This window comes from Patagioenas fasciata, chromosome 3 (assembly GCF_037038585.1).
Source record: "Patagioenas fasciata isolate bPatFas1 chromosome 3, bPatFas1.hap1, whole genome shotgun sequence".
NCBI classification, from domain to species: Eukaryota; Metazoa; Chordata; class Aves; order Columbiformes; family Columbidae; genus Patagioenas; species Patagioenas fasciata.
In genome coordinates this window covers 91,259,590-91,326,047 of record NC_092522.1, presented here as the reverse complement: position 1 = coordinate 91,326,047, position 66,458 = coordinate 91,259,590, and the positions used below count along the sequence as shown (strand labels likewise).

At 41.6% G+C, this 66,458-nt stretch overlaps 1 protein-coding gene across 1 annotated transcript; it reads left to right on the top strand.

Moving 5' to 3' along the window:
- Positions 1-14,284: 14,284 nt before the first annotated feature.
- On the top strand, positions 14,285-60,207 carry SH3BGRL2 (SH3 domain binding glutamate rich protein like 2; the record flags this gene model as incomplete). The annotated part of the gene is made up of 4 exons (XM_065834069.2): positions 14,285-14,674; positions 37,679-37,864; positions 53,891-53,971; positions 55,131-60,207. Coding segments are annotated over 4 exons (672 nt in total), but the record flags the coding sequence as incomplete, so codon positions are not given.
- Positions 60,208-66,458: the final 6,251 nt, after the last annotated feature.

Sequence of the window (66,458 nt, the reverse complement as noted above, 5' to 3'; positions counted from 1 at the left end):
TGTATCAGAAGGGGGGTGGTTAGTAGGTCGAGAGAGGTTCTCCTCCCCCTCTACTCTGCCCTGGTGAGACCACTTCTGGAATATTGTGTCCAGTTCTGGGCCCCGCAGTTCAAGAAGGACAGGGAACTGCTGGAGAGAGTCCAGCTTAGAGCTACAAAGATGATTAAGGGAGTGAAGCATCTCCCTTATGAGGAAAGGCTGAGGGAGCTGGGGCTCTTTAGCTTGGAGAAGAGGAGACTGAGGGGCGACCTCATTAATGTTTAGAAATATATAGAGGGTGAGTGTCACGAGGATGGAGCCAGGCTCTCCTCGGTGACAACCCATGATAAGGCATGGGGCAATGGGTACAAACTGGAACACAGGCAGTTGCATTTAAATTTGAGAAGAAACTTCTTCACGATGAGAGTGACAGAGCACTGGAACAGGCTGCCCAGGGGGGCTGTGGAGTCTCCTCCTCTGGAGACATTCAAAACCCGCCTGGACACATTTCTGTGTAGCCTCATTTAGGTGTTCCTGCTCTGGCAGGGGGATTGGACCAGATGATCTTTTGAGGTCCCTTCCAATCCCTAACTTTCTGTGATTCTGTGACCTTCAAGATCATTGAGTCCTGCTGTTAACCTAGCACTGCCAAGGCCACCTCTAAACCATCTCCCTAAGAAGCTCAGCTTTTAAACACCTCCATGATTCTGCCTGATTCTGCCCCAAAGTCTTCAAATAGGCAGCAGAGTCAATGTAGGACAGAGGACTGGGGGCAGATTTTCTGTGGAATAAAGCGATGGCCAGCCAGAGAAGTGGGAAGAGAGGCAGCAACTGCAGTTTAAAAAAATAAATTCGTCCTTGTTCCTTTGATCTAATTGCCTGTTTCCACTGGCCTGCTTGCTGGGCTGCTTCCTTCTCATTGTGCTTAATGAAAAATCCTTTTTTGTCTGGTCCTATTTATCTTCCCTTAAAATTCATATGTGTGTGGCAACCAGCCAGTGTGCATGGAGGAGGTTTGCACAGCAGTGCAAGGGTGTAGTGTAGTTAGCAGAAGGTGCATCCACAAGTCCTCTGAACTGTTTTGAACGTCTCAGCCTTCCATCTTACTGTGCTGATGGGGAACTGCACCGCCTTGGTCTGTCACCAAGGTCTCTTGTGGGCACAAGGAGAGCTGGTCCAACATCTGAGCTATAGGCTGGGACTCTGTGTCTGCAACAGTGAACCAAACTGGTGGCATGGCTGCCAGTCACTGTGGTCTGCCCACTTCCATGGCTTTACCTCCCTTAGCCTCCATGGGATATACAAGATGGAGACTCGATAAGGTGAGTGAAAACCACCAGACTCAGAAGTTTGTAATCAACAGTAATAGGTCCAGCTGGCTGCTGTTGAGCAGAGGCCTCCCTCAGGGATGGATACAAGAACCAGTATTGTTTAATGTCTTCATAATTGAACTGGACAAGGGGATGGAGTTTGTCAGGACTTCTAGTATATACTCCCACTCATGGGGTCTGGCTGGTGGGCTTGGGACTAGCTCCATGCCTGTGGAGCCAAGAGTGACCTCTGGGCATTGGGACGGGGGGCTCTCAAATGTGCTGTGGAGGGGTTACAGCCAGGGCCAGCTCTTGCCATCGGGAGCTGCTTTCAGCTGTGTGTCCTGCACCAAGGACACTGACCTGTTGACAGGACCTCTCAGCTCATCCACAGGCAGCCCTAGAGCCATGGACCAACCTGGTTGACTGCAGGGTCTGGACTGAGCAGATCACCTCCCCAGCCCAGCTCTGCTCACCTTGCAGGTGCTGTGGGGCTGGCCCCAGCCAGTGAGACCCTGCGGGCCCCACTGTCACCCTCAGGGATGCAGTAACCCCCTGCGACAGTTCACACTGGGCAAGGATGGGCCAGGAAGCAGCTCTCCAGAAAAAGCCTTGGGATCCTGGTGGACAATAGGTTGAACATGAGACAGCGATGTGCCCTGGGATTCCCAATACAAGAAGAACACTGAAAACCTGGCGTGTGTCCTGTAGAGGAACACCAAGCTAGTGAGGAGCTGGAGCATAGGATATCCAAGGGGAAGCAGAGACCACTGGGTTTGCTCAGCCTGGAGAAGAGGCACTTAGGTGAGAACTTACTGCTGTCTACACTCAGTTACCTGCTGGAAGGATGTGGAGAAGATTGATCCAGATTCTTCCCCGAGATGCCCAGTGGAAGGACGAGAGGCAGATGGAAACATGTTACAACATGGAGAATTCTGAGCAGATGTTAGGAAAAAATTGTTCACCATGAGGGTAGTCAAACATTGGACCAGGCTGCCTAGAGAGGTCATGAAGTCTCTGTCCTTGGAAATATTAAAAACTTGACTGGGCACAGTCCCAAGCAGCCCAGTCTAGTTGGTCCACCTTTGAGCAGATTTGCTCACTGATGACCTCCAGAAGTCCCTTCCAAACTATATGAGTCTGTTAGTCTGTGATTCTGAAATTTTGTGGCTGCATCAAAACCGACAGCACTCCTTGGCTGGTGCTGTCTCCGAAACGATCCGGCTGGGGAGAGTGCTAGCTGACCAGGGGGAAAGCCGGGGCACTGGCCATGGTCACAATTTAACAGTGAAAGAGACTAAGTTATGATAGAATCATAGAATAGTTTGGGTTGGAAGAGACCTTAAAAGGTCATCTAGTCCAACCCCTCTGCAATGTGCAGGCACATCTTCAACTGGATCAGGTTGCCCAGAGCCCTGTCCAGTCTGGCCTTGAATGTCTCCAGGGATGGGGCATCTACCACCTCTCTGGGCAACCTGGGCCAGTGTTTCACCACCCTCATTGTAAAAAAATTCTTCCTCATGTGTCTGGAATGGTTTAAGTAAATAAACACAGTTTCCAAACATGGAAACATAAATATGGAAAATGAAACACTACTTTATTTTCATGCAAATGCTGTTAGCTTGTTCACTTGATTCATGGCAATAGTTAGAAATGTGAAATCCAAAAGCTTGTGCACACCATTACAACTGTATGCAAATCTTTCAATTAGTAGTGATATTTGCACTTTGGTGGGTTGAAAACCCTTTTTGAAACCGGAAACTGAATTCCAGAACCAAACTAGAGTTCTTAATGTTATAATAATAAATTATTAGATATAATACATATATCTAATTATTAATTCCTTACTCCTGGTTAAGATCCATTCATATCAAGATTTATAAAACATTATGACTTTTAGGATGACTCAATTTTCCCCATACAGAAGATGGTATTTATACATATTTTAAGCAGGTTTTCTGGAAAACTGGGAAGCTGGGAATCTTTCCTGCACTTTCCGAGTTCACGGTGTTATTTCTAGAGGGAAAATATAATCCAAAGCAACTGAAGATGCCCTGCCATCAGCCTTTCTCTGTTTAATCTATTAGCCACTCAGCTGTATAATGTATTATCTGACACACAGTGATAAGCAGCTTAGCTGTCCGAGATAATTTTAAATATGTTCAGTTTAGCCTAATTCCACAGTGCTTCATGACGAGACACCCTGATGTCCATCTGGAGCCCTTTGGAAATCACTGCAGCCATGTGTAGGGATGGGGTCTCTCCCGGCTTTGGAGGAGAATATACTTGCCAATTGTCTGGTCTTTCCTTCATTTCTAAAACACTCTCTTCAGCTCCTGTTCATGCACTTAAGAAATGAAATATTCACTTCAGTCCATGCCCTAGAAAACAAAAATATCCCTACAGTAGATCATCCAGAAGTTTTTAGGTTAGAATGGAACTGCCTTGATCTCTTGTTTCATGAGTTCTGCTGGAAAAGACACATATTAAAAGAAGAACCCCTACCTACCCTGCATTTTCCATGCTTTAAAAATACACATTTTTAGTATTTTGTTAATAGTTTATTGGAAGATTGAGAATCACTCTAATTACTTGTAAAGTTAATGTCACCTTGGGAAAAAACCCTGAATAATCTGATTTCTCTTGAGTCTGCTGAAAGCCCTGACACTAATACGCAGGTGAGGTAGCAGTTATTGCTTCTTTTTGACACCTGTCTGAGGCCTAAGGGATAAAGACTCTGTAATGACAGATCATCTCAGCCCCCTCTCCACTGTGGCTCCAACTGTCCCTGGCATGGATGCGTGGACTCCTTTTGCTGTTCGGGGAGCTCCATCTGCAGCTCAGTGATCACAAGCTGAATTTTAACCAATAGATATAAATACATTTGATGGGGATGATGGATGTGATAGTCAGCCCTAGACAGTCACTGGCAAGAAAACAGTGTGGGTTTTTTTTGTTTGTTTGTTTGTTTTTTGTTTGTTTGGGTTTTTTTGGGAAATGGGAACAAGCCGAGGTGGAAGGAAGCAGTTAAGGTAACTATAGAGCTCAAAAATAGTATTCACTGGTATTAACATTGGCTAAATATAATAAATACAGCACTGACTAAAACACAGGTCTACCTGTATTGGTAGGTGAGAATTGGTGAATATTGCTTGTGGTAGGAAAAGGAGAACAAGCACAAGTTTCTGCTTTTTTTGCTTGATTTTTCTATTCATTCTTTGCATAACACAATCACAGCCCTCAGATCATCAGCTTAAAAAAAAAAATCTGCTCAGGCTTCTTCTTACATATTCCAAAATGCCTGTTTCAAGGGGACTGCTTGTACTCCTTTTGGTAGGAAATTATATTCAACATTTGAGCTAAAGGTCATATAACCTCAAACAAGATGGGTGCCAGTGCAGAGAAAACTGAATAGAGTGGTACAATTTCCACAGGATTTAAAATTAACCTCATTGAATGATTGGCTTACATTTCTAATCCGATATATTGGGCTAAATATAGCCTTTGAAGACAATTTATTTCCATACAAATAGTCACTGCAGGCTAAAAATGAGTAAAAATGTAAATTAAAAAAGAAAAATGTTAAATTAAATTATAGACAAACGGTCCATCCTGTTAGAATATTGACCTGAAACAGCACATATAGAAGACACCTACAAGGGAGAGAAGGCAAAAGGGAAAAAATAAATGGAGAAATTAGTATGTTTGAAAATGTATTTATAGAGGGAGAGTTTCTGGTACTGTCAGCAATTTCTGTCAAAGATTTACCTTCAGAGGCTTCTCTGTTGACTTTCAAACATTTCATGTTTTATTACTGCACTTTAATCATTAACTATGAATGGCGTCCCTGGATGATCTGCAGGAGCTATGAATCATTAATTATAACTAAATCAAACCCTTTCTTTTTTTCTTTTTTCTTTTGTCATTAAAATAAATAAATACGAAATAGATTCCAAAATAATCAGGACAACAACCAATATTTTAGGAAATGCTACAAATAAATACGATGGAAAACCCTGAGGTCAGAGAAGTAACCAGAGAGTGGGGAGCTGAGATTAAGACTGTATGCAGGGTTTTTTGTTTTTTTCCTTTATTCTCCTAAATTCATGAAGAATGAAAATATCATAACATGCATTATGTAGGCAGGTGGAATTCCAATTATATTAACTCCATACTAATATTTTGTAGATAAGAAAGCTGCTTCTGTGTGAGAACCAGCTCTGTGGCACTAAACCCGTTTGGGAACATTCTTTCATTTCCCATATTAGTGCAAGACATGAATTTCCATGTGACAGACAAAAAAAGATTTGCTTCACTGACAAAGGTTCCTATCTCTGTTGGAATTCAGTGAGCTCCAAACATAGGAGAAATGTTATAACCCAGTTCACTTGGTTTTATTTATTTGTTAGTGTAACTTGTACCAAGAAGTATAAATAGCTTTTAGTTCCTGGGGAAGTTCACAGCACTGTTTTTAATCAGTCTTACAAGAAATTTGCTCTGAATCCCTAGGGAGTTTATTCTTAATACATTAATTCTGGCCTATGAGAGAATAATCTAATGATCTTCATTATATCCAAGCCCCACAAAAATCAGTCTCATTGGTTCAACATCTAGATGCAGCTTTCAGATAAACAGATGAAACAACCCAGGCTTTAAAGTAACAGCAACATGGAGACAGTGTGAAGATAGCACAGGTAAAGCTGAATCTGAGCAAGGTGGTTATGTCTGTAGGTATGAAAACCATGACTAACAATTATCTACTGCTTGTCATGCTTAATGGCTGCATTCCAGGGAGTGACAAAATTGAAAGATCCTGAAAGAAATATTGAGAGACTGTCTCTCAGAAATTGCTTTAAAGAAGATATACCTGCAACACAGTAGGTCAGTGGCAAAACTCAAAACCAAGCCAGGTTTCTTGGTGTGTAGGCCAGTGTCTCACCGCTGGGTCATGCTATGGAAGGTTTGTAAGGCAGTCAGATCTTAAAAAGAAGTCTGCTGGTTGAATTCATGTTGATTCACAGTTGCTATCTCACAACTTGAATCTGCAACCTGTTTTGCTGTATATTGTTCATTCACACAGATAGTCCCATTTATTTCACTGAATGCTACTTGTGTGAGTGAAATCTTCTCAACAGGAATAAGGACTGCAGGTACAGACTTCAGTGATTGCATGGGGAGGCAGGCAAGTGAATTGACATGAAGAAGCTAAAGCAACTCCCGTGAGCATATGAAACAACATTTTTCCATTCTGTGGAGTCTTCCATGAGGTCTTTGCTGGACCCTTGCTTCTCTGTGACCCACTGATGATGTGAGGGATCTCAGGAGGAACCCTTCACACTGGTCTCCTGTGCAGCCTACTCTGTAGTCCAAAAACTCTGAGAAAGGGATGGGTACATGACCTGGTATCTAGATTCCTTTAAGAATCCAATTATGATACCAAAGTATCTATTATGGTGAGTTTAATATTTCTCAGACTTTCCTAGACTGAGGTCATCAACATTAAAAAGTTAATATTGTGGGGTTTATGTTTGTTTGATTGGTTTGTTTTGTTTTGTTTTTGTTTTGTTCAAGTGTAGAAAGTAGACTGGGTATCACAGGTGTTTACCCATTTAGGGTCTGATACAGCTCTGGTACCAATTTGTCCATTGGTGGTCAAAAGACAACTTTTTTTATACAAGTGAGAAAATGATGCATTTCCAGGAGTTATCTAAAAGCTGCCTATGCTGACCAATTCATGGCTAAAATAGCTTATGATTGAGACAGGTATGATGTCTACAATAGGCTAGTTTGCTTGCATTGCTCTTGCAGACCTTAAGATTTGAGGTGCATTTCTACTTGTGCAACAACCTCCTTAATATTTTTATCTTTTAAAATTTAGCCAACTCTTTAGCATTTTTATGTAGCTCAGGATCATATTCTGCACTCAGATTCATGCTCAAAAGCATCCGAGAGCAAAAGGTTGCTGTGAGGTTTGGCTACAGAGTTTCTTGGCCATACCTTCTTCAGCTATTTTATATCTGTTATTCTGAGAGTAATTCTAGTTGACTCCATCTGCATCTAGAAAAACTCAATAGCAGCTTTGATGTGCTTACCCTTGCCATGCCACTAGTACAACAGCAGATTTGACCCTGCTGGCTGCGTGATACGTCTGTTGCTTAGTGAAACAGGAAATATGTATCTTGAGAAGATGCTCTTGATGAATTGAGCAAATAATATTTCTTGCAGCAAGATTAATTTTACTAACCTCTCATAACCTCTCATTTGTCTTGCCATGTTTGTTTTACAGATTTCCAATGAAGACCAGTTGTGTGCCTTTCACCATCCTTTTTCAATTAATTAAAAAAAAAAAAAAAGTGTTGAATTAGGTTTTTGTTCTTACCATCCAAGTCATGCTCTGCACAGTCTGGAAGCTGTTCTAAGCTGTGCCTTCACTGACAGAAGTGATGCATACTTATTGTGTCAACCAGCAGTTCTCCCACTGGAAGAAGATGGACACAAAGTGCATCATTTTTTTTCTGCAGAGAAGAGCTGGTGAGGTCAAATATGGCTAGGATAACAGTACTGAGTTTTGCAGCTGACTTGTGGAAAGTGCTACACATGCTGCTTAGCATTTTCACCACTTTACATTTTCAAACTGAGCGACAGTTATACGTTAATTAGTCCTCTACGTAGAATATTACTTCCCAACTGCTACCTCCTCAGTACCATTATGGCAGTAGAAAATAAATCTCAGATAGCTCTGAGACAGAGTAATGGCTGCACTGAAGAGCTGATCTGGGAAAACATGGTGCAAAAAACAGGCCATGGAAATGCAAAATGTAACAACCTTTATGCTACAAATCTGAAAGGAATAAATAAATGTTAGCAAATTTTGCAGGGTTACTTTACCAAATAATACAAAAAGTGTATCTGCTTTGACAGGCAAGTTCGTGCTTAGCAAAAAAAAGCGCCTTGGTTGAGACTAATAAGGCAATGATTTGTCTACCCATCACTTGAGAAGTCATATGATTTTTCTTTTCTTTAACTGCTATTTAGTCTGGCTTACCTTGTCTCCTACATGCTCCTTTGTTCAGCACATTAGTTGCCAGGTGAGGCAGCTGGTTTGAGCCCAGTGTGCTCCTGCTCTGAATCCACATCTCTTTCACTTCTGTCCAGGCAGGAGAAGGTTCTCTCTGTTCAAACTAAACCATGAAATTGCAATCAGTTCCCACATAGGACAATACAACCTGCCTACAGCATGTTCCCAGTCACTGCTGCCACATTTGCTTTTCTGCCTTCTCTCCCCACCAGGTCCAGCTCCAAATTGCTGGTTCCTGGTTCCTAAAGGTCACCTCAAACCTGTGCCCAAGTACAGTCTTGTGTCCACACCATGCAGATGTGGCCTCCATTTCTGGGCTTGAACCCCTGCTTGAAATGCAATGGACACATAATCTTGATGCTCAAATTTATGTCAGCTTTCCAAGTCTGAGATTTTTTTCCTCTGTCCTGTGATACTTCTAAAATCCTCCTAAGTACTATAAAAATAATAACTATTCTTAGTTTATTTGGTGCATGCACTTCAGGAAAGACGCCAGTATTCATGTACTCAGCTGCTTCTTTTTCTCCACAAGATTACTCGCCCTTTGTCCTTGTATACATAAATATTGCTGACCCACTTCTCCAGCATCCTGCAAGAAATGAATCTTGTAAAGTGCCTTGTCAGAGTGGAACTGGACAGGCTGGGAAATGGCCAAAATGAATGTGGTGGTAGATTTCTTTTCCAAGGGCTTGGCAGAAGGTCCCCCAGAAAAGGGCTGGCAGGAATGTAATGCTCTATGATTGCTCCCTGAGTACACTTTGCATCTTGAGCATTCACTAATTTAAGTTTTGTTGGAACTGCAGATGGGGAAATGAGAGTTGTGGGGGCTTTAATCCCTTATCCTTGTGCAGTAACATAGATTACTAAAGGTTATCCAAATTAGCAGAGATAAAGATGAATACTTTCCCTAAATTGGAAAAAAAAAAAAAAGCTGCTCAGAAGTTTGGTTTCACCAAGTAATGCAAGCCTACAAGCTTGACATTGTTGAGCCTGATTTGCTTGCAATATGTTGGGCTGAAGGAGCCGAGGGGGTAGAAGGCACTGACTGAAACCTGCCTGGCTCCTGCTCCTCAGTCAGAGCCACCAGCTTCTGCAACAGTGGGATCCTCAAAGTCACGGGTGCAAACTGAACTCTGACACATCTAACACAATGTAGCTGTAAGTGTAAGGAATGATGAATGATTTTATATGGAACATGAAGGATGTTTTTACTGCCAGGTTCAGTTAGTGGAAGTCAGATGACTGAGCCACATCAGATGATGAATTTCACAGGAAAATGTTTTTCTTTTCAAAGGTCCTTAATATTAGGAATCCATGGAGGGAATCAAAGCAGCCACAGATACTAACAACTAGTCATGCTAAAGGGCAGCAGCTGAAAATAATGGACTTTTACATAGCTTTGGAGTTATCTAGGTGTATTTAGATTTAAATGGCATGAAGGAAGGTTTACTCAGCTCTTTTGTTTGGTTGGTTTTGTTTGTTTGTTTTGGTTGGTTGGTTTGTTTTCTGTCAGCTCTGTAAAGAGATGGTACAAAGAACAGCCATACCTTTCTGCTTCCCTCAACATGCCATAAATTTGTGAATGCAAGAATCAAAACCTTTCTCAACACTGTTCCAGCTCTGTCTCTTCCCAAGAGCCAGTTTTAATAACTGGGCTTTTTAGTAGCTTCAGTCAAAAGAGAAAAAGCTTTATCTTGGGATGTTATCTCTAAAATCTGACTGTGGTGAAATGCTCTGAATGTAAACCTCTGGTCACAGCCAAGGTTCTGGAAAAATAAAATAGTCCTGCATGAAATGGAGTTTGTTATTGGAAGACTTATGTTGTGATTTACAAAACCTCTGAAGCCATTTTTGCAAGGGATAGGGGGATCTTGCCTAGGAGCTGCCTGACCTGTTGTGCATGCAGAGGAGTCACACCAGTGTGCACGACCCACAGCTGCAGGCATTAATGCACAGCGTGTGCTCTGGAGGTTCCTTCTGTGATTAAACCGAGACATCAAAATATGGTGTCTTCCAGGACGTATGTGGAGAACCAGGCTGCAAACAGCATTATCTCGTATGCTTTCAGGCTGTGTCTGGCCAAGATATTTATAGGCTATCAGCCTCCACATTGAGTGTCATTACTCAACAAGTGGAAGAATCCTGTACTTACATCACATTGTTTCGGCCATTTTATATGTTTTAGAGCATTTAAGTTATCTACTTTCTCTTGGGGTCTGTGGTGTGAGATCATCTGATGATACTCTGTAACTCTATTGAAACTGGAGCATTCTGTTTTCTCCATTATATATCTTTTTCTTTTGCTGCTCTCTAGCATGGCGGTCACATTTCTACAGAGGGAGATTGCTCAGGACAGTCAGAGCTTTTAACGACACTCTAAACCAGTAATTTTCAACATGTTTTGATATTTAGAATTTTTTTAAAGTGCTAAAGACCCCTTTAGAAATTTCAAGTATGCAAATAATTGCAAAGAATTTACTACTTCTTAGCAACATTTCAGAGAACCCAGAGAAATAACTGATAGGTACCAACAACCCACAGACCAGAAAACTCCTAAAGTACCTCAGCCCAGAGTGCTCCTTTCAGGTCAGAGATGAACCCATCTTAATCACTTTTTCAGTCCTGAGTAGAACATTCGGTTTCTCCAGGATTTTTCTCTTATGCCTGTTGCGTGTTGCTATACAAATAATCTTTTATCGTAATTAAAATCTTCTTTGTCCAAGGTTGCACTTTTATACTTCTGTTTTCACATATTTGCAAGCTTTGGTTTGTGTGTTCTTTGTTACCTTAGCAGCAGTAAAGTTCTGTTTAATCTTCCATGAAGATCTGGTATAACAATGAATCATTCTTACCATGAAAACTTTAGAAACTACATCCTACCCCCCATAAATCCACATTTTAGACTCCAGTCTCAGAATGCAGTGTTTGTGTACCTCCTGTAAACATGGAAAAGTCCTCATAAATCATTTTAACGATGTTTTTAATTTGTTACATTTCTTCTACTTAACTACATGTTTGCACCATTTGGTCTTTGAGCCTCTAGAAGTGTACGAAAGAAATGGAATTAAAGGTATGGCTTCAGGACATTTACCAGCAGCAGCTGCAGGATGGAGGGTGATGGCCAGTTCTAACCTGTACCCCACCTGAAAGTGCAAAATGTCACGGGACAATGTCCGTCAGGTTTTACCCTCCACAGAGTAATAATTATCTGCTTAAGAGCCATGTAAAGGATGGGGCCACTCTACGAGCTTTGAAATGTTCAGCTTCTCAGTGTAATATTTGTTTTTCCTAAGTTTCTGGATTACTTCCATGACAGCTCTAGCTTCTTTGTGTGTATGGAAACCCTAGTAAAAGAGTGAAATGAAAAAGCTCTCTGGACTCTCAATGCCCATGCTACATCAACGTTGATACTGAGAAGTTACAGGTGCAAGAATTTTCACCCAAAATGTTACAAATTGACTTATAAAAATGGATAATTACATGGAAATTCGTTGAAATACAGCTTGAGCTTGGTCAAAATCTGTGTCAAAGGGTGTTTGAAAGGACACTTTAATTAAGTTGCTGTGTTCATTGTCAAGTACTTGAATGTGGGGAGGAAGCCCCCTGCTCTGTCTTTGATGGTGTCTCTAAAGATGTGTGGAATAAAGATGCTGAGGTGTTGACTAGAAGCTCTGTTAAGTGTGATGGATGGAAGATCTCCATGAGCTCTGGTACTTTAGCTCAGTTTGGGTCTATCAACTCTGGCCATGAGTTTGGCTGCTCTGACTCTGTTTTTGAAGTTCAAGCTATAGGAGTCTACTCACTCAACGGATACAGGAACAAAAGGGAGAATAATAGCAATGAAAATAAGAATGTGTGTTGGCTTGGCTGGTTGAGGATAAGGTTGGGGCATTTGAAATGGAATAGTGGGTTTGAATTCTTAGTTTTTACCTGGTTTTACTTTTCCTACCACCTCTTTTTTTTCCCATAGCTTTTGAAAATTTATGCTGCTCAGTAACACTTTCAAGTGAACTGAAATGAAAGCTGTTTGTCTTCCAGATGGGAAAGGAGACTAGATTTGTGGCTTTTGGAGCTGACAAAGTAGAGGACTTTTATCAGGAGAGGGAACAACCTTAAAAATACCTTAGTTACAGTCCCATTACAATTTTTTAATTTTATTATTTACATTTCATGCTTTTTCCAGTTAGTTGCCACTGCCACATGATTTCTCTAGGTTATTGGTTATGTGGCAAAGCTGTCTCTGAGAGGCAGGAACATCCTCTTCTGTTTAGTGAGAGTTAAAGATGTTCAGCACCATTCAGAATCAGACTTTGGTATCTTTTTTCTGTTGTTCTGTATTAAAGAAATATACTAGAAGGCAGGAGTTATAAATATTTTAATTTAATACTATATTTTAATGCTTCAAGAGAATTAAATACAACCAGCTGCAGTGAATTGCTCTGATTCTGTTTGTTTCACATAATAACAGTATGGCAAAACTAGAATACTAAACCCAGTATTTTCTAGTAGAGAGTAAATAGGGAAGTGGGAAGTAAACATCTCCATCTTTTAAAGAGAAACACAGAGAAATATGTTACCAGAAATAATCCTGCAGTGTGAAGGAAATTCACTGAGTAAGGTAATGGGGATTTTCAGGCAAATTCATATAATTACTTGCCTGTCACAAAATTTTAACAAGTTACTTAGAGTTACCTTACAAACCAACATAAAAAAAAGTTTGCCTTGTTTGCTCCTTTTGCTGGTTGTTCAGTAGCAATTAACCAGTAAACACTCGTTGGTCACTGGTTTGTGGTTCCCACAGTAAAAGTTGTGCTCAAATGAAGAGAGGAGCACTGAAGTGAGAAAATCTAAACCTTTGTACCTAAGTTTATTCCAATGAAGTTCGCTCTTTTCAACGAGCACTCTCATGAAAGCAAAGTCATGCAAAGTTATAAATCTTTGCAGGATTGCTACCTGAATTCCCATTACAGGATTGGATTTTATATTGCTGATGTTGAACTCTGCTCCAAAGGACAGTGAAGTCAGTGGAAAGCCTACCAGTGACTTCCACAAGATATAAATCGAGCTCAAAAAGAGCACTGAGCGTCCTGGTTGTTTTTTATGGCTCTCACTAGGTACCTTCCAGGAGACGTGCAGAATTTCAAAATAACTGATCAATATTAAAATGTAAAGAAGCTTCAGGGACGTATTTGGCAGTGAGTTGAGGTCTGTGCTTAGCCTGGACTTTGGAAGTTCACTGAGGGTGGTCTCCATGCAATGATGTGAAGGAGTCTGACACCACACACTTCATTGTCAGCGTGAAATGGTGGGGAGGAAGAGTTTAGTCAGAGGGAATGAGGGACAACCTGGCTGCAGGTAGGGAAGGAAGAGGATGAGTGTGATGACACATACAAAGCTGCCAACTACATGTTTTTGAGTCTTTAAATAAAGACAGACTGCATCTTCACAGACCCAAAAGCTGATGAGGGCTGTAGGGATTCCCCTCAGTCACTTGCAGATGAGCTGACTGATAAAGGGTTATTTGCAGTTATCTGCTTATCCTGTTGATTAATAACATCTGTTCCACAGCTGACAATATTGAGAACTGCACATTTATACCAGGGAGAGAAAACAGACAGTGCTGTTTAACTCCTTTGAGATGTAGGAGGTAGCAGAGCCCTCTTGCTCAGCCACCCACCTCCCTTGTGTTGTCCCTTTTGCCCACTCTGCCAGGAATGTGCCATTTTCCTCCCCTTCACCAGGGTAAATGGTGGCCAGTGGGGCTGGACCCCTGCCCAGGGGAGGAGAGATGGTGGCTCTGGACGAGGCAGGAGGGCGAGGAGCAGCTAGGTGGGCCGGGCTGTGAGGGAGGAACAGCCCTGATGGTGGAGGGGGTGAATTTAAGCTCGTCGTTCATCATGCTCCGGGGCCACCTTGACCCACTGGGCAGCCCCGGGCGTTGGGGACACGGCAGCTTGCAGCCCGTACGCTGCCGGCTCGGCTGCGCTGGCCCGCCCGAGGAGAACTACAGCGCCCGTCGGCCCCTGCGCGCTGCCCCCACCTTTCCCGCCTCTTGCCGTTATCGCTGCCTCCTGTCAGCGAGGCGCCGGACCCGGCTCGCCCGAGAGGGGCTGCCGCCGCGGGGAGCGGGGCGCTGCGGGGTGGAGCGGGGCGGTTCCAGCTCCGGTCCTGTCCTGCGCGGGGGAGCGGTGTCCCCTCAGCCACACCGCCCTGTCCCGTCCGGTCCCGTCGCCGCGGCGGCGGCGCGGCTCATGAGGTGAAGATGGTGATCCGCGTCTTCGTCGCCTCCTCCTCGGGCTCGGTGGCGGTGAGTGGGGGCGAGCGGCGGGGAGAAAGGAGAGGAGCAGGGCGGCCGCGGCCAGGGCTCAGCCTGCGGGGCCGGGGACAGCGCAGGGCGAGGCTGCCCGCGGGTTGTCAGCCGCCGCTGGTCGTCCCCGCGGTGCCCAGCCTGCCCGCAGCTCCCGGACCGAGCCCGGCACGGCGGCGCGGAGCGGAGAGTCGGCGGGCTGCAGCGAAACCGAGTGTGAATTTGCCGAGGTTGCGTGTGCGATGCGGGGGAAACAAGACAACTCACCGCCCCGCCTCGCCCCGCGAAAGGCTGCCAAAGCTCAACTTGTTCTTAAATCGCATCTAGCAAACCGAACCCCGCTGAAACCTCTTCGTAGAGGACAAATATTGGGTGTGTTTGAAGGGTGTTAAAGGTGATTAAATTGGGCTACACTTGCCCGCCCGGGAGGGGAATTGGGCTCCCCGGGGCAGGGGACGCTGCCCTGACCGACGCTGAGCCTGGTGCGGTGTCCTGGGGCACGGCAGTACTGCGGGTCTGGAAAATACATACAGCGAGAGCCTGGAGACAAACTTCAGGCCAACTAGCACCTCTCTGCGTCAAGAAGTACTTTGGAAAAGGTACAACTCCTTTTAAACTCAGTTTTGAAAGGCATCACTGCGTCCTCTGCTTAGTTGAAGCTTTTATAGCTTTCTCTTGTTGAATTAATTATGCATGTGACCTATGAATTTCCATATTTTCATATAAAGTGACAGCTCTGATTTCTGTTAAGGCAATCTGAGCGTAAGCGTTCCACTGAATTTGTTCTTTAATGAGAAACATCAGAAGGATTTAGATATAACTGCTATTCTTTATGCTTCAGCAGCAAAGGCATTTTTGCATTGCGGAAGGATGTAGCACTGTATTTTCCTATCCGAAGGTTCATGGTGTGTTCACTTCCTTCAGCCTTTTACTGTGCAGTACTAGTTTTCAGTTCGGTGGCATGGTGACAGGTATGTGCTCTGATATGTTTTGGCATGAGGTGTTCAAAATGATTAGTGGCTGCATTACAGCTAATAAAAACTAATTATCCATTTCAGTAGCCAACTGAGTAAACATAGAGTGTCTTCAGAACTCTATAATCATCTAGCATCCATAATAGAAACCTCTCCATCCCGACATGGGCGGTTCTGGGCAGTTCATTCATGCTGTGGTAGCCCAGAATTGCTAGGTTTAGTTTCTGTTTCATGCTTCATAGCTTTAACAATAGTGCATAGGCTTTTTTTTTTTTTTTTTTTAAAGCGGGGAGAAGAAGGGCCACATAATTAGCTCACTCAAATATCCCTTTCTGACCAGTCTGCAAATATGTTATTGATGGGAGTTTTTATTCTGTCTGCTCCTTCCCCTGTCTCTGCCTGCAAGGTACATATCCTGTTAGCAGCAGCAGTATAACCTTCTTCACTATCTATTAACCCAGCAAACCAAATCTGAGGTTGACAAGCAGTTTAGTTTCCACATCAGTTCATTTGCTGACTTTTTTTACTGTTTGACAACAAGAAGATGACATATAACAGGGATAACAGTTTGCCTACTGGTGATAGTCAACTTTGTCTTCTACACAGCAGTACCTCTGAGTACAGCCTGGCCAGAGACGAACAGATAATTCAGTGATTGGAGGTACTGTTATGCAGAACCAGTGCTGTGACATCTCTTTTCTATCAGTTTTTCTTTATCTGCGTTACTGCAGCATTTAGGAACCTTTATTATTTGGTAGGTTCCTGCTGTGCTCAGTGTTGCATCACTGAGGCTTTTTTTTCTGTTGACTTTGCAGGGGGTGTCCATAGATTATGGCTAAGTGATTGAGGAAATGACAAAGAGAAAATTACTATCAGCTGGCTATGTGGGAATCTGCTTCTGGAGAAAAGGGTGGCAACCATATTGCATGTCTCTAAACAGGGAAGTTTTAAACTGATTTTCAGCCTCCTTGAACTAAACATTAGTGAAAGGAAACAAAAAGTGTTTGCATCATGTAATTCATTGTCGTCTCCTCCAACCTTCAGCATAGGTACCTTAATTACTTCTCAGGATCCTGTGGAATTCATGAGACAGGATGATTTCCCTGTCTAGAGAAATGAGTACCCCCTATAGATCCTACTGTATCTCCTGCTAAAACCTGTCAGAATCCATGGTTTAATTTCCATCTGTAGGTCAGTTTGAGTCAAATTGTAGGCTAGCTGCGTGTGACAGTGGATGTGGCTGAGATTAGTATCTGTCTGACCTGCAGTAATTGACCAAAAACTTCTGTATGTAATATTTACTGTTAAACTAAATGCAATGTCATGGTGACATGATTGACTTTCCTAATCTCACTGGAGACACTTTGTTACATTTCTCTATTTTAAAATGAAAAGTTAATCTAGTCTCTAGAGTAAGCTTTTGGTTTGGTTTGTTACCTCATGAGCAGAGTGCTGTTTAAGCAGGGACACTTCTCAGTCTTCTTTCCCCTTTGTGCCTGGAATAAACTTGGTTTGAGTTTGCAGAGGGAGGGGTAAAGACAGTGATTTGCTTAAATAAAAATATGTTAACTGATGAAAGAGATGAAATACCATAAGCTAAACTCTTTGTGTATGACTCCTTTTGAAATCTTCAGAATACCCAGGTTAAATGATAGGCATTTGGCTGAATCATTCCTGAGAAATATGCTGGTTGTGTAGTCAGCAAAACCTTCAATTGCATAAATATAACTTTCCCTGGAAGCCTTTGAAATTTTTATTGATCCTGATGCTTGGTATAATTTATTTTGTGCTAAAGAAGATAAAAATACATTAATATTCCTACTTAATTCTAAGAGTTCAACACAGAAAATGTTTTGGCGGTCATTATGGAGAATGAGAAAATGAAATAATTGGAGTGGATAAGAAGCCAAAAACAGCGTGAACCTACCCTCCATTTGGTTTTGGATTTCTCCCTGAAGCATCTTCCTCACATCTGAAGGCTCTTAGACCCTTGGGAGGTTAATAGTAATAACTTTTTTTTTTTTTTAAATAAAATTCTTGAATATAAATGCCCCATGAACTTAAAAGAGCTCACAGATCGCCAGACCTAGTTGTTGCTTGTTGTCATCTTCAGTTTTTATGGATGCTGGACTGTGGGATGCTGTAGACAAGTTCCTGAGACTTTGTGGGAAGGGAGGAGAGAGACATTGTGTGCATGTGCGCATTTCTAAATAACCTCCTGTTTTGAGCATGCATTAGGTAGATCCAATTGCATCACAATGGGAAGCCTCTGAATAGGCAGGCAGGCGTGTTTCTACAAGCCTTACAAGTCTCCTGTTTTTTCTGACCTGAATTTCTACTTGTTGGGAAGCTGTGTCTCAAATTCCAAGCACTTCTTTGTAGGACTGGGGAGGCAGGCTTTGCTACTCCTCCCTGATAAGGGCACTCAGTGTTCTTTTGTGCTTAGGAGAAAGGCTACTTTAAAATTAGTGTTTACTTTCCCCCCTCAGCAGTGCTTCTCTGTTTACTGGAAACAGTTTATGCTCTGTTTTTTTCACCAAATCATTCCAAGGTGACTGCAATTTAATATGTTTCACATGTTTTCCACTCTGTCAATAAAAAATTACACTTGTGCTACTCTACTATGTATTGACTCAGTTAAATGTTTGTCAGTGTTTTAAAGCAGGCCTGCCTTTGACAGGAATCTGGTAGTATGAGCTAAGTTAACTCTGTGCCTGTAATTCATACAGTTGTCTAGAAATGCTGAGCGAGAGGAGACTTCAGTCCTCTTGCAGTTAGAGGACTGAAGAACAGGTAAGAGAAAAGTCATTGAAGAGCTTTCAAATAATGGAGAAACTTCAAACAACTCTCACTTGTGCTTTCTCCTCTGTGGTAATAATTTATTGCCTTGGAGCTTCATCTGTTAAGCTGAACAGATAATATAGGGGAGTTACTGAAATAGTGGAACAGTGGGTAGAATCTACTCTGACTAGTGAGAGATGCAAAACACTTTCCAAGTGGAATTTTTGTATGTTCACAAGATGTGAAAAATACATAAATGAAATTAATTCCATTTAGTGTACAAGGGCAAGTGCCGTTCAGCCACATTCTCCATGAGAACGTTTAAGCATGACAGGAGGGTTTGGGGACAACAGTGCCAACTGGAAATGAATAGACTTCTTTAAATGACCAAAACTTGGACTTTGAGTCTTGATACTGAAGGGAATTATGGATTTTTTTTTTTTTTTTTTTAACCAGGAAGCTTGATAAGAAAAGTGCAGTTGTTATAGCTGAATTGTTTCTGTAGCAAATATTGGCTTTATGAGACCAAAGCCCTGCTTTTGCTGAAGCACTTTATGGAGGTCAAGTGAGTTAGAATTTTTGTTTCTTGGAATGACTTTAGATCACAGTTCACAGTATAAAATAACAGAATGTTAGAATAATTACCGTCATGTTTGTTTGGTTCAGGTGTTGTTTGATAATGTAACAAAGACTAATACAATGCTAACATTCTTAAGGTTGAGCTTGTCTCCTAGCGATTATGATGAATTCAAACTCCACCCTTGTTTGTACAAAGTCTTTTTAACTCAACATTTCTCATAGCACTTCTCAGGAAGAATGTGCTACTTGTTGAGAGATGTGGAATAAATTCACTTAGAATATGTCACTTCTAGAATAGCCACCATCTAACAGATGTGGATTTTTTTTTTTGCCTCTCTGCATCCCAAAAGCACAGAAGTTAAAACTGAAAGTGATTTGTTGAGCGATATGAGTGTTTTCTTTTGAAAACCATGTTAGTTATGATGGTAATCTGGAGGGATTTACAACTTGTTGCATGTGATTTACAGAAATCCAACTACCTATGATATAAAATATTAAGCTTTGCAAATGATAAACATTATCATTATTTTTTAATATGAGAAGTTTGTAAAATCAGATCATAAGAACAGGTAAATTGGCTTTTCAGAAATGAAACAATGTTTACAATTAGTAGTGATCCTACAATATTTACATGGGAAATGGCAGTATTTTACATGCATAGCCACAGTATTGTCGAACATCTGTCAGTGTGCTGAGGACACACCTGTGAGATCCTCAAAGTCTGATTTATGAATCTCACCTGAACATCGCACTGTGTCACTTGGTCAAGATGGGCTGGTGTTTTTGGTTGTGTACCTGCAGGGTAGTGCTGTAGCAACAGCAGTGATACTGGAAGAAAGACGTTGGATCCTCGCTCAGTCACAGGACACATCATGTGTATCCATGCCTTGGACCTTAGGAATTATATCGTGCCAATAGAAGAGATCTGGGAACTTTATGGATCTGTTCCCTTTGACTGACAGAATTAGTTCCCTTATCCTTCCTCACATTTCTTACTGTCGGATCAGGTGGCTCATATCCATCTTTGCTGGCTTCTGTCGGATCCGTTTTGCAGGGTCCATGTGGCAGAGAGAATCCGAGGGCCTTGCTCACGACCATGAATTCTGTGAGGCAGGGAGGTCAGCGCCGAAGGCTTTACGTGTTCTTCACTCTGAAGAACCTTCTGTGGATCTAGTTCTCAAGGTTGTATTCCAAAGAAGTCTAAGTTCTAGCTACATCCTTCTGCCTCATGATGGAGAGAATCAAGAGCCCCTGAACAGCAGTTCAGATAGCTTAAGGAACATGTTCAACAGGGAGATGGCTGAGAACCCTGGTCGCAGGGATACAGCTGGAATTTGGGCTGTCTGTGTATGGTATTCAATACCTGACTGTTGCACCATTCTTGTGTGCTCTAGCGCTTTTCAAATATTGACATTTCTTCTTGGCAGATAGATTGTTTCAGAAGTAATGCTACCTTGAACACGCTTTAGACTACATAGTGTCATGAGCAGTAGGACTGCTACTGACCTTTGATCACAATTGTAGCTGTAAGAAAACTTCAAAGGAGGTATTGTTCTGACTGGGTTTCTGAGACTGTTTGGAGTGTGTTTTTGACTCTCCATACGCTGATCTGCTTTTTCCAGGCATATGGTTCAATGTGTCTAACAACTACATAGTGATGTTTTCATTAAAGATTGAGCCCTCTATTTTGAATATATTCACATTGATTAGAAAGAACAAAATGAGTAATAAAAGGCAACTTGTTAATTTTAAGAAGGTGTTTCCCCTTTGTTTTTCTATAGAGCACAGCAGTGTCAAAGTACAAGTCCCTGAATGGATATACTTCACTGATGGTGACCTATTCTCCTTAATCTTCCACCCATATCATCAAAGCCTAGAAATTCTTTTTCCTAACCCTGGTCATAGTGTCAGTGATCACAGCAAGTTACATATAGCTGAATTTGATTAAATTAATGAAAAAAATAATTGAAGTAATAACTAACTTGCATGCAATTTATTAGTACAAGTTGCGTTTTAGATTACTTCTATTTTCCATGTTGGTTTGTGAAATAAAAATTAATTTGGGCACACTACTCACCTGTCTGTTTTCTAGAGGGTACAACCCAGGAGGAAAGGCATGGAATTAAGCATATGCTCTGCTTTGGTTGGCCCCATTTTTTTGTCTGGCACTAGTACACCAACATATAAACTGCCACATTTACAGTTGTCGTCATCGCTTCATTCTCTGCCAACATTGCTCCTGCAGGGAGAAACTCCAGCAGTGGGGCAAGGCCGGCAGCTCTCATGCCGTGACACATTGGGTCACTGCAGCTGCTCGCTTCAGTGTCATTGACCTGGACACCTTGGTACCAGCTACTTTAATCTGGTGAATTCAAACTGAAAGCAGCATGTTTTCCATACGCAGCCAGTACAACTGCACTGGCTGGTTTCTTGTCACTACAAAGGTTGATCATACAAGGGTTGATGAACTGAATTCCCTTACATTTGGACATCACGGAACTGCTGTCCCAAAGTTTGTTTGACTATTCTTCTATACATCTAGGTCAGATATTCACTTACTTTCTAGATATTTTTTTTTTTTTCCCCCAAGAAGTCTTATTTGGGCAAAATATATTAAGCACTAGAGTGTCAGTATTTTTTTGTGTTTGTTTTTAAGTGAAATATCTTTGTGAAAAGAGATATGAAAAGAAGTTGTTGAATAAAGTCACTGCTGGACTAATGTGAATCCTGTGATCTCCAGTCATTTACTGGTATGTGGCATGTGGTGTAGTAAATTCATATAAGATGTGATCCAAAGCGTGTTGAAATTGGTGAAAACATCTTAATTGAGTGACTTGGCTTCCATCCAAGCCAGGTGACTTCCATGCTTGCCATTAAACCTGAATGGTGTCTCGTGTGAAAAGTTCAGGACATTTATAATGCGTGTTGTTCTAAATGTTTTTATTAATGCATGTAACTGGTACAATGCTGTTGGCTCCAGCTTTGAATTGCTGGAGTACTGCATGCAAACATAACATACCCTCATTAGCAGTAAGGAAAAATGAACCTCAGGATATAATCTTCTACCTAAAATGACAGAGCCCAATTGTTGGTAGAAGGGTCGTATTGGACTCCTAAGCCTCTGTCCTTTGTCAATCCATAGCAAGAAGGTACCAGTTTCAGAACTTAGAGGGCACATTCTAAGCAAGAGAGCTGAATTTCCTGAATCTGCACCATTCTGGTGGACAGTGAGGCTAGAAACAAATAACTAGCTTGTGCAAAGTTATCCCAGAATCACAGAATGGTTGAATTGGAAGGGACCTCTGGAGATCATCTAGTCCAACCAACCTGCTAAGGCAGATTCACCCAGAGGTTATGTCTCTTTTATTCCTGAATACTTTCCCATTTTTAAAATTTAAGGAACTAAGATAAAATTCAAGAAATGGTGAAGACATACCAGTAAATGTGAAAGTGTGCTAATCAAAGTTACCTGATAGTACTGAAGCCCGGCACAGCTTGCCAATGTGTATTGACAGTAAATTACCTCTCTTGGTACTTGTAAGAGCTTAAAAAAAAACCCCTATATTTTAACTAATGTATTGAATGTTCTGGTTCTAATAGTCTTGTCAAAGGTGAAGTATACTGCTGAATAGGTCAATTTCACTTGCCATATGAATTATCTGCTTTTAATTAAAATCCAAGCAAAAATCCAGTCTATAATGCAATATGTTTCAGGTGACCCATGTTAGATACTCTCTGGTAGTCTTCTGTACAATCCATCTTCCAATTTAATTATTTCAAACAGTTTATGCTTCTGTTTATCCAAAGAAGGAAATACTGAAGAGATTAGGATTTGCAGAAAAACAGCCAGTTTTAAAGGAAGTTCTTTATAGTATAAAATCAGGATCACTTTTGTCTTTAGCAATCTCAGTGCAATTTGGAGATAAAGAATTGTCAGTAAGCTGGTAACCCAGAGTGTATCATTTTACTAGCGAGTACATGAAGGGCAACAGTTCCCTCACTGGCATCCTCAATGCTGGCTTCCTAAAGGAGTCTGTCCAGAAGGAAATAATGCAATCTTAGTTTTGCCGGCAGTGTGAAAGCTTGATAAGAAGAGAAATGAACACAGAAATGCTGTAGTCTCTGAAATCTACTGTATCCAAAACCATTATGAGGTTCCAGTATGTCAGTGTTTTTTACCAGCTTAATCTTTTGATAAGTTTTACAGAAGATAGTTAATATTTGGGAAGTCCCTTAAGTAGGTGCATTTCCATCTCGGTAACGGGAATAGCAGAGGTGGTGGTAGTATTTGTTACTGGTGACTGTCAATGAAAACAGCCTGCAATCTGCAATAGCTCGGAAGAGATTCTGAATTCCTCACTAGCCAGGAGATTGTTTCCTTAACCTTTTCCCTTGGGGCTGTTTTTTTGTGTAGCCAGCACCCGTTGGGTGGGCAGATGGATGCAGTTCAGAAACCTAAGTCACTGTTGACTCTCAATGCTAAAAACAAACATCAGATTTATTTTAGTGGGACCCATGTAGGTGAGCAAAGTGTGACCTGATCTTTCAAGGAATGACTCAAAGTTGTTGGTGAAGTTCAGATTGACTGAGAAGAAGGGCTGACTGAGATACAAACATTCTGGAGGCAACTGATTTGGCATAGTTGGTCTCATTACAAAAGAGCATGAATACAAAACCTGCTGTCTTGTCTTTCTTGGGCTTTAGACCTCCATCTGTGAAGTATCTTGGGGTGAAATATTTTGATTAGTCTGTTCAAGGGTGTGGCAGTCCTTCCATTCAGGTGTGCTACCTAACTGTAAGAGTTATTCATCATCACTCTGAAGGGGCTGAATCTAAAGCATGTGGATATCCTCTTGCGGTGATAAGAGCTATAGTGATGAGGAACGTTCTTAAAACAAGTTATTTCTGTCTTGTTAGTGCAGGAAGAGGAAAACAATGGTGAACAAGTTTATTTAGTCTAAAGTTAATATTGTAATTCACTACAGAGTAATTGAATTTGGCACGGAGGAAGGGGATTAACTGTCTTGCAAGCTGATTGATGAAGAGAAGCTCTTAGGAGATGTAGGTTGTTCAGTGACTCATCAATAACAGCATGCCCTTCTGTTGCTGCCCAGCTCCCTTGAGTAGAATAGAGCTTGTCTTGACAATTCAGAGTTCCAGGATTTGTTGTTGTTGGTTTTCCTCTTTTACCTCTAGGTAGCTAAGCCCCAACATTCCTAGTAAGATGATGTGGAAAACTGCAATATGTTTCTCATTTTACTGCAAGGAATAAACTTGCAGAAGTTAATGCCTGGGAGTGACCTTTGCATATATATCAAACTGCCTTTTGTTTGAATATACATATGTAGATGTGTATTTTTGCAAACACCCGTATGTATTGATATATATGCATATATATGATGTGTATATGTTATGTATATTTATATCTGTGTATATGTATGTGTGTGTATGTTTCTTAACCTTGGAATCACCCATGGATGCTTATTATCACTTCGTAAAAATAAACCACTGATTTTTGCGTTGGCGGAAGAGAAATAAACATTATATCCTAGTGCCTTACACTGGCTGCTCAAGATATGTCAGCATCTGTTGGGACTGTGTCAAAAATTACTGCTTCTTTGCTTGAATGGCTGGTTCTTATGGAATTGTAACCATGGATGTCTGTCTTCTGTGTAAGCTGGAGTGCTAAAATAGTGGTGCTTCCTCAGCTTTCTCTGTTATTCTATGTGTCTGACCTATGCTTAAAAACCTTACTTATGTAACTTATTTCAGATAATGAGGTGCTTACAAAACATCAAAATAGTTACACCAATACAAGATATTCACCAATGTAATTGTGCTGGCTAATGGGGATGTACAGTGGCAGTATTTCCCTTCCTAGTAAGAGAAAGGTACCATCAGTGTAAACAGTGTTATGAAGGTTTTTATCTGAGAGATCGGGCAGGGCTGGTGGTGGCAGCTGGAGACCTGACTGCTGATAACTTCAAAATTGCTCGTCTGCCTGTTGTGGAGCCTCAGGACAAAATATGTGCCTCCATTCCAGCCTCTTCAGTCACAGGCTTGTGTGTTTCCCCTCATAGGTGCTGAAGGTGGGCTACTAATACATTGGACTGTGAAAGTGAGTAGCTGCAGCACCAGGACATGCCCAGTTTTGCCACTGCTGTAGGGGTGATGGTGACTTTTGGCGAGTTTCTGCTTGTGACAAAGCCTTAAACAGCCACAGTTTCTGGCTTTCTGAATGTCCCGTCTCATGAGATTGTAGTGCTGCATACTCTGCCAGCAGGGTTACCCTCAGAGCTTTTGTTTGTACGCAGAGCCCTGCAACCGTGAACTCGTACTCCATATTAAATGCAAATCAAGATGTGATTGTGTATGTTTCCTTCACACACGCCGATAATTTTTTCATGCTGGCTTTTGGCTTTTTATGCTTTTACAAAAGACAGAACTTTATTTACCTTCACATGCTAGGAGATACAGCCCATAGTGATCCTTTTCACCAATCTGCTATGTAACACAGGTCTTCTGAGTTCACTGGATAGATCCCAGTTAAAGCAAGAGAACATGACTCAGAGAAAAAATAATCAGAATGTAATGGTGGAAAATCTATCACACCTTTCACAAATTGTTTTGTTTCCTGACATTTTCGTATGCTGCAGAGGATGATAGCAGGTATTATCTGTGCTATTAAAACCATTTTGAGTGACTATTTTGAACAATTTAATAGTAACATTACAAATCAATTAAAGACTGCTTTCTCAATCATGGAATATGCGTCTATGTTTTTCAGAGAAAGGCAAGTGCATTTTTGTGTGTCTTCATTTGAAATAAAGCTTCCTTTGATCTGATGAACACTACAGCATCAACAACTGAAACCTGTCATTATGTTGCTGCAGGGTTACTGGAGTTATCATCCCTGCCCAATCTAAAGAAACACAATTCCTGTATGCGTTAAACCTTTGATGTAGATCTGCATCTCCTAAGGTCAGACAGTCTTCCTGAAGCGTCTCTAATTGAGTGATCTGATATGTTTATATAGAAGCAGAGAAAGGAATGACATTTGAAAGATTTAGATAACATCACATTCTTCACTAGGAACCTGCTAGGAAGCTAAAATTAGTTAGAAAAGAGATACAAAACCAGCCTTTGATCAGAGAAGGCCCTGATGTGCAAGTAGTCCTTTATACTGGTGAAACTGGCTTACCTGCAGCAAGATCTATTTTCTAGTAAAGGTTCCCAGCATCAGACCCCAAGGGAATCTGAAAATCTGTGGGTTTATTCACCATGGTATTCAGCGATACCTTTGGCTATGTGGAGGTGACTCCTCTTGACCTTACAGGCGATGCGTCTGCAGTTTATGGGATAATAATCAGATAGCTGCTGTGTTTGGGGACACAGCTAGTCACTAAGAAGTGAGACCACAGAAGTACAAAGGAAAAGGCAATTTGCACATCCAGAGCTGCAAGAACATGCAGGCTACACAGATATAGTTGCATTTGTTGAAAGAGAACTAACATTGATGTTTGTTAATAAAGTTAGAAGCCTCATTCTGCTCTCAGTTGAGTCAAAGGTAATTTTGTTATTGATCTGAATAATAGCAGTGGCAGTCAGCCATGGTTTAGAGAATGATATCAACAAAATCCATCATCCTAGCCTTACAAAAACATACTGATAGAACTTTGCAGTTGTATATTCCAATTTAATCTGAAATATGACATTTGTCTAGAGCCACAAATGCATTTTTCTGTTGCTGTTTCATATACTGCTGGGAAAACCTGTACATATCTGTAAAAACTTAGCACAACAAATTCTAAATGACTTGCACTGCTGTTACTGCTGGTTTTTTTAAGTGTTTTATCAGGGGTGTGTCTATCTACAGTTGGCAGAATGACACATCTGTGCTTTGCGGATAGCAGCTATCAGGAGAAAATAGTGAAAGTATTGATAGCTTTATTTCACAAATTTGTTTTTCAAATTCATTGGAACATTTTGGAATCATAATATCTCTGATCATTCAGGATAAGAAAACAAATAAATGGAAGCATTGTCCTTTTAGGGAAAGGCTAGACTTTTTTCCAGATGTCTCAAATTCATGGAGGGGGATTAATAGCTGTGGGGGAGAAATATGGATGTGACTTTACATTTATGTAGGAACAGGGTTCTCTGTGAAACCCAGTATGCCACTGCTGGGCTACGCAGTACTGCAGTCTTGGAGTTTGCCTTAATGTCTCTTAAAAACTCTCCCATACTGCCAGGAGACTCTGCTGCATGTGGCATCTTATGGCTCCACATTGTTCATCACCTCGCTCCTGTTTCAGAAATAGCTGGAGCTGCAGTTGGGTGTAACTGGGTGTTGTGCTCTGAGTCCTGACTGACAAAATATAGAGGGTGCAGCCTCATGGGTAGGGCAGGAGATGGCCAGTGGGACTTACATCTTGAGCTAACAAAACTGGGACCCCGCCCAGACAAAACAAGGCTAATTACTTGTTCCATCTTATGGGCTGCTAGATGTTTTTATCCATTCTAATAGGTAAATATTCCTATGCCACTGGGTTTTGATGCTTAAAGCTAATAAGAAGGAAAAAACATGACCTATTTTTTTATTGTCAAGAGATTTGCTTTTATATCTCATTTGAAGTATGTACAGCAAATACAGCTGGGGATGCTTTATTCATTGTTACAAAACAGTGTGACTGATAAATAAGTAGAACTAGTTCACAACACTTTCAGTGCTTTGCTGACTCACCATGTCACAAAAAAAAAAAGACAATTGTGTATTTTCATCTTAAAAATCTAGGTGATATGCATGTTACATAATAGGCCACCGTGTGAATTTCTTGTTAGAGGGTGTTTTTGCTTTTAAACTTCTGTCTTTCTTTGCAGAATTTAGAATTGAATAGTTCAGTTGAAAGGGACCTACAGTGATCGTCTTGTCCAACTGCCTGACTGCTTCAGAGCTGACCAAAAGTTAAAGCATGTTGTTAAGGGCATTGTCTGAATGCCTCGTAAACACTGACAGGCTTGGGGCGTTGACCGTCTCTCTAGGAAGCCTGGTCCAGAGTTCGATCACCTTCTCTGTTAAGAAATGCTTCCTAATGTCGAGTGTAAACCTTCCTTGATGCAGCTTTGAACCATTGCCACACATCCTATGAATAGATATCAGTAGAGAGCAATGAGGTTGCCCCTCAGCCGCCTTTTCTCCAAACTAGACAAGCCCAAAGTCCTCAGCCTCTCCTTATAGGACATTCCTTCTAGCCCCTTCACCAGCTATGTTGCCTTCCTTGGACATGTACATGCACCTTCACATCCTTCTTAAATTGTAGGGTCAGAACTGCACACAGTACTCAAGGCAAGGCCGCATCAATGCTGAACACAGCGGGATAGTCACCTGTTTTGACCGGCTGGTTACTCTGTGTCTGATGCACCCAGGATGTGCTTTGCCCTCTTGGCTGCCAAGGCACACACAGCTGACTCATGCAGGTATTATAGCATTTGCTTGCTTTCCAAAACCTGCAAATAAACCCACTCTCTTTAGTGCTATTTCAGTGAATATTAAACAATTACCAAATATCTAACACACTTTAAGAAAATAAAGAAACAAAACATAGTTATGTTTGTTTTTCCCCCCACCCCCAAAATCATAATCCCACCAAGCAAGCTTGAGTCACATTAACAAAGTGATCTCTCTTAAATCTCTGCAGATTTTCAGCCGTAGCAGTGCTGGACTTCCGTGTGCAAGACACCAAACTATTCACTGCTCTCCTAACTCTGCAGGAGGAACTGGGAGGTTCAGAGGTCAATTTTCTGTTCTTCACTGCAGGCCTATGGACTGAGTTTCTGATAGTTCAGAACCTGACAATTCTCAAGTACCTTGCTGAACCAGGACTTTACTGGGAAGCAAAGAATATTCTTCAGAATCAAATAACTTACAGAAATCAAAAGAAATAGACATAGGAATAAATGTAATATAGCATAGAGATCAGAGCACTCGCATTTAATTAGGAGGTACTGAAAAGCAACTGAATTAAAAGGGTTGCAGTTATCATACTTGTGTTTATGTGTAGTGTACATTTTCAAGGGAAATATAGATGTTGCTTGTTGAAAGGGTTTCTTTCATGGTGCAAAATACTTGCTATAAATATGCCATTTTGACAAAAGAGAATAGTTAAATGTAGAATGCTAAATAGGAGATTTAAATTATTCTCTGGCAACTTTGAGAGGTTTCTGTTGGAAAAATGCGTGAAAATAACGCTTTCTCTTTTACCACTTTCTTGAATTACTGAAACATATGGTAAATTGCAAACAAAACCATCTATCCATTGAAAGAAGTTAGCTGCTACCTAGGGTTTGAATTACAAGTCTTTTGATATGAATTGTTCTAGTCCTGCAGGATAGTTCCATCAGAAGTATTTGATAGCTGAGAATATGCTTTATGAATCTGTGAAATCTTGTAGGCTTCTCAAAGTGTCTCATCTTTTGCACTAGCCACTAGAATCCCCAACCTCACTTAAAACCAAACAAACCAAAACAAAGACAACAACACATAATTCTAACAATTTTTAAATTTCTTGTCTCACTGTTGTCTGAGACATGTTTGAAAACAGACCAAGTTACCAGCATGCTCTGGCAATCTGCCTTGTGTTTTAGCTAGAGGCCCAGCCGAAGAAGAACCAGTACACCTTCTCAGTGCCCTCACAAGAGGATACCTGTGACCAGGAAAGGTCCTGTATCTGTAGCACAAATATCATTTAAAGCATGCACTTTGTCAAATAGAAATGTAAATCTTTTCAGGCTACTGTAATTCCACAGAATGGAGCTCTTGCTGTAGTTTACAATCTGAACCAGCAGCAGGTTTTGTGAACTTCCCCGCCAGAACAACCAGTGGCGCATCCTGACCTTGGACCTGGCAGTCACCTGCTGCTGGCCAGGCCAGTCTGGGAATCCTTGTGCTGTGTTTCTCAGTCTTGTGCGGAGCCCTCTGGCCGCTGGTCTGTCAAGGTCTCTCTGATTTGGAGCTGCCTGCCTGTGCACTCCACGAGACTTCCAAGTTCTGCTTCAGTTCCTATTGCAAAGTCTTAAAGTTTCACTTCATTTTAGCCATTTTATATTTCCACAAGCAGTACTGGCTTTTTGGTTTCACATTGATGCAATGGAACACAAATTCACGTCATTAACTGGAAGATAGACCCAGCTTCAATGATACTATTATTCTTTTGATGGGAAGTAATGAGCCAAGATTTGGGTCTTGTAGCATCTGGTTTCTTCCAGTCCCTCAGAGACTCATATGTATGTGGATTTTCAATGCTGTAGGAAATACATTGTTCCTACTGCAATAAGCAAATAATGACAGAATCACTTCATTTGTGTACATCATTGACAAATCTCATTTCCTGAAATACGGAAGAAATAAAATTATTTGGGAGTGACTTTAGAGGCTTTCTCAGGGGCACACAGCTCGAAGGCGCCCTGCCTGGCACTGCCTGTGGCTGATATTTCTGTAGAACCTTCTCTTTTTTTCCTTTCTTGGTCTTTCCCCTTTTTTCTGTTTGTTCCATTTCTGTCTCTCTTTTTGCCTTTATGCTTGCTGAAATAATACCCAGTGAACCCCTGAGGAAACTCCCATCATCTCGTGTTTTGTGCAGTGTATTTGTACTTGCTAAAGACTCCTTCGTGTTTCTGAGTGTTACCTTGTTACTTGCACAGAGAACAATGGTTTCTTACAAACTATCTTAAATAAGAAACTTTTCCCCTTCAGCTTGCAATAGTTATGCATACACAGAGATAGATTTAAAGGCATTTTATCATAGTGCAACCTCTGACAAAGAAAATACAAGGTTAGCAGGCGTTGAGCTTGGAGCAATTTACTATTTTTTTGTAGCTTTATAGAAAAAAGAAAATAACATGTTTTCCTTTGCTGACTGCTTGTGGGTAGGAGTCTTTTAGAAAGCAAACCTGGCTCAGATTTTAGTTGCATTTCTTAAATGCTAGACTCTTGCAAAGATACCATACATATCTTGCACAGAGGTAAAGGTGTGCAGATTGCCTCGCTAAGCAGAGTTTCAGCAGCTCCCAGGGACCTGCAAACTTATTTTGCATAAAGCTGATTGGCCTCCCAGTTCAGCAGAGTATTTCATATAGTGTGTCCTTAATTATGTCTCTGTGTGCAAGCAGAAGATTGCTGCTCACGGGAGACCAGGGCATTGCAGACTGCGTGGGGCCACTGTTCAGGGACTGTTCTATTTCTTTTCAGATGGAAACGTTCTGTGGTCAATTTTTAGGATATTGAAACATTTTCTTGAGGATGAAGTGTTGAAGATATTTTCAGCTATTTGGAGGTCAATTCTGAGGACATGATTTCCTTCTAATCGCGTGTAATGCAATATTTGCTACTTGCAGGTAGCCACTTGACTTTTGGGAATAGCTATGCAATGCTGATTTTTAATTTTTATTTTTAAAATTTCTTCTTTATTGCCTTCCTTCACCTCACCACAGCTTCTCATCTTTTTTCCCTATACATAACTGAGTTGTATTTCCCTGTGACAAGAACAATGAATTAATCACAGGAACCTTTGTAAAGGTCTGTCACAGCGCTGCTATCTCTCTGCAGTAAAAGTTGCCGGGGGTCAGTTGTGCTCTGCTTTCCTAAGCCAGGCAAAGAAAGAGAAATTTAGCAGACAGTCTCTGTTGCTACAGGTTGCAAATTTAACAGGACCTTGAGGATTTTTGCATGTCAGCCTTCTGGATGTGTGAGATTGTTTTTCATTGCTTCTGTATAAAAGCAGAAACACGGTGGAAGCATAAGGGAAGAATGCAGATGTTGCTTAGTGCATTTGTAAGAGGCTTTGCCTTCTCCTTGCTTTTCTAAGGAAGGTATGTGTAAGTTTGCAGTTAACACTGTTAAGAGTTCTGTTTGTTTGATGTGGTTAGGGCTTGGATCTCTCTGTTAGAGCATAGTATCTCATTATCTGGGAGTGTGCATTAAGCCTCATCTGTATGAGAAACGAAGATTAGTAATCCTCTGCAGTAAGTATTACATCTGCCTGTGACACTGCAGAGGTCCCTTTGGTTATATTTGCATGACTTGTAAAGGCAGAGGCTCCTGCTTGATATTTTCAGCTGTGGGAGTAAGCTGGAGCTTGTGTTTATGTAACACAAATGCTCTTTATGCAGTTCATGTTTCAAATACCTGTAGCCTGTCATACTTCAGTTTCTGCTGAGCCATTTTCTCAGGGTGTGGTTTTCCTACTGATAGAAACCAGTGAGATTATGGTGCTGACATTATTCATGCTTCTCCCCTTGTTCTCCTGGTTCCTGCATTATGCTTGTGCAAGGAAAGCTGCAGGAGCTGCTTGGCAGGAGGGAGGAACATAGTGTCATCTCAGTGACAGCCAGCGGTGAGATCTGCTTAGCTGTATCATCAAAATGCACCCTAAAAGTGCCCCTGCCAAATGCAATACATTCAGTTTTCAGCTGAGTCAGGTAACGTAGCTGCCGCGGTTTTGGAGTAAGGGCAGGCGCCAGGAAAGAGTAAGCAGATCGAAAGAGAAGGAAGGGAACTAGCAGTACCATCTCTGTCTTTAGAAGCGTAGGTCTAGATAGACATATGCCAGTCCGTGAAACAAGTCTTTGAGGTGGACTTAGGCATGCATTCTGTTTTGGTTTGGTATTTTTATTTATTTATCTATTTATTTTAAGTGCCAGACTTGTAAAATGTGTTTGTGATCTGACAAGCCAGCTTAGAAGATATTTATCATAAGGCCTTATTCTCAGCGTGTGTGCGGTCTGAATATTTTGGGGATGGGATTTTGTGTTAGAAAGCAAGCTATTCATGCTTGGGATCTGTCTGGAATGAGTGGAAAGTTCAGGTTAGGATTTTGGTCCCTTCAGTTCCAGGCTGTAGGACAGTCAGTTCTGCACATCTCACTCACCAGCCAATGCATTGAGCAGTACCTGCTGTCATTCCCTCCACTTGCAGGCAGGAGGATTGAAGCCCAGGGAATGCCTTATGTCCAGAAAGCTGGGAGTCTAGAGCAGAAGACCGACATCCTGTGACCGCTTTGTGGGCACCAGCTGCTCAGCAACATGCCTGCTGACACCATGAAGAGATTTGAAACTTGAGAATGTGTCTGCTTTGTCCCGTTTATATTAACTGGACTAATGAAATAAGGCAGAGAAGTTTTCTTTAATCATGGCTATTTCACAGTTCCTGTTATTACTGCTACTTGAGTCATCTTGCCTGTAGTACAGTAGAAGTAATTCATTTATCCTGTTTGGGCTATTTAAATCATGGACTAGTGGGATTTTTGCAGTGTATTAGAGTATCTTGGTTAAAATAGTGTAGAATAGTGAAATGCTGCTGCCATTTAGTAATACAGAGGCCACATGATATGTTGTTCTGGTTCAGCAGCTGTCAGTAGGCAAGCCTTTCTAGTGCAGAAGATGTTCCAAAAACGAGTTCAAGAAGCATAGAGAGGGTAAAAAGAAGGAAATTGTGGCCCGTTGAAAGTGCTGAGAACCTTCCAGGGAATTCTGCATAGAGGATGAGATCTGATTTTGCTAAGCTTCTTCTCCAGTCTGGATATGACTTATGACGGTAAAATCCTGATTTTGATATTTTACTGTTAAATGAGCAGTAAGATTTCTTTTTTTTACCAGAGATTGCTGATCAGGTTATCTGGGAGATCGGTTTCTTCCACATATTAGTTGTGTGGGGAACAGAAATCTTGTAACAGAAGAGTTTTCAGTCTAGCTAAAGATATAAAAAGTGTCTGAAAGCTGGAAGCCAGGTGAATTCTCAACAGAAGCAAGCAAATATTTTAAATGAAGGGAGTTAATTAACTGTGAGAGCAATTTACAAAGACTAGCAGATTCTCTGTTATTATCAGTTCAGGAATGGAGCTTTGGCGGGGAAAAAAATCCAGAGAAACTCTTTGCTCCTAAAAGGAATTAATTCAGGGATGATGAAGGTCAGAACAGATAATCCCAGTGGTCCCACCTGACCAGGTCTTTGACATATTTCTCCAAAGCAACCTGAAAGTGTATCCTCCTGTTACCTGTTGCAAAGCAGTATAAAGAAATGAAAACTAGGGCAGAAAGAAAGGATACTTTAGCTGTGATAGACTTTCTTTATAAATTTAGCTACTGAATAAGTTATTAAGTCCTATTAGCAGTTTTTGTGTATCAAAATGAACATGCTATTTTTGCTGCCTTTTAATCCTTTACATACTGGCATAAAATGGAGATGTCTCTGGGTTTTTTTTCTGTTTTGCTTTTGTGAACAGAAATGTAGATTAACAGTAAAACCAAACCCAGAGAAATGATGTTCAGAAAACAGTCACCCTGATAAAAATATGGGAGACAAACATCAAATTATGATAGTAGACTAGTATAATAGCTCTATCAGAGTTTTCTTCACAGCATTAAAGATAGATTAGGATAATATTATGTAAAGATTTTCCTCTGAAACTTCACAATGGATATAGATTTTGATGGTGTATCTTGCAGCGTCATCTAGTGTGCTGAGATGTATTTAAACCAAAACATTTTGATACTAAAGCAATCCATCCTGCAGGAATACAGATGCTTTCCCAAAGTGGTGTGTGAATAGCCATGAACCAAGGTTTTCTGAACGTGGTATCTCTGACTATAAGAATACTTTTTTCAGGTTCCTCTCAGTTGCATCACACTCTGGAAACCTTGGAAGCAGCAAAGTACAAGGCTGAGTTTCACAAAGAGGACTGAAGTATCCATCTGCATAGTTTATCAAATGAAGATGTATTTTTCTCCGTTGGGCTGCTGACAGGAGCTCCAATCCTCTGCACAGGCTAGTGAGGAAGGGAGAACCGATACTGGTCTTTGTGCCGTGTTGTCTTTGGTCACTGTTTCGTGTGGTCAAATGCTGGAAGGTTTTAGAGCTCGGGGTAACCACAGATGAGAGCTACAGGCAGGACTGTGAGGCTGACGCACTCCTGCGGCACAGATCCAGTTGGAGAGCAAGACAAAGGTCCTGTGGTTTTCTTGGGGAATAATCAGCTGGCTTCTGTTGTGCCAGATGCTCTGAGCATCTATCTTAAACAACAAGGCATAATTTAATAGGATTTTAAATGTAACTCATGTTCTTGTTTCAGCTGACAGGCTTGAATCAAATCACTTGCGGGAGAAGATGCTACTTTTTTGGCTAAAAATATTTGGGTATTTTGTTTACATTTATACAGCTGGCACATCCACAACTGATAATCCATGCAGATGTCATGTAGAGAATTGGAAGGCTTTTGGCTAAAAAAAAATCCACCACAATTTATTTCACTTCAACATCTTAATTAGTTTTCTAAAAAATAAAAAGGAGAGATTAAGAAATGTGGGTTTGTGGGAGAATTTTCATGGTGTGAACAGTAAAATATTAGGGATCTGATTAAATCTAATTTGCAGTTAAACTTGTGTACAGACTCCTGGAAGATGGCAGCTGAGACTGGGAACAGGTGGATACCTGTGTACTGGTCCGTGGCCTGGGCCTGAGCGCCAGAGCGCTCTGGGGCTGTGACACTGTTAGCAACGTGGTTGGTGGCACAGACAGCTTTGGCCAGTACTGACTTACAGTCTCGCGAGCAGTTTGTGGCTGTGATTGAGATATTACAGCATGCCAGGGATCATTCCCAGTGTACAGTTTGCAGGCAGCTGCTCTGAGAGGCTGCAGGTTTAATAGGCTTGGCCAGATGATGCCATTTGGCCTCAGGGCCAGGGGGCTGGCCCAGGGACTATGTAGTTAGCTAGTTGCTCTGACCAGTGCAGGAGGGAATTCATGTTGGTTTTAGCAGTGTGCCAGTATTAGGAGATGAACTCTCCCACACATCATTTTAGATGTTTCTTTTGTGTTTGAACAAATACTTAATATTCATGTTAGGAAAATCTCTGTCTCTCTCTTTTGGGTCTCTCTTGCAGCTTTTTTTGGTGAAAGAGAGAGGAAAATATTTTCGTCTTTCACTTCTACATTGACAACAGAATTTGTCTTTGCAATTTTTAGGGAGCTAGTAAAAGGCATGTTGTGTGCAGTACCAGCAGTGATGATGATGCGGTAATTTTGCTGTTGTTGATGATGTATTATTTGCACACAATTTTAGGAGCTGCCTTCTGTATGAATAAGTGATCCTTTCACATATGGCTGAAAAAAACCACCAGTATATGTAAGAAAAGGAAAAAGAATAAGATACTGAGACACAAACTTACTACACAGCCCACTTCTTAAGAAAGACAGTAATCAGTTAAGAGCTTTATCTTTGCAGTTTCTTGGGATGGCTAGCCTCTTATTTCAATGAAACCATGATTCCATCAGCATTAGCTCCAAAAGTTATCTGTTTTTGTGGTGGATTTAGAGAGACAGACTGGGTTGTGTGACAAGAACAACTAGCATATGCAGTTTAAAAATCCTCTAATTTCCAAGTAGTATCTAGGTCATATGATACCCACAGGCATGATTCATCCACCTGGGCTTTATGCCAGTCAGCAACTGCGTGGATCTGACACTTCAGGAATACTGTAAAATTATTAAAGCTGTATTTTTTTCTTCAAATAATGCTGTTGACGATAGCTGTGAAAAATACAGCTTATAATGTGTAATTCCTTTCTGAAAAAAACCCAACCAAACAAACAAAAAATAAAATATTTTCATTAAGTAGATGCAAAAAGAACAGTCTGGAATGCAAAGCAGACGTAGCTGAATTAGCCTAGGAAGCTTTCCTCAGCCCTGCAGACTTTCATTTCAAAGATTGCTATTGTATCTTGACATGAAGTCCTGTTTGAGGCACAAGTCGTCTTCACCTGATCGTGTCTGCTGGGAACCCAGTGGGCTGTTAAGGCGTGATCTTAGTCAGCTGCAATGAGCTAAGAACTGCCAGTATCCTGCCTGTGTTAGGCTTTTGTATAAAGATGATAATCTCTTTGAGGGGTAAAAACCCCACACATTTAGTACAAAGCTCATGCTGGTTGTTTTTTTTGTTTGGTTGGTTTTTTTTTGGAATGAAGTTAATTTTCAAGAAACGAGATCACACTTATTTTTAGGCATGTGTATTATGCAGACAGACACTCTTAATTAGAGATTCAACAAGCTTTGCTCAGGGAACTGTCAAGCTGCATTTTAAAAGATGTGTAGGTGTCTAGGAAAACAAAAATGTGTGTAGCTGGGGTGGGTTTTTTTCAGATGTACTGGCATGTTTATCTCAATGAACGCTTATAGGAGTAGATTCTTCTGGAACTTGCCAGGTTGCTTACCTTGCATTTCTAGCTGCCTGTGTACTTAAAAAATGTAGCCCCTTATGACTTTGAAAACCAGCTGCCTCTTTTAACTTCTACTTCTGAAAAGTCCCATACAGGATTGGTGGTTTGTGTTGTTTTTTTTTTAAGTATCTTTAGAGGGTAAAGGCTGAAATTCTAACAGCTAAACTAAAGACACTGCCTTCTAGAAATGAGGTGAAGAATAACCGTTGCCAACTTGTAGAGAAATGGCAGTGTTTAACTTCTATGAACTTGAAACTGAAAAAAAAAATTCTCCTTTGTCTTCTGAGTTTGTGACTTCCCATCCCATGAAAGTGAGAGGAGGAATGTCCTAAGGTTAGTAAGCATGTCTGGGTCATGGTGGGCTTGCTCTGAATATTGTTTTTGTTTTCTTTCTTTCATCTAGATAAAGAAGAGGCAGCAAGATGTGGTGAGGTTTCTGGAAGCCAACCGCATAGAGTTTGAAGAAGTGGATATCACTATGTCAGAGGAGAAAAGACAATGGATGTATAAAAATATTCCTGAGGATAGGCAGCCTGCGCAAGGCAACCCGCTGCCACCACAGATATTCAGTGATGATCGGTACTGTGGAGTAAGTAGCTGTTATGGTTGTCAACAGCCAATATACTAGTATACCCTGCTGGCCATTTAAAAGTCTGGGTCTTGCTGTCAAGCTTTCTTTAGTGTATCTGAACTAATGGAGACAGTTTGGGACAATAGGATCAGGTAACAATCATACAGTGAAAATTCAGATCGTTCATCTGTAAATCCTAAGGTTGTCTTCAGCTAGTGGTTTCCCTCCAGGAATGTAGGAATTTGTAATGTCACACGCTCCATGTACAACCTGTTGATGGAAAAGTCCCTTGTGACACCACTATAAGCTGAGGATTTATGGTTTCCTTGCTACTTGGGTCTAGCACAAACATAAAAATTCAGAAGGAAATCTTTGGCACAGTAAATGAGAACGTTGGCTAGATTCAGTTATATTGTCATTGCAATTAAGCTCCTTCTCTGCTGTTGTCATAGTGTAAATCTCATTTATGCTCCGAGAGCTTTTACGCACTCAGAGCCTCTAGGATAAATTAAAACTATTTGCTGTTTAAATTGTAGAATAGTTTTATTTCCCCCTAAAGCAAAACAGCTTGAGGCTTGTCTTCTTCTGCTGAAAGACTGTGAAGCATGAGAACCTGTGAATCTGACAACAGACCGAGGGGTGGACTGTTTTCTTTGATGATGGAGACTGAAATAAGTTCCCCATCCACAAGTGCAAGCTGAAGTGGTAGCCTTTGATATGTTAAGAATGGCAGCATATGAATATTTTACTCTTCTGCTTAACGAGCCTGGTACACTGCAGCTCTGAGTCTTGGGCACTGTTGTAGTCTGGGAGAATCTTCCCAGAACTTTTACTTACCTTTGAAAAAAATGTTGTAAAAAGACTGCAGCTGCGCCCTCTTTCCCTTGCTGCATCTTTTCATACATCAGCCGTGTGACTTGTACATCCTTTAGCAGGCAGGTTTGAAGTACCTGTTAGACTGGCTGGTGGGAGAAAGGAATGTTTGATGTGGCACCCTGGCTGCATCAGGAACTGACTGGGTAAGGTTTGTCTGTGAATTCAGTAGGAGAATGAAATGGGGAAGAGGGTCTCTGTGGTTACAATAGCTGGACGAGAGCAAATGTGGCTATTGTGTGGATTTCTGACTACCATGTGGTGAAGATACATCCAAGCTGCTTCTTAGTCCCTGCCAGACTCGACAGTGCTGTGATGAAGCTGCTTCTGGCTGAGGGATCGTCCAGATCTGCTGAAAACCTGTCAACTGCAGTGTGATTGTTAGCTCACTGTAGGAAGTGCGTAAGAAGGGATTTTTGTTCCTCTGCAGCAAACAGATTTGGCATGATGCAGCAGCTAACTCGCTTCTTGAAAAGAGGGATTTAGCATCCCTTCTGTGTGGTTTGTATTGGCCTTACTTGTTTACCTCAGCAGTGTAACTCATATTTTCCTGCTTTTAGGTAAGAAATGCCATTTAAAGAAATGTAGCTGGGACATGAAGGGGATTTTGACCTTCACTTATGGAGAAGCCCCTCACTTGCAAATAACATTTGCATTGTTCTGTGTGATACAACTGTTGTTTCTTACCCTTTCAGCTTGTCTTTATAGCATGTTTTAACCTAGTCTTAGAAATAGCTTTTTGGAATTAGCAAGAAGAAGATGTCATGCAACATGTGAGATGATCTCATTAATCTCTCTGCTCAGCTGGTAGCTGTTTTGGTTCGGCAGAGTTAATCTTATTACTAGACCTCACTGTCTGCATGAGTATCTTTAAAGAGCAAACATGCTTTGAAAGAAACTGTATTTTCTAGGATGTAGGAAGAAGTATGTGCAGGATTTCTGACACCCATCAGTTAGCCTGCTGCATTAGCTAATGAAGTTCTTAGGTAATGGAGTGGAGGCAAAACATTAGGCAGGAGGCAAAGGAGCTCAGTGCCTGGGAAGAGGGTTAAAATATCACAATTAGATAAAGTCAGCAGACATTGCACATCTTGTCTCTCTTTGTCATGTCCACAGTGAGTGGTTTATCTTGACATAACTTTAAAAAAATCGCTATTAAATAACTTAAACTTAAAAAATGCCCACTGATTTTTCTGTTAGTTGAGTTAGTAAAAATTGTGGCTCATCATTCCGGATTTGTGTCCAGGCAATTTCTAATCCAATTTGCTCTATTCACAAATACTATTTTTCTTCTTGTCAGTTCTACAGTCTCACCAAGAAACTGTGTATGTACTTATACTGACTTATAAATTGTTACTGACAATACGGACTGACTGACAACACGAACTGGTCAAATCCATTGCTGTTCTTCTAAAAGTGTGAGGGCTAGATAAGGCCAAGCAAAAGAGGTACACTTTTTATTTTGTTCATGTTGCTTCAATAGAGGTTCACAAGCATATGATGTACAAGCCATGACTCAGTGTCATGTTCATAGCCATACTGTTTTTTCTGTGTTACTAAAAGCATTAATAGCTTTTTGTTTTATTGTTTTTGGTTTTGTTTGGTTTGTTTTGTTTTATTTCCCCTTCTAATTTTCTCTTTAGTGGAAAACTCAGCAATACATACAAGCTATTATCTCAGACTAGATTTTTCTCGCTAGGACATTACGATTTGAAATAATCACTTTTCAGAATGTAACTGTGATATAGAGGAAGTTTGTTTTCGGTAAGGATCCAAAATGGATTGGTGTCAGCCATTTGAAATGTGATAGCTGGAGCAAAAGGGGAGAAAGGTACAAAAAGACAACCAGTGCTTACTGGTTCACAAAGCATCTTGTATCACAGGGGGTGGGATCCTTTTGGTACCAACAGACAAACTCTGTGTTTTGAAGTGTGAGCAAGACATTGAAATTTTTTGAAGTCAGTGTAGTCGCAAATAAGATCATTAATCGATGTCCTTTTCTCAGTCTTCTGAGATGCACTCCCCAATTTTCCAGTAACACTTTCTGCTAATGGATTTTGAAATAAAGTACTCAGCAAGAACCATTTTTGTTTGCTGCGAACAAGATAAGAGCTGTGAGCACACTAGAACACAAATAATTTTACTGATAATCCAGTGCTGTGTCATAGCACTGACACTATGATAATTTACATATTTTTATTATTATGCTGTTTCATCTTAGTGATATCATCTAACATTGTGTGTTAAAAAAGAGTCTACATTTCAGACAAATCAGACACATGAACCCACTCTTCTAATTTATAGTAGTGTAAACCTAAATTTACTACAAATATCTTGCTCTAGTTAGTGCTATGTAAGAGTAAGGAAATGTTAGTGCCTAGTGCATGTTCCAAGAGGGAACTGTTGCACTTTGCATAAAAAAAAAAGTGGAGATAATTTGGAAAAGACAAAAAAAAAAAAAAGACAAGTAGAGCCTTAATAGAAGCTGGTAAGTTGGGTTGTTGGACATTGAAACCGATTGTGTCTTGCCCAGTTCCTTACAAGGCTCATCCTCAGTTAGTTTTAATGGCTTCTGCTGTAGTACTGTGACATTCAGCGATGGCATACGACTCAAATAATGGATTATTTTCCCTCAAGGTTAAATCTCTTTAAGGTACACGCTGTGTTTCCCCATCTTCCTGCACTACCCAAGTGTATCCTGGCTCTTGAGCAAAAGGAACCCTACAAAGGGGTTTGGCTTTTTTTGAGGGAGGAACATCCCACACTGTCTTTCCCAGTCACTCTTGTCAGGTCCACCCCTCACTCACGAGTCCATCTGTACATTGGATATCTTCCTAGGTGTCCTGATGTGTCATGGGCCCACTGAGCTATGAATAGCTCACACATTACCAGTCTAGGTGCACCTTAGCCAGTTCAGTTTCGGCAGCCTGGTCTACCTATTTCTTGTTTCCATGTTCTTCGGTGGCATGGATCTTGGCCATGTGAGTATCTGTGTAATATACTTCTACAACGAGGTTCTAGAGAGATTGCAGAGAATGGTGATGAAGCTGGTGAGGGATCTGGAGCACAAGTCTTATGAGGAGCCATTGAGGGAACTGGGGCTGTTTAGCCTGGAGAAAAGGAGGCTGAGGGGAGACCTTATCGCTGTCTACAACTACCTGAAAGGAGGTTGTAGCATGGAGGGTGTTGGTCTCTTCTCCCAGGTAGCAAGTGGTAGGACAAGAGGAAATGGCCTCAAGTTGTGCCAGGGGACATTTAGATTGGATATTAGGAAAAATTCTTCACAGAAAGGGTTGTCAGGCATTGGAACAGGCTGCCCAGGGAAGTGGTGGAGTCACCATCCCTGGAGGTGTTTAAAAGGCACTTGGACAAGGTTCTTAGGGATATGGTTTTAGTGCTAAAGTTAGGTTATGGTTGGACTTGATGATCCTGAGAGTCTCTTCCAACCAAAAATTATTCTGTGATTCTACTTGGGCAGCAATGTCTTGCCATGACACAGCAACCTGGATGGGCTTATCTCTGTGCTGCCAGTTAGTCAGCTTTGTTGCTGTAGCCACCCCGACAGGGCATGTGCCAGCATCTCTGAGTCAGTGTAGAGACAGAGCACTGGCCACTTTTCTCTTTCAGTAATGTCTAGGGCCAGCTGGATGACTTTCACTTCTGTAAACTGACTCAATCTGCTTTTGCCTGTGACAGTTTCTGTGTCTTGTCTTGTGGGACTCCACACAGCAGCTTTCCACTTCTGTTGTTTTCCCACAATATGACAGGACTCATCAGGAAATGGAGTGTATTGTTTTTCATTTTCTGGTAATTTATTACACAGTGGGGCATCTTAGGCATGAGTCACCTTCTTGGATGATGCTTTAAAATGGCTACTTTCTGGCCAGTCCATGATCTCTTCTTCCTGCTGTCCCTCAGGAGGAGCTTCTGTCTCCTTTACTAACTGGGTCAACCTATGCTTCCATTGTTTCTTCTTGACTGCAGGAACAGCTGTTATTATTGAGTGCTGGATTTCTGATTTATCCACAATGTCTGTTTGTGTGCCCTCTAGATCTGAAGACCTTCACAGTATCCATTTGTGTGTCCTCAGATCCAGAGAACCTCTCATTTCTTTGAGCATAGGTATAGACCTACCCCAAGCCCCAGTACATTGCTGGAAGTTGTGTCTTTATGGTATATGCAAGGTATCCTTCCTTCAAATGGTCTGCCAATTCAACAGGCTTCCACATCTGTCCAGGAGTGAAGTCCCAAACCATTGGAGGTGAAAACAACTCTAAGCACCTTCCCAAATTCTCCCACCCACCTTGGTGCCTGGGCATTGGTTGCCTCAGGGTGCATTCCTGTGTGGCATTCCCAGCTGACTGGTTAACTTTAAGAAAAGCCAAAATCACTGTCACTGCTCACACCAATACAACCTTCTGGTTACATTGGGATCTACAAGAAACTGAAGGGCCATTGCAACAAGGGTGGAAACCTCTGTCCTGGAAGAGGAAGATGCCATTCTTCATTTGCTCCACAAAGTGGCTTCTGGAGGAGCAGAGGAGAAAGACATAGTTGCTAATTCACTCCACAAGATGGTTTCCAGAATACTGGCATGGCAGCAGCGCAGGGGCCAAATACCAGATTAACCTCAAGGCCAATGCTTTTATCATGGCTCTCCCAGGCAAAGCAAAAGAAAGTGATAAACAATGAGGCAAACAGCAAAAGCTGAAAACAGCCATTAACAAGCTCTTGAGTTTGATGTACAGGAAGGTAATAAGCAACAGAGCAGCTGAGGGAAGATACAGATCAGCATGAAGAACAAGTAGGTCAACATTATGACCAGCAACATGAAGCAACAGCCTGCCAAGTAACAGCTAAACAGTTATAACAGCTGTAAATTCAGTCTAGCACACTCTGATCAAATCTGTCTTTAACTTTTTTGAGCTCCTGTTCAGGAGCCCAAAAGGAGTATTGTAGGTGGAGTCTAGCCAGCAATGACACAGCTGCTTGGTCCCTCTGCTCCCCTAGCAGAACAGTGGAGAAAATAGGAAGAGCAAAAGCAAGAGAACTCATGAGTTGAGATAAAGACACTTTAATAAGTAAAAAAAAGGGGAAAAAAAGGTGATGCAAATGCAATCACTCACCCTCTCACTCACCCACTCACTGATGCCCAGCCAGTCTCTGAGCCATGGCTACCTTGGAAGATGAACACTCCCCATTGTTTTAATGAGCATGACATTAGATGGTGTGGAACATCACCTTGGTCAGTTGGGGTCAGCTGTCCCAGCTGTGTCTCCTCCCAACCGCTTGCCCATGTCCAGCCTCCTCTCTGGGGGGAGCAGGGTGAGAAACAGAGGAGGCCTTGATGCTGTGCAAGCACTGCTTGGCAATAGCCAAAACACTGTGGTGTTATCAAGGCTGTTTCAGTCACATATCCAAAACACAGCACCATAGGGGTTGCTGTGAAGAAAGTTAATGCTGCCCCAGCTGGACCCACGAAAAACCTGAAGACTGTAGGTTTTTTTTCTAAGTTTTCACTAACTAAATCCTTTGCTTTCAAGGTTACAGAAAAATTTCTGAATGCTTTGCCTCCCATTGTGAGTTCATTTTACACAGCTAGATCAGTGATTTTGCATGTGAGTTATTCAGATTTTTCTAAAGTACTTCTGGTAGGGTCCAACATAGTACTAACCATTAAGTATCCTGCAGGTTAAAAACACCATTTCAAAGAATGAACAAATAATTACTTATCCTTACGTATGTATTACTTGCTGTTACTTTTTTTACACAGATCATGGAAAGTCCAGACAGATGGAGACATCACTACAGACTGGTTTATTTAGGGCCAGATTCACAAAGGGATTGTACCATAATGCCAAGCACCGAAATGCCTAAATTTGGGCATATGGCTTCTGAAGTGGGATTTGCAGCCCCCAGCTAGGGCTGTAGCTTCTTCACATGGTAGGTGAGGAGCCATAGGTACATCTATCCAAACAAGATCTGCAGTAGCCAGAACACTGGCCATGGAGAGCTCTTAAAGCAGAAAGCAAGAAATGCTGAAAAAGTGATGTCTGAAAGTAGGCGTGTGCCTCACACTGCCCTCTTCTGCCTTCTCCAAAATCTCTACAAATGAATACACAATCCTTGTTAGACTAGAAGCGACTCCTGGATCTTTCAAAAGATTGGAAATTTCCAGTTCCTAGTGAAATATGCAGAAATATGCCGCTGATGTGAGATTGCCTGAAATTTAGGGCAACCAAAATTAAAACGAAATCTGTTTCCAGGTGGGAGTTTGAGCTGAAGGGAAAATATTTACGTAGCAGGCTGACTCTTTTTTCTGTTAGAAGCTGCTCATATGGTTTAGAATGTTAGGGTAAGTCCTGATAGAGTGCCTAGTGGGCAAGTAGTGGAAACAGAGTTATGTGATATTTCTTGCCCTTCCCTGAAATGTAATATATGGGTATCAACTCCATCAAAACAGTGAAGGCCTATAGACAAGAAAGAAACAAAATAGGCTGCTGAAAGAGGTGCAGTGTTCTCAAGAAACCATTCAGTGCACAGGCAATTACTGTGGCACTAATTTCTTTGCACTGTTAAGTATCAGTCTCTCTCTCTCTTTTTTTTTTTTTTTTTTTTTTTTTTTAGATCCTGGAGTGATTCGTACACTTTTCTTTCTTCCTTTTTTATATGACAAATCAGTAACTACTCACTGATAAGAGAAAGAAGAGGAAGGAGAGGATTTAAGAAAACTGTCTAGAGGCCACTGCAGAGTCTCTGCCCTGGCCTGTTATTGGGGAGTTTGTCACTATTCTGATGCCTACAGATATAGAGAGATTGAACTCTCTGTCTAGATCCTCAAGCAACGTGGCAGAATTCAGCTCAGCGTGCCTGCTGTAGTGTGTTTACTTCAGGAACCAGGGCAGTTGTGAGGCTAATTTGGCATTCAGCAAGTCTGTGTTCAGTTCCCTGTACCCTTGGAGATGTCTTACCCGACTCAGCATCTTGTTGGTCCAGATCTGTCCTCAGAAGAGGAATAATCTCTAGTTAAAAGTTAGTGTGAATTGCTCAGAGACCATATAACAGCTGTTAATGATCGATGATCCTGAAACTTTCTTGATTAATTATTTATCCCATCATTATTTTAAAACACTTAAAGGTGACCCATATAAAATTAGAATTGTCCCCTTTACAGGATGTAGCAGAAAATATTGCAAAACTTCTTTTTGATTTTTATATTTATTACATTATTGTTCTGCAGAACTAGAGAATAGTCAGCAAGTGTGACTTAATTACTATCAATTTTGCTTGGGATCCTAATTCTTTACATGGAATGGAAACTTCCTGTTGTGCCATACTTTCTTGAAAAAAAGGGGTTTATTCTTGAAGGTGTCATGACTACTTTGGTTAAAGTCTGTTATAAAGGGCCAGTTCTACTAAAATACAGGATATATGGGATATAGGAGGAAAGGAAAAGCTAAGTGGCAGCAATACTTCGAGGGTGTGTAGTATTGCATAGAGTATGGATGCAGCAGTGTACTGGAACAATATCTAGAGAAGACCAGGACTGTTGTCAGAGAACAACCAGGATGAACTAAGCAATTAAGTGCATTACTGTTCTACTTGTCATCATGCTAATATGATTATCTTCTAGGAAACACTTTGAAGATATAGCAAAGTTAAAATAAATTTATAAGTAAAAATGGCGTTAAAATATTGCAGTGCCATTACAATTAGTGTGTTTTCTGTCTTTACTAGCTTCCCATTTCTGTTCTTCTCTGAAGGGACCACAGAAAAAGGAAATGTTGAAAGATAATTCTGCCAGTGCCCAATTCCTAAAATAAACAAGTGAAAGGGGGAAATCTGTGTGTCATTTAATACTCTGAGAGGTCACCTGATATGGGTATGGGTAAAATGCTCTAAGAGGAAAACCAACCAACATGTCGTTGTTGTGTCCCTCATGAAGTTACAGCTACCTTAAAACTTGTCCAAAGTTAAACTATGTAGATGCAGAGCCACTGTGCACCATAGTCAGTTTATGTTTTGGAGCCATGATCTCACGGAAAAGGATGATTGCCGTAGTAAATTCCCATCCCTCCCTCTTCTCAAATTCCTGTTGTGGTCTGATTTGATAATATTCTTATCCAAACAGTTTGTGAAATAACATGATGAGCTGGAAGGTACACAAAAGGGGGAGGTGGCACCTGTTATCATCCATAGTTCATACTGATTCTGCCACTGACTCCCTGAATATTGTGCTGCCCCAGGTGGGCTCTGTGCTGGTTTGAGGTCTTCAGCGTTTGGCTGAGGGAGGCCCTTCTGCACTTGATCTCACTGACTTAGAGGTGAGGAATACTGGTTCTTAGGCAGTTAATGTCTGTGTACCCTGTCACAATTGCTGAAGGAATGGCAAACATCACATCAGCTGAAGTGTGACATGTACTGTCCAAACAATAGAGCTGACATCTGCTCCCTTTCATTAAAGCCTTTGTTTCTGGAAGCCTACAACTAAAGAGATTACTGACATAAACATCTGGCCCTTAGAAGAGGAGTAAAAGGTTGCTTTCTAGAGTCAATTTTGTAAGCTCTTTAAAAATCCTGTGCAGAGATCTTATCAGAAGGCTAGGTAATTGAAAACTGTCATGTTTAGGTTGTCCTGTGTTGTGCAGACAACATCTTATTTTTGTGTATATTTATAATATTAAAAAAAGACTCAAACATGCACACACATTCTCCAAGGAGAGCTGAGCTGAGTAAGAGCTTTCCATTGTAATCCTAATCAGATCAGTAAATGAATGTCGTCTGTTCCAGAGAACCAGACTGCCCTTTTCAGGAAGTATACTAACAGCTCGTTCTCAATGGCATACAGTATTAACTCAGTCAGTAGTGAAGTGCTGATTCAATGCATTTAAATTAGGAGTGCCTCACTATTACTTGTAAATGCAATTATTTTGTCCCTTTTATAAGAATGGAGAGATCATAATAATATACTAAAAATATTGAGAAAGAGAAGCAAATTCAAACAGCTTGCCAATAGACTTGTCTTTAAGTGCTGTCCTATAATCTGTGCATTTTAAAAAGCTGTATTAAAAGCAGTGCAAGCCACATTTGGGCAGGTTCCTTGTTTTTCTGCTTTTTGGTGTGGTAAGGATTGGTTTTCTGCTTCTTAGTGTGGCAGCAGTAAGGTTTTGCCTGAGATACTTAACAAGCTCACTCTTTCCTTCATTGCAAACTAAAAGCAAACAGCAAAGAGTCCAGCTTGCTCATTTAAAGGAACTTACTGGAATTTTATTCACAGTTACTGTCTTTGAAACTTCATTAGCTATAATGTTCTCCTAATCTCTGTTGCAGTGATGGATAGACAATGTCTGTATAATTGATAATTGTAAATGAAATCTACTTTGTGTTAATGTTTTACTTTGACTCAATGCCACCACACTTGTTTTGTGTTCCTTGAAGCACAAATAATTATTTATGCTGATCTGGAGTACTGCCAGTTTTAACTTTGGTGTGCAGTAAATAGTTTCTCCCAGCAGTGACCGTGGTTATTTAAACAAGCCTCAGTGTACCTGCTTAACAAAATGCTGAGCCCACTTAATTATGGCAGTGTCTGTAATCACATCACTACAGTGATCTGGCTTCCCAGCACCAGGAAGACAGCACACTTAAGGTCTCCACATCACACCTGGGATACAGCTACTGCTGTAGCCAAGTTGAGCTTCGTGAACTTGGCAGTTGCTGTTGGGAAGAAGAGAAGCTACCCTGGAAGTGGGACTTCTGAGGAGGAGAGAATTCCCAAGGCCAATGGTTTTCCTACTGGAGTAAACTGGCATAGAATCCACGTGAATGCCAGAAGGACATAAGACGTTTGTGTCATAATGAGAAGTTAAATCCAGATTTCCTGAATGCTTCTCCACTATCTCAAAGGCTAAGCTGTTCTTAGTTTACTGTAACGTTTGGGCAGCGGATGGCTGTTGGGATTTCTGCGTAATCTAGACATTAAGAGAGTTGTCCTGTCTTTGGTTAATCTGGTTTTAAAGAGGTCCAAAGCAATTACAGCACTTTTTAGTTTCAGGATAAACTGCAAAGATTCAGGTTTTGAAAACAAAGCTATGAAAGTGTAAGGTCCTTTTTTTTTTTTTTTCCTTTTACCAGCATACTAAGTGCAAAATATCACTTGACTTTGCTGGTTATTTTAAAACTCCGTGTAAGATACACCTTAAGATAACATAAGTGGCCCTAGATGTGTGAGACTGAAGGTACATCTAGCCCAGTTTGGTCCCAACAGTGGCCATAAGCATACTCCTAGGAATGACTGCAACCAAGTCAAACATATAAACTACTTCTGTTGAGTATTTTCCCTGTCTCTAGCTATTTTTCTGAAACAAATGTCACTTTAATGTATTTAGTAATTCTTTTCTCTTTCATGAACTTCAACCTCCTGGTGAAACCATGCAACAGTTAGCATCTTTGTCATGCTCTGGCAATGTGCTCCATGGGGCCGCTGGGCTCTGCCTCTAGAACCAGCCGCCCTGCCACCACAGTGAGCTGCACAGACCCGTGTCTCCTGTTACCACCTGCTGTAACTTTGCTCCTGAAGACCTTTGCAGCCACGGCCTGCCTCTCTATCCTAGTTTAGAGTCGCTCAGCAGGAGCAGAGAAAGCCAAGAAGAGCTTTATGCTATGCAAGACCAGCAAGATCTTGCTTGTCTGTAGGTGAGCTGCTGAAACTTCAGTACAGTTAGATTTGTTTATTTTCAACAAAGCAAGAGTTTACTAGGTCAGCTAATCCATTCCCCAGTGGCTCTTAGAGCATCTTTAATGCTGTAACTGTTCTAGTGGTAACACAGAGGGGCTGTATCTTCCTCAGACTACCCGGTGGGTGATCAAGCTGCCGTTGACTTTAAGGGTGAGGAGCCAGGCCTAAAGCAGTCAGATGGCCATTATCCGGTTAAGACGCCTTTTGTGACTTGAAATAGCTTTTTGCTTACTTATTTATACTCCTGTCACTTCTCTATCCCCTCAAACCATTCTCTTAACTGGCGTTTGTTATTCTTGGTAACCTTTCATACCCTCGTCTTTGTGATTTATCACCTGTATTTTTGGCTTTTTGACTTTTCCAGAGGGACTGAGCATCTCTGCATCACTGATGATTCATGTCCAGTGTCTCTATGCCTCCTTAGTTTTAATAGCCTTAATCAGCTACTGATGCTGCCAGAATTTTCTACGTTAATAATGTGTCATTAGCAGCTCTGGAAAGCAAGAAGGATCATTATTTAAAGTCATATGGTCAAAATTATATTTGTGTACGTAATTGCCTTTTGAAGTGGGGCAGTGGGTGGCAGTTTGCCATGCTCGTATATTTTTAGGATAACAGCTGCTTTCTGAATGTCCCCGGGGTATCAGTGGGAGCCACTTCCTTGCACAAGGCCAAGCCGGCACTGCTCAGCTGGTCCCAGCAAAGCCAGGACCAGTGCCTACTGCCTTGGTAGAGCTGCTTGGGATGGTCACAAGGGGATTATAGTAACTTGCTACCAGTGGTGAAGTCTGGTGCAGAAACAGAGAAACACTGCCTTGCCAGAACCAGTGGATGGTGGTGTCCTTGCTCTGTGGGAGTCAGTGTCACACGGAGTTTTTTCTGAGTGGAACCTTTTGGCTCACAAGTGAGTTGGGCTCTTGGCTGTGCATGAAGCTCTTGGCTTCTGCGAAGCTTGGCACTGTTTTCCTTCTTCAACCTCTGCATCTGCTGCTGGTAGCAGTGGGATGTTCTTTATGCACAAGAATTTTCCTGTCCTCACCCATGGACTTAGTGTCTTTACATGTGGCTCAAATCTGCACAGACTTTTCTCTCCATATAAAGGTAAGGTCAAAGGAGGACTGTTTTTGAAATATCTGTTATCTCACCCCTATTCCAGGGAAAGTCCGGAGTGCCCACAGTGAACCCCAAAGACATGGCAAAGTACAGCCAATGAGTCTTGGAGATCATGTTCCTTGAGATAATGCTTCTCAAAAATCTCTTAAGAAACTACCAGCCTAAAGTGATCTATTTCAACTTTTATAGGACTGTTATCCATTTTTATAACTTTTTTTCACATTTATATATTTTGGGATCATATGTTTTCATTGCCGAGATTACTAGGAAAATTCTCCTATTTAAATTTTACTGCTACTTTATCTAAAAGCATGTTCTTCCCCCCAACCTCCATGAAAGTAAGGAAGTGTCAATAGCATTTTAATGTGTTTTGCAATGCTGATATTTCTAAACTTTGGGGAGATTGCTTCTGGTGGATAATCTCTTGTGGTTATTAAATACTCTGCTCCTTTTAAAATGAAAGAATCCACTGGGTTTTGTGCTTTTTCAAACGTACACTTACTCAGTTTAGCTCATTGTTTAACCTTCATGATTTTACGCTTATGCTGTGGCTTAGTTGTGAGATCTGTCTATTTTATTTGGGTTTACTTTCTGGCTATTAATGGTAATTTTACATTAATTCATAAACTAGCATCAGTACTTCACCTTTAATGGTTATTAAATTGATGTAAAAGTATCTATCTCATCTGTTTAAATGTATGTTTAATTTTGAAGTTAGAGTTAGGTACAACAGACCGTAGCTAAATTTAACAGTGAGGGAACTTAAAACTGCAAAGTCTGGTTTTCAGCCTGTGACACTGATCCTTGCAGGAGATTCGACCTTCCTTTTCTCCAAAACTGCTTTATTCCTTGAAGCGTTTCGTTCCCCTGGCAGTCAAAGCAAATTAACTTGACTCTTCTCATAGAGTGAAGTGAGTAGATGGTATTCATTATTCATTGGAAATTATGTGTCGCACATAGAGAAAACTGTGGAACTGAAAACCAGATAGAAGAAATGTGTGAGCACTTTTTCTCTGTGTATACATAGATATACACGTGGATGAAAGCTGAAAGGATTGACAGACGTAAAGCTTAGTCCTGGAATCCCAATTTACTGCCCTAATCTATAGCACAGTAATATTACGTGTTTTAAGAAGATGACAACAAAAAGCCATCTTAGGAATGTTTACTCTTTCTCCTTATATCAGCTGATATGTCTGAGACCTGATGATCATCATGGCTCCTGCTGGCCTCTTTGTGTCTTCCAGGGCTGATGCACTCACTGGAGAGGGTTATACTGGGAAACTGTCTCTGTGCAGCTGTGTTTCTTTCTGGGCTGAGGTTATTCAGATGATTATGCAACTGCAAAGTATCACTTCGCTAGGACAGTTGTGTTCACGTTGGTGTAGCAGTATATCACTACGGAAATGCCAGTAAAGCATCTTTGTCTAGTGCACCATAAAGACTTTAAGAGAAATCCTGCACATCTGCAGGATGATGATGGATCTTGTGGGAGGTACATTATCCTTGCTATGGTGACTATGTATTTTCTGTCCAAACAATCTTTTATTTTGCATTGGTGGAGACAAGAAAAAAAAAAAAAAAGTGAACTAGTAGAAGTAAAGTCTTGATCTACGAGCACATGTTTTCCTTACAAAGCTATTTCACAAAATACCAACCAGCCTTCTGCAAGGATATAATTTGGGTCTGGCAGGTGGGATGAAGGGCTGTTCAGGGATTCACACTGCAGTGTGAAGATCCAGAATAATACTGGGAAGTAGAATGCTTGCCAAGACCATTTTTGTTTCCTGCTTAGGCTCTGAGAAACCAAAAAGTAAGCACAAGTAGATATTGGCTAGGCATGGGTAAACTCTGGTTGAAAGATGAAAGAAGGTTCCTGATCTTTGCATATCCTGTGATGGCCAGGTCAGAGAAATAGTTTTGCTTTTCAATTAGAGCTTCTTCTGTTTGTCTTACATGGTCCCCTGTGATTGTGGGGTGGTTTGTGAGGTTAGAGGTTCAAGAGGAGGCAAGAGTGAAAAGAGACAAGTGGGCAAAGCAGCTGCTGCTGGGGAAAAATTGAGGTCCAATTTCAGGGAAAGTACCTGAAACTGCAACAATGAGTTCTCAGAAAGCAATGAGATGAGAGGTTAGGAGCCAGCCCCCAGAGTGCTGATTTTGGGGGTCAGGTGCATTGGTAATGACTGTTACACAGATGGGAAGCACGTAGAGGCATGGAGACTGCCTGTTACTACTCTGTATTGAAACCATACGTGTGCAGAGTCAATATTTAATGTGATTTCTCTTGTTGAATGCTTTCAAGTTAAGCATAATTACTAATCTTAGATATTTAGAGAAAATTGCTACATAGTGATGAGCACACACCTGAAGCTTCCTGACATATACAGAGCATTTTCCATGTCAGAAGTGGTTAAGTAGAGATTAATATTTCTATTTTGCAGTTATGTGGTGGAGGAAAAGTCTGAACTGGGTGCTTTATTGTTTGCTAGTGTTCTTAGAGGAAAATTTTGCCAAACCACAAAGAGAACCTGAAACGTCTTCTTGCCATATGACAAATCCATTCATTAAACTGCCCTCTGTTTTTCTGTTTTTCACTTGTAAATTCAATATTGTCAGCTCATCTGATGATACGAGAATAGCAGGTATCCAATGCAATAAATCAGTAAAAGTAGTAGTTACACTTGGAGATCAGAACCTGATCTTAAGCAGCTGAAACCTAAAAGGAACTTAATCATGGTAATGAAGCTTGTTTTTTATCTTTCTGTACAACAAGTTTCTTTATGGTAAGATTTTATGTTTAACTAGTGGCTGTCAAAGCCTGATATATGATGGCTGAGTTCAAAGGATACAATGATGATGAAGTCTTTGTTCCACCACAGAAAAAATAAGGAGTTCAGCTGCCTTAAGAATTCTTCTTGGAGATTTCCATGTTAGAAAGTATTTTGTTTGCTAAAACGAAAATTGAAAACCCAGTCAGAAACTTATTTGCATTGTTAGGCACTTAAATACCTTTAAACTATACCCATAATATATTTCCTTTTAATGAAAGTCATTTTTATATTTTTCCTGTCAAATAAAGTATTGAGAGATGTTGTAGTTAGAGAATGTATGTGTTTTTCTTTGCCATTGTAGTTGGTGATAACATTACAGTTTAGAATAGCTTCTAGGTTTGCATAGGAGAATATGGGTAAGTATCAGTATTTTCGCAAGCATTATTACATGTAACTCTTTAGTCTAATTAATAGATGATGTGGTAAGATCAATCAGGAAAACACAAATACAAATGTTCACTCAGCTTTTTTTTTTCCCCCTCTCTCCAGGATTACGATGGCTTTTTTGAATCAAAGGAGAGCAACACTGTCTTTTCCTTTCTTGGACTGAAACCTACTTTGACATCAAAGGTCAGTGTAGTATTGCAGACTTTTCGTGGAGTTCTTGAAATATTTGGATGGAATTTTCTTTGAACTGAAATAACTCTCTGTTTTCGGATGCACCATTGCCCTGATTCATACCTTATCCATATCAGCTTCATGCTAATGAGGTAATTGAAATGGTTGCCATGAAAAGCAAAGCACTTTAAATGAAACTAAGCATATACATGGGAGTTAATTTGCAGATAAACGAAGTTTAAAGAATACATTCTCCTTCACATTATCAATCTAAATTGAAGCAACTGACTTAATTATAACAGGAGACAGAACTAGGACCTTAATCACTGGAATATCTGCAGCTTATGTCACCAAAATATCATCTTACTGGGTCAACCTGGCATAATTGGTCGACCAGGACAACATTTATTCATTAGGCATCAAGTTTTTTGTTTAGTTTTCTTCTGTTTTTAAATGCTGAAATGCTGGAGCAGTCAGGAGTTACATCAACTTCTTGGATAAGAAGTCAGTTTTAACATATATATATATATACACACAGGTCAGAACACAAAGCCAGATCAAATCTTTCTGTTGAGGGCAGCATAACAGAGGAGACTTTTTTGCTGTATGGAAGCCTGGACACTTGTTCAGAGAGACTGTATCGTGCACCTTTGGGTAGTAGATGTGACACACAGGGGAGGATTTTGCTTCCCTTGATCACTGTAGATGCAGCTGTGTCTGGTAGTAGCACCGTTTCAAGCCTGGACAGTAGCTCTTGAGTATCTACAGAGTTCCTCTTCTGCCAGGAATTAATTTATTTCTGGAGCCCATGAGGGACAGGAGTGGGAGGGAACCTCAGCAGGGAACCACGAAAGCAGATTATTTTGGCAGCCTGCCTTGCTTCATAGCTTGAAGAACTAGTCTTAGGAAAAAGATTATATCCTACTGCAATCAGAAATAGCAGCTTCTGTTCAGCTCTGTTCCTGGAGAATAACCTGTCATAGGCCTGGAAGAGTGCCTTATAAACTTGGCCAGATCACTCCTTCAGTCTGGTAGTACTGGACAGTGATGCCTCCTCAGCTGCTGTGGGGACCAGGGTTAGGGACACCTGATATGCAAAGGTCACAGACAGAGGATATGAGAATGTATTCATAGCATTAGTAATATTTTTCTTCTCTTTTCTTTTAAATAGGAGTCAGAACCCTAGAAAGCCTATCTGAAGTATCGACAAGCACATCTTCCGGATGAATGACCCTGTTCTTCAGCACACAGCAGCTTCCCTAATGGATCACTGTGATAGAGCAAACACGCATCTTTAGTAGTAGTCTGCTTGCCATGAGACGGTGCTCTCCAGTAATGTGGAGTTAATAACGTATATGAAACACAATTAAGGCCGGGCTACTCATCTTCCTTTTTAAAAATATTGTTAATGTTTCACTTCTGTCTTTGGATTGCTTTTGCAACTGGCACTTATATTCTAATAGACACATATGTTTGAGAAAAAGGAGTGGAAGCGTAGGGCTTCTGTCGTTCTTGGATATACTTGTGTAGTCAGATTTCTCACCTTTTTTAATTCTTCCAGCTACTGTAGTTGAAATTATTCATCATGATAGTTAAAGTGCTGGTGGTTATTAGAATGTTTGTGCTGGTTATGATTCAGAAGGTAAAAAATGTCAATCTTAAGATCTCAGTCTAAGCCAATAACTGTCGTATTTTTACATGTCTACATTTATTTATTGTGATGTTTATGCTAGATCATGTTTATTGTAAGAAACATGGGCTGTTAACCTTGTTCATGAAAACTTCATTTGTCTAATGATGAGCATTGCAACTGACTGTCTGAAAACAGTTATTATCATGGAGGAGGTGCCAAAGTGAAATATTTTGACATGGTTCCTGTTCCAAATGCATGAAAACACTTGGGGGAAATTACTGGGTAGTTCAGAAGAAGCAGTCTCATAGCTAATGATAATATTTAGTTATCTCTTAACTGTGAAAGACTTAAAATCCAAAGTTGGAGCTCCATAGTTGGACTGTCTTAAAATGAAATTTTGCCAAAACCGTGAGTTTACCTTCAGTAACACACAGCTCCACCATCAGCCACATGAGAGTCAGGTAGATACTTTGAGAGCTAGGGCTCAATCCCATGGATGGTTAAACACTCTCCTGTAGTCCAAGAGCCCACCTAACATGCCCAGTTGTTGTCCTGGTTATATCCCCAGCTGTGGGAATGTGGAGATGCCTCAAAGACAGAGAAAGCCGAGTGTGTGCTTTGCCGGCTGACAGCACAATGGTCAGCTCAGCTGAGGAACAGGAGACAACTGAAGGAAGTGGAGATTGTTCCAGTGGGACTACATTGATGCACATAGCAGAACTCAGGCCCGTGACTTGCCAATAACCACTACAAAATGCATTCTAGACAGAAATCAGATTGCATTATGCGTTTTGAATCAAGTCTGGCTATGAAAATAACAGCTGTGCTGTAATGTAGCTTTTACTCAAGTGATTTCCTAATGATAGGGTAGTGCCATTCCCATAAATGTCGTTATGTCTTTGGGTAAATGAAAGACAACCATTAAATGGGAAAACTTCTTTGCAATCGCAGCATCACTCAGACTGTGTGGCTTGAAGGAAGCCGAACTTGTAAAAAGTGTCAGGAAGCAACACTGTGCAACAAACCGCACATTCTGTTAAAATCAGTAACCATGACATCTGAGACATTTTAGTTGGAAGGAACAACTGGAGGTCATCTGGTCCAGCACTGTCAAAATCAGGGCTAACACCAACAATAGCTTTGATCAGATATGGGTTTGTCCAGATGAGTGTTAATAATATCCAAAGATGAAGATCTCATAACCCTCCAGGCAACCTGTGCCAGCACTGTAGTGCTCTCCTAGTGAAAACTGTCTTTAATGTCTAGCCTCAACTTGCAGGCTGTAATTTGTGGCTGTTGCCTTTGCTGTGTTTTCTGGCACTCACAGGAAGAGATCAGCACCATCCTTTTTGTAACCACCCTCAAGATAGTTGTAGGCTATTGTTAGATCACCTCTTAGCTGCCTTCTTACCAGAATAATCTAACCTGGCTTCCTCAACCTCTCTTGACAGGCTGTGTGCTTTAGGCCCGTGGCTGCTTTGCTTTGGTGGAGGGCTACTCTTTCCAGTTTGTTCACATCCCTCTTGAACTGGGAGAAGGTCTCAAAATGATATTTCAGATGTGGCCTCACCAGTGCTGAGTAGAGGGGGATAATAACTTTTCTCAGCCTGCATGCTTTCCCCTTTTTGCAGTGGATACGTTGCTGGCTCATGATCAGCAGGGCATTCACTAGGATCCCCAGGGCCCTTCAGCGGCGTTACTGTGTCTGTTGTTTCCCAGCCCATGCTGATGCCTTGCCACTCCCTAGGGCAGAACTTTTGACTTGTCCTTATCAAGCTTCATGAGGTTTCTGTTGGTCCAGTCCTCAAGGTTTTTGAGATGCCACTGGACTGAAGCTCTGCCAGCTGTTACCAACCACTGAACCAGGTTCAGGTGTCATTCACAGATTTGCTGAGGTTGCGTGCTAGGTCATCATCCAAGTCCTTGCTGAACAACAGGAGAACTGTAGCCTCTCAAGTTTTGGACAAAGTCTTATGACTACAGAGGTGTGACATGAACAATGTTCATGACTACCAGTTGCTAGAGTAAAGAACAGGTTGCCTTCCTGTTCGTGTTGTCTCAGCTACAAACTGCTTACAAGCTGTGTGGCTTTTCCTTCTAGCAGAAAGGCAAGAAAGCTGTAAAAAAGATTATATTAAAGGAGTCCATCCATAAATCAGTTTCTCTTTGGATCCTCTGGTGCCTCCTCAGTTCAGTTAAAGGGCTGGGTGGAGCAAGAGCTCACAGATTTCAAGTCTATTGTTGTATTTACTGGTCAAAATCTTAACTACATCACCTCTAGAGTAAGTCTGAGTGGGAGCTGATAACATGTATATACATATATATATGTGCACTTTTAAGAATTATGTTTTCTATGGTAAGTTATTGTGACATTTTTGTCGCCGATCCCATATTTTCATTAGACTTGAACTTCACTATAGGAAAAGAATGTGACGTGACATGACGTGACATGACATGACATGACATGACATGACATGACATGACATGACATGACATGACATGACATGACATGGAGCTGTACATTGTTAACTTCACCAAGTTCAATATAAGTATTCCTAAAAAAAAGTTAAAAATATTTAACTTTGGAAATGAATAAATGTATAAATTTACATAATTACACAGTTGATTACAGAGAAGCCATCCTGGATTTATCATGTACTTGATATGTTGTAAACTTTGAGAACTGCCTCAAGTCCCAGTTTTGAAAAACTTACCTAAGTGTCTAAGTACATCCACATGAGTAATCCTGGGCAAAATCCCAGGCTTACTGATGTGAAAAGCAAAACCACACTGATTTCTCCAGGGATGAAATTAGTTTCACAAAACTCCTCTTGGATTTTGGTAATTGTAGCATAGAAACCTCCTGTTCAGTGGAGGGCTAATCCTGTTAGAGCTATTAGGAAAACCTGGCTTATCTCAGAGCAGGCATGTGGGCATGACCAGCTGCACGGAGAACAACACTAGCTCCAAAGACATCCTGCTTGCTTGCATGGATTGGCAGTGTGAGTCCCTTAGAATATGTGCTTTTGAATTAGAAAAGGCTAGTTTGTTTGTTTGTTTGTTTGTTTTAAAGAAAGGTATATATGTTCCTTGAACGTGAATTTGGTCTGTTGTGTGACAGGCTTATTTTTGTAATTAAGAAAAGTAGAGTTCTAGTTTGTTACACAAGATGATCTGGAATTTTTTAAACTGGTTTTGTAATAAGGAAATGTAACTATCAGGTAACTGAAACGGTCTGTGGAAACTAGAGCCATTTATTGAAAGAAATAGCAAATTTTTAATTCTATTGAAAATACTTGTTAGAGAAGCAAATGATCCCAATTTTTAGCCAACACTTCTAACTACCCCACTTTTTAAAATGGAGAGGAGTGTGAATTAAACTGCAAGTCCTTGTACCTAGATAAAACTGCTGTGTGGGCTGACATGCGCACTCACATTCACTGTATCAGTGCTTTGATAGAGGGGTTTTGTTTGTGCCACACACTACTGGATAGTGCCTTGCCAGAAAGAGGACTGTTTCTGTAGGGTCTTCTTAGATGTGTTTAAACTTTGAACTGAGAAAGGGGTAGCTTCTGTATTGCTATTTTTTTAATAATGCAGTAAACACATACTTTGTAAGGTTGAAAACAGTTTTTGATGAGTCTTCTGAACTCTTGATTTTTCTTGGTGTTGCTTTCTCTTTTTTCTTTTTTCTGTCATTTCATTTTTCTTGGCTGTCTAGAATCAAATGTTGCAAGGGAAGTGGACCTGGAGTAAACCCCTAAATCCATGTTTACACTTTAAAATAACTGTCTGGTTCAAGTGTTGAGCAGCCCAAGTGCTATCACTGAAATGAAGAGGAGCTGCCAAGCTCTCAGTGGATTACTTAGTTTCCCCTCCTAGCCCTGTCCCCCTGTCAGGCTGTTTATTTAGGGAGTCCATTTCTGGGAATATCATGATTCAGAAGTAGGACCCTGAGATTTTAGGCAGTGGCACTTCACAGGAGTGCGAAAGTAGGGTCATCACCAGAGAAGTGCCAAATCCCAATAGTCTTCCGTGGCTTGTCCACTGATTTCACTGGATCTTGGTGTGAGCAGTGGGAGCAGGAGGGAGCCCCGTGTGTTCACCCTGCACGGGGAGTGGGAGCAGTAGACACGGTGCTGAACGGCCCACAGCTTGTTGACGGCACCCTGAGCACCGACGGTCACAGAGGCCTTGGCTGGCCATGCCGTGGGGGCACCACACAGTGCCACACTCCTTGGGGCTCCCACCTGCATCATGGCCTGTCCTTCACCCTCTTGCTCCCAAAGGAATTTGGGAGGGGACATGAAGAACAGCTTCTGAAGAGCAGTCCTGCAGCCAGGGCAGGTCCAGCTTACTCCCTTGTTCCTGTTCTTTACCTCCTCCTCACGTACTTCGTCCTGTCCCACCTACCTGCGTGCAAAGCTTCCACTCCTGACCATTTGTAACACCCCCGTGAGGTGGCAAACGCAGAACTGGTGTTCACCTGCACGGTGCCAGTGTTCTGTCACTCAGAGGGGGAGGGGGCACGTTGCATCCTAGGCTGTGTACACGTGGAGTTTTAAATTATGTATTAAAACCGTGTTCATCTAATAAAAAAATGTGATGCATAAAAGACATTTGAACTGTGTTGTATGTGCCAAAGAAAACAATGAAAAAAATATGAGTGGTTATCCTTGCTGCAGCTCCCTCTGGTGACAGCCTGTGCCTTGGCTTGGGTGGCCCTGGCAGAGGCAGAGGGAAGCTCCGGATGGGCGAGCCACATTCTGTGAGATGCTGAGTGACTTTGATCCCTGTAGACTCAGTGGGAATTGCAATGTCCAAAATACCTGCTGGGTTAGGGTTTAGGTCCTCTCCAGGTAAACAGCAGTGAAGAAAAAAAAACAAAGGGTAATTTCTTCCATTTTTGTGCTTGGGTTATATGATAAATACCATGGGTATAAAAGACAAATCCTCTGGAGTGGCTTGAGCAGTGGGAGCAAGGGGCTTGCACGTACTGGAGTTTTACAGCATACTAACATGTTCAAATACATAACTTTCATAACTTAATTATAAATCATCTAATTCAAGCTCTATCTGGAAAGGCGTCCACTTCTTTCTGCCTCAGATTCCTTTGCCAGCATGCCCATATTGTCCTTTTTTAGTTATTGCCTGTGGACTGTCTCTGCTGAGAGTGGCCCTTGCAGAGCTTGTCAGAGATGTCACCTGTCTGCAGCAGTGACACGGCCATATGTCACCTCCAGAAGAAGGGAGAGCACTTGCTGAGTTGGCTGTAGCTCCCCGAGTGCTGCCCCTGGCCAGCACTGCGACCCACAAAAACCAGGTGTCCTGCTGCCATCCAACTGTGCTGTGCCCCATGATGGCTGATCTGGGGCTTTCATCAGCGATCCTCGAGCTAATGGTCTTCCTTCTACAACACTTTAATGATCATTGGCACCACTGGCATAATTTTCCTTCAATGGGGTTTCTTCTCTGGGTTTTCACGGCTTTAAATTCTTCCGTTTTTCTTCCTGGCTTTTTCTTTTAGATGTCTTCCGCGAGTGGTATATATTCCAGTTGAAGCCATGAGAGGGCTTTTAGGTCAGGACAGTTATACAGCACTGCTGTGACAGATGATGCTCTTCAGTCATTATTGCGGTAGCATCGGTACTGCTCTGGATGGCCTGTCATGCTTAAGCCCTAAGTGGTCATTTCATGTCCTTTGGAGCATTCTGGCTCTGAGCAAAGTGCAGGTATCCATCAAACTCACACCTACAGAAACATGCAGGGGTTGATGGCATTTCAGTGCAACAAAGTTTCATGGTCTTTATTAAGCAGTCAACCTGGAGGAGATCTCTTGGGTTACAGAGCCAAATCCTCTGCCATTTCTGTTGTCACAGAGTCCGTTTCATAAAACAACCCAACTCTAGCTAAAAGCAACAATCTGGATCTGGGTTGATTTCCCTCCACCCTCCTCCACACCCCCGCACCTGTTTATTTGGCCCTGCTATGACTGTTGGAAGGTTGTTTCAAAATGCCACTTGTCTTGCACCAAAAATCCAAACCTTCTTCCAAATTCCAGCTAAAGTTTACTCATGACCAGCTTAACTCCATTGTCCTCATTGGCATTTCCTTCACATAAATCTCCCATGCAGGAATTACCTGTTGCATGTTCTTACGTAGTGGTTTATTTTACTCTCTCAGCTACGCATTTGTCAGGTGGACGAAGCAGCTGAGCTGGTGCAGAGTCCTGTTCTGCTGCTGGCACCATGGACATCGAGGGACAACAGAGAGCCCTGGAATGAGGATATCTCCCCTATACAATACCATGGAGTAACTCCATGAAGCAAGTCGAGAACGAGCTCTTTAATTACTCCAGCTGGCAGAATTTATAATTTAGAGGTGTAACAAAGACAGAGATGATCCCGATACTTGCTTCTTGGCAGAAGTCTTGCTGTTCAAGTTTCACGTTTTAGCCCTGACTGAGCTATTGCTCCAATTGAGCATATTTCCTGGACATATTGTGTGGGCAGATGAAAGAACTGTATTTGCTAAATATATGAATTAAATGTTCTCTTGACAGACTTTAACCTTCAATTAATTCAAAGGTGTCAGAAAAGTCGATAGCCGGGGATGTGCTCCTTGAACTTACACCAGCTGCAGGAGTGAAATACAGATCTTGGAAAGACTATGCGTAGCCAGGCATCTTTTTAAAATTTATGCCGGTTTTAGTACATAGACATATATTTTTTAAATGTTGTTAAAGGTAGATCCTAATTCCCCACTAATTCGAACAAGGAACAGGACTCTCTGTGGCAGACAGCAGTCACCCCAGCACAAAAACCTGTAGGTGAGGGGCCTGAGACCTGTTGTGGTCATGGCTTTATTTGTGTGTGCTGTGGCAAGTGGGATAATGGCAATGGCTGCATTTTCCTGAGCAGGTACACAAGCTCCTCTCCTGCCTTTTGGCAACCAAATGCTGCTGGCGGTCACCGCACAGGCCTCAGGCTCTGCCCCTGCCCGCTCCTCTGCTGGCTCTTGCTGCTGCCTCTCCTGCACCTCCCGGCGCAGCCCTGCTGCCTGGCTTTGCTGCACATCAAGCCAAAATCACTTTGTTTGTCCCCAGAAATCACGCCTGTGGTGTGTGCTCCAACGTGCTTCCTGCACACATCTCTCAGCAGGCTGCCACAGCTGAATGGTCCTCCCTTGTCTCAGCACCCTAGCTGGATTTTCAGCACATTTATCAGTGTATTTTCCTCACGCTACACCTTGTTGTGTCTTCAAACACAACCTCCATGCCGGTGACCTCTTCCCTTTGCCTCCCTCCCCAACTTCACATCATTCTCCCTGCTCTGCATCACCAGCTGAAAGGTTATGAAGATATATGACGTATTTTGGGACATTTGATAAGGGGAAATACAACAAACATCTTAATTATCTTCTTCCTGGGATAATCATTTGCCATTACGAAGCAACACCCATCAGAAAACACCTCTCAAATGTTAGCCGAAACCCCATGGAGCAGATACATCACTGCCCCATGGGCTGCTAAGGAGCTTATGCTCTCCAAACCCCAAGGGGACAGATGTTAATGTTAAAAATAACAATAAGAAAAACAGTGTTGCATATGACCTAAAACCACTGAGAATAAAACATGAAACGATGATTACTTCAGCAGTTTTCACAGCTAAAGATGGGAGAGTTTTGATCACTGTAACTTTATAGGATCTTCTTTGCCATTAAGACTTACTCAACATCCTCTCAGGGTTACATATGACCTAAAGTTTAAATTACTCTGCCTTCAGGGATGGTGATGATTGAAACTAGAAATACATTCCAGGTTTTCTTAGCTTCCACTCAACTGTGCATCATGATATCTGTTTCTTAGCAATGTCTGCAACTCATCAGAAACAACAGTCCTTATAAAAGATCCTCTTATAGAGACTTAACACTGTAGAGGATTAATGAAGGTTGACCAAATGATGACTGCACCTTCTTAAGACCTTTTTGACATCATGGGGGCATAAAAAGAGGGAGGGATAAAAAGAGAGTGAAGTTAGAGAATGAGGTCACTAGTGAATATGGTCTTCACATTGTGCTGACAGAAGATCTTCACGTTAGAGATGCTTAGAAATGTGTTGTCCACTTCCCTTATAGAATAACATTATGGAAAACAAGAACACACAAATTCTGCCCTTGAAAGACAGAAGCCTCGAAGAGAGTAGATAGGTTATAAAGTGACCAGACCTGGGCCATGATGAGGCTTCCTTTGCCCTGGTGCCACTCACTGCCACAGTGGGACTCACGGCTGAAACTCGCTGGCTTTCCAAACTGGTGCTCAGGCTGTCTTTAAGCATTTTACCCAGACTGGACACCAGCATTGCATTTTTTGTTGGTGGTGAGACACCAGCACTTCTATCTTCTGGGTGTGGGAGGCTCTTCTTATCTTCCTCTCAACAGCAAGCACACAAAATTTGAGACTAACCAAACCACCCTGTAATGATGGACATTTCCTAATTGGGAACATGCACACAGCTGCTGTCACCCACTGTGACCATGAAACCCATGGGCTTCACTCAACCAGGTGTGGAGGCCAGGAACCAGCAGAGCCCCCATGGCTGCAGTGCCGGGGTCCATGGGCACCTGCTTGGCACCCTGAGCTGAACATGGTGTTGGCAGGAGGCTGTGGGTGCTGCTGGGTGCTGTGTGATGTGAGCCCTGCTGCAAGGTGCCTCTGCTGTGCTGGGAGGCTGGATGGGGTTCCTCTGGTTGGAGAAGTGGACAGGAGCATTATAAGATCCTGTTGTCATCCATTCATATTACGAATATTTTATGCCTGCCTATAAGGAAGACATTGTTCGAGCCCCTGTTAATGTAAGGAAGGCAAGCCAGCTTTCTAAATTAGAGAAAATAAGTAGAGAGGCTCCTGGGAAATTAGTTTTAATTTTAGACGCATATTTTCACAGTAGGCCTCTTTTCATGGAGCAGCTAAAGAGGATGAAGATGAAAGTCCTTATAGACAGGCCACCTTTTCTGTGTCTTTCTGTTGGCACCGAGCTTTTGCACATGTAAAAAACAACTGAAGAAGCTGAAACAGCAATTCATACCATATCCAGGAAGCTTTAATGGGATTATGTTCAACTATTTGCAGCTCTTTGGGCTGATTTCTTTCGCCACTTCAAGCCAAGGAGACACTGCTTCTGCATCAACAAGGGCATCACTGGCAGAGATAAAAGACACCCCACTCAGCACTCGTCAGACCATACCTGGAATACTGTGTTCAGTTTTGGTCCTTGCTGTACAAAAAGATGTGGACAGGCTGGAGAGGGCCCAGAGAAGGGTCACAAAGATGATCCAAGGACTGTGAAGCTGCAATATGAGGAAAGACTGAGAGAAGTGGATTTGTTCAGCCTTGAGAAAAGAAGGCTTAGGGCAGACCTCATCACCATATTCCAGTATTTAAAGGTTGGCTATGAAGAAGACTCCTTTTTTACAAGGAGTCACACAAAAATGAGGAGGAGTAATGGGTACAAGTTACTCCTGCAGAGATTCTAATTGGGCACAAGAGGGAAAGTTTTCATAAAGAGAACAATCAGCCATTGGAGTAATCTCCTCAGGGAAGTGATGGATTCACCAACATTGGACACTATCAATATTCAGCAGGACAGGGTGCTGGGCCATCTGGTCTGGACCGTGCTTTTGCCAAGAGAGATTGGACCAGATGATCCTTGAGGTCCCTTCCAACCTGGTATTCTGTGATTCCTCTCAGGGTGGCTGAGCACACACGCAGCTGCTCATCGCTCTGCTTACACCATGTTGAATTGGCACTTAACGGGACAATTTCCCAGGATTAGAGGATTACCCCACACCTTGATTTTCAGGCACTCCAGAACAGGCTGTCTTCATAAAGACACCATGAGCAGTATAGCAAAAGGATGAGTAAACTGTTTTGCATGAAGCTAATAAACAGTTTTAGAGGGATTTTAATTGAGCACTGTATTTAATTAGCTTTTCCCACGCTTTCAGCTTTGCCCTCAGGATTTACAGGGCTGAGATAAGTGAGGGCAGGTAGCACAGTAGGTGTAACCTGTGCCACCGCTTCCTAACAGCTCTGCACACTGGCCTAGCAGAGCTTCTGCCAGTCACCCCCATTGCTGCCTGCTTTGCAGCCACGAAGGCTCCTACCCATTTGCTTTTGCAAGTAGTGGACCCCAGTAGCTGATGTTTCTGGGAGCTTATTTTATGTTATTGGATTGATGAAGGATGTCCAGTAGAAAAAGGTCATAAGTGAGCACAGTCCCCACATCTGTGGTGTTAGACATGGCCTTTCTGCTGGCCCTGCACACCATGTCAGGAACAGTAGATAAACACAACCATAAAAAAACAGGAAAACCTGTTCATCTGCAATGAAGGCGCATTATTTGTGGAAAATAAAGTGGGCAGTGGGCACTTGATGGTGTTTCAGCAGAGCTGGATGACACAGGGATTGCCTTCTTTACAAAGTTTTAAGATTGCAAAGTTCTTCCCATTGTGCCCAGGGACAAAACCCCCAAATCTTTATTGTTTCACTTTACAGACCAGCCAGTAGTCACCATCCTTAGACCAAGGGAAATTTCGTCAGTGGGTGAAATAAGAAATGTTACTTTATACTTCTTCCCCACTCCCCCAAAATGAGGGACTGTCAGGTAGAGTTTCAGCATGGACCCTGATGAAGGTGTATGGATAAGGCAGAAATGCCCCCACCTCAGGGGACAACACTCCCACAGGCACAGGAGCCACTTCTCCAGAGTGCTCCTGCATGAGGATGATGGGTTTGGGGGTTGTTTTGCACCACCTGAGACAGCCGGTGTGGAGGACGGTGCCTGCGTGCCCAGGGGAAGACTGACC